At 51.2% G+C, this 68857-nt stretch overlaps 3 protein-coding genes across 11 annotated transcripts in view; 1 reads left to right on the top strand and 2 right to left on the bottom strand.

The window, feature by feature from the left end:
• Positions 1-2714: 2714 nt before the first annotated feature.
• Positions 2715-11031, bottom strand: C13H9orf78 (chromosome 13 C9orf78 homolog). The gene is made up of 9 exons (XM_003911198.3): positions 10841-11031; positions 10403-10462; positions 9055-9106; positions 8843-8913; positions 7323-7400; positions 6298-6495; positions 4837-4973; positions 4631-4729; positions 2715-3680 (listed from the first exon to the last, which is right to left on the bottom strand). Exons 1-9 carry the CDS (start codon positions 10921-10923, stop codon positions 3589-3591), a joined length of 870 nt encoding a protein of 289 aa, XP_003911247.1. The 5' UTR covers positions 10924-11031; the 3' UTR covers positions 2715-3588.
• A 48-nt stretch (positions 11032-11079) lies between these two features.
• USP20 (ubiquitin specific peptidase 20) lies at positions 11080-57544 on the top strand. Of its 4 annotated transcripts, none has more exons than XR_002517423.2 (26): positions 11080-11201; positions 25180-25291; positions 27921-28017; positions 32225-32278; positions 33983-34045; positions 34394-34525; positions 36822-36918; positions 37427-37496; positions 39079-39192; positions 41198-41276; positions 43907-44351; positions 44762-44902; positions 45213-45328; positions 45576-45748; positions 46346-46440; positions 49367-49400; positions 49576-49621; positions 50453-50633; positions 50703-50829; positions 51184-51353; positions 51435-51516; positions 52030-52086; positions 54052-54154; positions 55218-55289; positions 55824-56000; positions 56178-57544. XR_002517423.2 is itself a non-coding variant. In XM_003911196.4 (26 exons), exons 3-25 carry the CDS (start codon positions 27937-27939, stop codon positions 55982-55984), a joined length of 2745 nt encoding a protein of 914 aa, XP_003911245.2. In that variant the 5' UTR covers positions 11080-11201; positions 25180-25291; positions 27921-27936; the 3' UTR covers positions 55985-56000; positions 56178-57544. The 4 variants fall into 4 exon arrangements, 3 of the variants coding, with proteins under 3 accessions (XP_003911245.2, XP_009186295.2, XP_021782824.2); XM_003911196.4 differs by having other exon boundaries at positions 51978-52086; XM_009188031.4 differs by lacking the exon at positions 11080-11201 and adding an exon at positions 11208-11323 and having other exon boundaries at positions 51978-52086.
• A 5149-nt stretch (positions 57545-62693) lies between these two features.
• Positions 62694-68857, bottom strand: part of FNBP1 (formin binding protein 1) — a 161758-nt gene continuing 155594 nt past the window's right edge. For all 6 annotated transcript variants that reach the window (XM_003911191.5, XM_003911193.5, XM_003911192.5 and 3 more), the window contains one exon: positions 62694-65966. In XM_003911191.5, coding sequence (XP_003911240.1) covers positions 65959-65966 — 8 coding nt within the window. In that variant the 3' untranslated portion in view covers positions 62694-65958. The remainder of the gene's footprint in view (positions 65967-68857) is intronic.

Below are 68857 nucleotides of genomic sequence, written 5' to 3' on the forward strand. Positions count from 1 at the left end.
AGAGTACAGAGTTCCCATGTGCCACACCTCCCTGCAATTACCCCGTTACTAAATTCTTACATTATTAGTGTATTACATTTGTTAAAATTAATGAAGCACTGTTGTTATATTAACTAAAGTGTACAGTTTATTCGGATTTCCTTCCTTTTACTTATGCCTTTTTCTGCTCCAGGTTTCCATTCAGGATACATTAATTTGTTATGTCTTAGACTCCTGTTAGTGACAGTGTCTCAGCCTTTTATTTTTATTTTTATTTTAGCTGGAGTGCAGTGGTGTGATCTCAGCTCACTGCAACCTCCGCCTCCCAGGTTCAAGTGATTCTCCTGTCTCAGCCTCCCGAGCAGGTGGGATTACAGGTATACACCACCATACCTGGCTAATTTTTGTATTTTTGGTAAAGACGGGGTTTCACCATGTTGGCCAGGATGGTCTCGATCTCCTGACCTTGTGATTCACCCACCTCAGCCTCCCAAAGTGCTGGGATTACAGGTGTGGGCCACCATGCCTGGCCTCAGCCTTTTATTTTTGATGACCTTGATAGTTTTGAGGAGTACTGGCACAATCTTTGGTAGGCTGGCCCTCTATTCGAATTTGGTGTTTTTCTCAGGATTAGACTAGCGCTATGGGGTTTTGGAAGGAAGATCACAGAGGTAAAGTGCTATGCTTATCACATCCTACCAAGGAAGGGTTCTTACTGTCAACATTGCTTACCACTGTTGGTGCTGACTTGATCACTTGACTGAGGTAGTGTTTGTCAGGTCTCTGCACTGTACACTTATTCTTCTCCCTACCCCCTTTTCTCTACTGGACTCTTTGGAAGGAGGTCCCCATGCACAGCCCACACATTAAGGAGTTGGGGATTTTGCTCCACCTCCTTGGGGGCAGAGTATCTGCAGAGATTATCTGGAACTCTGCATGGGAGATTTGTTTTTTCTCCCCCATGTATTCAATCATTTGCATCAGTATGGACCATCGTTATTTTATCCTTTGTGTTATAATGCAGTACTAATTTTTTTTTTTCTCAAATTGTTCTCATTTTGGCCACGGGGAATTTAAGTGGTTCTTTGTGCTCCTTTGACCTACACCCAGTGTATACCAGTTTATTTGGGTTTGAGTGCTTCTTTCCTTTCTGCCACTACAGGATGCTCCAGGCTTATCTTGTATATTTCCTGCCCCAGTCCCAGAATCCTATTTCTACGAGGAACCCTGATTCCTTTCATTGTAGAATGGCATTACAAACTGGCTGGGCATGGTGGCTCGTGCCTGTAATCCAGCACTTTGGGAGGCTGAGGCAGGTGGATCACCTGGAGGCTGGGGAGTTTGGGACCACCATCTCAATATGGTAGGAACCCACTTACCGGGAAAATGCACACTGAAGGGCATGGCAGGGCATGTGCCTGTAGTCCCAGTTACACAGAGGCTGAAACAGGAAAATTGAACAGGAGGCGGAGGCTGGTGAGCCGACTGTTAATGTGCACCCAGCCTGGTGATGAGCCACAGACCAGACCAAAAAGAAACCAAGGTCTGGTGCTGAGCAACCCTCTCTGACTGGAACTGAATCCTGCTGCTGGCAAATAATGCAACTGAACGAAGAGCCTGGGTGACAGAGCGAGATTCCATCTCAAAAAAAAAAAAAAGAACCGAGGTCTGGGTGCTAGGTGTGCTTCTTGCTGAGATGTCATTTCTTTCAGGCAGTCTCAGCTGACAGAACAAAAAAAATGTGTGTATATACTATTAAACACACACATATCTATAAATATTTCTAGGTAAACATCTGTACTTATATTAAGCTAAACATGAGCTCATGCTGACATCTCCAACTCTAATCCATTACATGGATCACTGGAGCCTCCTCCCCTTGCTTATCTGTGAATTCCCACCCCAACAGTGAGAGACCTGGCTCCCTCCATCTGGCGGCCACTTTTAAGCTGGGTAAAAGATTACTCATTTTCCAGCAAAGGGAACTCTGGCAAGTGAGAACTGTTGATCATCCACTTATTTGCCTGTTCATCCCATAAACACGTGTTGCGTTGTTGTGTGCCAGATGTACTAGGCCTTTAGTATTCATCTTGGGTTACCCCTGTACATTGTTGGGACCTGTTAAATGCTAGTTGAAATATCCTGAAAATATTTTTTAAGGTTCAACTTTTTCATATTGGATTTCAAATAATACTTTTGTGCATTTGTTACAAGCCAGACACTATAGGGATCATTCACAGTTTTGAGGGCTGCCTATGTGTCAGATTGTGGGCTATGCCCTGGGGTTTCAAATTTAAAAATTAGGCATACATGGTTCCTGCCTTCACTGACCACATTCAAGTGGAGGAGGAAAAAAAAATCTCCACTTTACAGATGAGAAAACTGAGGCTAAGAGTGAAAAGGATCTGTCCAAGGACACAATTAGTAAGCTGTGAGCTGGGCTCAGATGTGACTCCTGGGCCAAACCACCATAACCACAATACCTGCTCTAACTCCGCCCATTAGTCAGCCAATCTGCTCTTTCCTCTTCCGGACCCATGTGGATGCCTCAGGAAAAATGAGGGCACAGGTAAGAAGGTACTTGACAGTTAGCAGGTTGCAGCATGTCTATGACATTTGAAATAAATGAGAAAATCCATCTCAGTAATTCAATTTTACATTTAAGCTACCCAAACCATGGGCTTTGAAAACATTACCTGATGTTGGTATAAGGAAACATAATACAAACAATATGGTTGGATTCATTTTGAAATTTAATAATTCAATTCTAATAGTAATAAGAAACATAGTTTATGCTTTTTTTTTTAATGAAAACAAACAAGTAATTTTGTAAAAGTCAGAAAACACCAGTATCCTTCTGATCTCATCCTAGATTTTTCTGTCAGTTGGACCCACTCTAATCAATGGAGGATGCATGTCTGACCCCATCCCAGATATGTGAAAGCAGAAGACAGGATGCATCTATAATGATGAAAGCACAATCTAAAGGGTATTATCACACCGTGAACAGTTTCTTCCTGACCCAGAGCAAATATTAAGAGAAAGACAATATATTTACAAACAAGATTTAATAATGCTCACAAGAATAGTTTGCCCCCAAATGGAAAATTACACATTGTTTTGTTTCAAAAAGTTATAAATTTAGTGCCTGAAAAATCCAGCAGGTAAGCAGAAGGACCAATAGGGTCTGTTTCTGGAACTGTTCGCTAGCAAATGAGCATGCTCTGTCCAGGAAGCCATTTTTCTTTTCTTTTTTTTGAGACAGTTTTGCTCTTGTTGCCCAGGCTAGAGTGCAATGGTGCAATCTCGGCTCACCGCAACCTCTGCGTCTCGGGTTCAATTGATTCTCCTGCCTCAGCTTCCCGAGTAGCTGGGATTACAGGCATGTGCCACCACGCCCGGCTAACTTTTTTGTGTTTTTAGTAGAGACAGGGTTTCTCCATGTTTGTCAGGCTGGTCTCAAACTCCTGACCTTGGGTGATCCACCCACCTCGGCCTCCCAAAGTGCTGGGATTACAGGCCTGAGCCACCATGCCCGGACAGGAAGCCATGTTTCATGGGAGGGATATAGGGAGAGGAAGGCGCTATTTACATCCCACTCTGCACAGCTCAGTACCGCCTATTCATTTTCTTGAACTTCTCATAATGATAGTCATCAGTTGCCTTCTCGTTAGCAGGACGCTTGCGGTTAGGAGGGGACCCTGAGAAGGAAAAGAACAGGAAAGGTGGTTTGCCATGCTGGAACCCACTGCTAGACTTTACTCCAGGTAGGCAAAGACAACCGCCTGTTTCCTTCCCCACAGGAGCCCCAGCGCCTAACCCAGTGAACACAGTAGGGCCTCCGTAGACACTTATTTGTCTTTTTTTTCTTATTTTGAGATGGAGTCTCACCCTGTTGCCCAGGCTAGAGTGTAATGGCATGATCTAAGCTCACTGCAACCTCCAACTCCCGGGTTCAAGCGATTCTCTTGCCTCAGCCTCCTGAGAAGCTGGGATTACAGGCACCTGCCACGATGCCTGGCTAATTTTTGTATTTTTAGTAGAGACGGGGTTTCACCATGTTGGCCAGGCTGGTCTTGAACTCCTGACCTTAGGTGATCTGCCTGCCTTAGCTCCCAAAGTGCTGGGATTATAGGCGTAGGCCACCGAGCCTGGCCAATACCTTTTTCTTTTCTTTAAAAAAAAAAGATGTGGTCTCACTCTGTCACACAGGCTAGAGTGTAGTCGTCCAATCATAGCTCACTGCAGCCTTGAACTCTCAGTCTCAAGCGATCCTCCTGCCCCAGCTTCCCCAGCAGCTGAGACTACAAGTGTGAGGCACTGCACTCAGCTAACCTTATGAGTAGCTTTTATTTGTCCTTACTGAAATTTTCTGACTTCTTGAGTCTCTACTGTGCTTGAGAATATGAGATAGTATGCTTGATACTGAATTCTCAGAGCAATCCTAACAGGTAGGTTCTATTAGGATTCCCATGAGGAAACTGAGGCTTAGAAAGGGGAAGGCACATAGTCATGGCCCAGAGCGTGGACTGGAACCCAGATGCCCCAGCTTCAGTGCCAACCTCCATACTGTCCCCCGCTGCACCCTGCCTCCATGGGCCCCCCCAGAGCTGAGCACTCCAGGCAGCCCCGAGGCCTTTGTTGCACTCACGCTCAGGCTCTGGCTTCTCCGTGTCGCCTACTCTCAAGGGCCGGGCCTTGGGCTCTTCTTTGTTTCTCCGGATGGGTGCATTGAGCTCTTCATGATAAACTGGACCCAAAGAGACCAGGGGACACGTTAGACGGAACATGAGGTTCCTAGGGACCTCAGCTCAAATAAGGGAAAGGGGGCAAGACCGCTGTCCCTGAGGGGCTTACATCTGTTGTGCTGCACGTAATTCACGGCCATGTTGGTAGGCACGAAGGAGGTCTCGCTGTCTTTCTTCTTGTTCTGCTGCTCTGCCAGCAGACGGGCCTTGGCATCCTCCGTGGAAATTATATTTTTAATTTTAGCACTATGGAGAGAAAGAAACCACACCACTTAGAAGATGATAGCACCTTACTACTCAGATGTGAGTGGTGAGGCTGGCAGCCCAGCAGGACATAAGAAAATCATGTGTCCTGGGACACAGCTCTCCAGTTTACCAAGCACACTTGTAATCACATTCTCACGGAACTCTCACGGCCATCAGAGAACCACAGTTACTCTGTTCTTCTGATCAAGAGCAAATTGAGCTTCAGAGAAGTAAAATGCTTAAGGCTCAAAGTTTGTAAGGCCGGAAAAGAGCCTAGAAGCTTCCCAACTTTCTACTGTACCAAAAGATTATTCTGACAATTGCACTTCTTCCATGACAATTCCCTTTTAAAGTGGATATTTTGTTTTAAGAAGGATCATAGGGAGAAGGGGTGGGTGAGCCTTTAACATGGCCCCTGCTAGAAGAAAACAGAAGAATAAAGGGCCTGATACAGCTGTCAACAGAGGCTAAAGAACCACTTTTGCTTTCAGCAGCCAGGGGCCCTTACTACTCTGGCCAAGCCTTCAGCAAAACTTCTAGCAACAACCTGCCAGAGACAATCTCGTTTGTATTTGTAGGATTCTAAGAACACAGATAAGAACATGGGGTCTCACTACACTGCCCAGGCTGGTCTCGAACTCCTGGGCTCAAGTGATCCTTCCACCTTTGCCTCCCAAAGAGCTAGGATAACAGGCACAAATCACCATGTCTAGCCTTTTTTTTAAAAAAAAAAAAAAAAAAAAAAAAAGGGTCTTACTCTGTCACCCAGGCTGGTGTGCAGTGGTGCAATCATGGCTCACTGTAGCCTCAACTCTGAGCTCAAGTGAGAGCCCAGCTAGTTTTTAAAATGTTTTGTAGAGACAGGAGTCTATGTTTCTCAGGCTGGTCTCCTGGCCTCACGTGATCCTCCTGCCTTGGCCTCCCAAGTACTGGGATTATAGGCGTAAGCCACCACACCTGTCTCTCATAAATTTTTTTTTCTTTTGAAATAGAGTGTCATTCTGTCACCAGACTGGAGTGCAGTGGCATGATCTTGGCTCACCGCAACCTCCACCTCCCGGGTTCAAGCCATTTCCTGCCTCAGCCTCCCAAGTAGCTGGGATTACAGGTGCCTGCCACCATGCCCGACTAATTTTTATATTTTTAGTAGAGACGGGGTTCCACCATCTTGGCCAGGCTGGTCTTGAACTCCTGACCTTGTGATCCACCCACCTCAGCCTCCCAAAGTGCTGGGATTACAGACATGAGCCACCGTGCCTGGCCTGTCCCCCATAACTTTTAACTGGAAAGCACTGTGTCTTCTGCCTATGGGTCTCAAACATACTCGATGCCCAGGTCCACCTCAGGAATGCCACTCAGCATCTGGTTGGAAAGCATTTCCTCGGTCTTCTTTGCTGAGGAAACACGGATGTTTTCGGGAAGTTCATAAAGACAATCCTCTGCATTCTTTGGCTTAACTTTCTGTTCCTCATGTTCCACGATCCCTTTCCTCTTCTTTAGCTCTGTCTCAATGTACTTCATCCTGAAGTGAGAAACACACAGGCCTCAGGGAGGGGCAGGAAACACACCAGCTATCCTCTAAATTAGCGGTCCCCAACGCCGGCCCACAGACCAGTGACGGTCCATGGAGAAACAAGAAAAATACAAAATAACTTGAGTTTTTTCATCAAGTTAGAAATTTCCCACTTAAAGCAGCACCAACCTATGAGGTTATGTCCCACTAATCTATTGGTGTTACGATGTACAGGTTCTTTGAAGACAGAAAGATGATAGTTTGCCAATAGCTTTGCTGGCTAAATAAAAAGTAGGCAAGTCCATGTTTTATCCCTGCAATGTTTTGGGGAAATATTACTAGTCATGAAACCACCTTTGAAAAGAAGTTTTATTTTTTGTTTTTGGAGACGGAGTTTCACTCTTGTTGCCCAGGCTGGAGTGCAATGGCAAGATCTCGGCTTACTACAACCTCCACCTCCCGGGTTCAAGCAATTCTCTTGCCTCAGCCTCCTGAGTAGCTGGGATTACAGGTGCCCACCACCAAACCCGGCTAATTTTGTATTTTCATTAGGGACAGGGTTTCTCCATGTTGGTCAGTCTGGTCTCGAACTCCCCACCTCAGGTGATCCGCCTGCCTCGGCCTCCCAAAGTGCTGGGATTATAGGCGAGAGCCACCGTGCCCAGCCTGAAAAGACCTTTTAAGAGGTTTTCAAAGTTCTTAAGCTGGGAGGTAGAAAGAGAGGGGCCAACTTTGACATCTAGAAAATTCTAGAAACGTCATCTATTGACTAAATATCTTGGACTCTGACTAGGGTCCAGCCCCAATTGCTCACAGCCAAATAGACTGACACTTACATGTCTGCATCCTCATCCCGTCTGTTGGTTTCTGCAGAAAACGATGTCCCCAGGTGCAGGTCCTCCTCTTCACTGATCCTGAAGGGAGAGAACAATGAGGCAGAGCTTTCAAGTCACAACTCAGTGAGGCTGAGTTTTATGTTCTAAGAAGAAAACAAAGACACAAGCATTTATAATATACTATTTACAGTTGGCAAAAAAAAAAAAAAATGCTATAGTATAATATGTAAATGAAAGAAACTCCAGAAATATATGCAAGCAAACTGTTGGCTGCTAGTGATACCTCCAAGGATTGAGTGGATACACTTATCCTTAGGTATCCATGGGCGATTGGTTCTAGTGCCCCTCAGGGATACCGAAATCTGCAGATAGTGAAGTCCCTTATATAAAATAGTGTAATATCTGCATCTAATCTACATACTACCAAGTCCCTTATATAAAATAGTGTAATATCTGCATCTAATCTAGGCACATACTACCATCTGCTTTAAATCATCTCTAGATTACTTTTAATACCTAATTCAATATAAATGCTATATAGTTGTTACAAAAGTACACAGTGTACTTTTATTTTTTAAACTTTTGAATTATTTGAATGTTTTATTTATTTATTGACACGGAGTCTCACTCTGTCGCCCAGGCTGGAGTACAGTGGCGTGATGTCAGCTCACTGCAACCTCTGCCTCCCGAGTTCAAGCAATTCTCCTGCCTCAGCCTCCTGAGTAGCTGGGATTACGGGCGCCCACCACAACGCCAGGCTAACTTTTGTATTTTTAAAAGAGATAGTGTTTCACCATATCGGTCAGGCTGGTCTCGAACTCCTGACCTCAGGTAATCTGCCTGCCTCAGCCTCCCGAAGTGCTGGCATTACAGGCATGAATCACCACAGCTGGCCGGAATGTATTATTTTTGTTAATTGTTTTTATATGAAACTTTCCCCATGGGTTCACTTATTTTATTTTTTTGAGACAGGGTCTTTCTCTGTCACCCAGGCTGGAGTGCAGTGGTGTGATCACAGCTCACTCTAGCCTCAACCTCCCTGACTCAAGCAATTCTCCCACTTTAATTTCCTGAGTAACTGGGACTACGGGCACATGCCACCACACCCAGGGATATATATATATACACACACACATATATACATGTACACATGTACATGTGTGTACATATATATGTACATGTATTTCTTTTTTTGTAGAGACAGGGGTCTCACTATGTTGCCCAGGCTGGTCTTAAACTCCTGGACTCAAGCTAGCCTCAGCCTCCCAAAGTGTTGGGATTATAGGCATCAGTCATCATGCCCACAACACACTTTTACAAAAGGAGTCTACCAGCTTGGCTCTAAGTTAACTTTTAAAGACTTTCTGCTTTGTTTTTACATAACATACCCTTTGCAAAGCACAAAACCTGCTTCAAGATGTCCCACTAATGCTGCTGCTACAGGCCTCAGCTCTCTGAGGGAACCTAGACCCAGGCAGCGGCTAAAGGTGAATTTGCATATAAGCCTGTCCTGCACTTACTTATCTTTGCCCCTTTCCTTCAGTTTCTTCATATCCACCATACCACCTGTCTTCATCTGAAAGGGATCATCCTGCGGAAAGCAAACACAGTTAAGAGGAAGCATCTAAATAAATGGTAGTGGAATTTGTTTTCTGTAAAGCACTCACTCACTCACGGAAGAGCACTGCAGGGAGGGTTGCCATTGCTACCCAGGGAAGACCCCATAACTTACCACTAGAGTTGTCTCCTCTTGTACCTTCTCTCCCACCAGCAGGGCCACAGCACTGAGCAAAACCAAAACCAGGAGAGGGAGAGAGAGAAATGGCATAATTCAGAGATGAGGAGGAACCCTCTCAGGTATGTGGATTGCAACATTAGTGCAAGGGTGGGATTTGAGGGGCGGGCAGGCAAGCCAGCTGGAAAAGCCTATAAACAGGGCTCAACAAGCACCGTACATGCTGGAAGAAGGGTGGGCTGGTGGTGAAGTGGTACGCTTTCCCACTCTCCTGTAAAGCCATTTGGCATTCTCTTGGCCCGGAAATCTCATTTCTAAGATACTCTCATCATGGAAAGTGCAGTTAAAGATAAATTTTTTTTTTTTTTTTTTTAAATTGAGACAGAGTATCGCTGTGTTGCCCAGGCTGGAGTGCAGTGGCGCGATCTCTGCTCACTTTGCAAGCTCCGCCGCCCGGGTTGACGCCATTCTCCTGCCTCAGCCTCCCGAGCAGCTGGGACTACAGGCGCCCGCCACCACGCCCGGCTAATTTTTTGTATTTTTAGTAGAGGCGGGGTTTCACCGTGTTAGCCAGGATGGTCTCAATCTCCTGACCTTGTGATCCGCCCGCCTCGGCCTCCCAAAGTGCTGGGATTACAGGCGTGAGCCACCGTGCCAAGATAAATTTAAAAGAATATCCACTGCAACCTTATTTGATAGGAAAAATTTACAAAATCACCTACATGTCCCAAAATAGGGGATTTGTTAACAAATTACGATACACACATCTGGTGGAATATTATGCAGCCATTAAGAAGGTTTTCTGAAAAATACTCCACAATATGGGTGAATGCCCACAATGTCATAATGAGTTGAAAAGAACAGGGAATAAAAGTATATTGAAAGTTGTTCACAATCTGAGAAAGAGAGAGACAGAAAAATAACAGATTAGAAAGAGTATTAAATATTAATACCAGGGCATTCTCGGGTGGCTTTGCAAGAAAAAAAAATGTTAACACTGGTCACTTCCGGAATGGAGAATTATGGGTGCTTTTTATTGTCTTGACTATACTTTTCGAAATTATACAAACTCTTAACGATCGATATGCATTTCACAATTAACTGGTTTTAAGAAAAAACGCGAGTTAGTGACCTGTTTCTGGATCTCTGGAGCACATCCCAAGACGGCACAGCTGAGGGCATGTCCTGGTTAAACATTTGCAAAGAACGCTGTTCTCCAATTTGGGCAGTGAAAAGTGTATAGTGTCTCAAGAGAAAAATCTACGTCTGAGGAGATATTTGCGACAGCGACCCGGACGCGGATGTGTCTGTCGTCCCCGCCTCCTCCTCCCGCCGTGGTACCCACCTCACCCCGTTGGGCCTCTTCCTCAAGTTCTGTACCTCTCTGGTCTCTTCCAGTTTTAATCTTTAAAAAAAAAGAAGAAGAAGAAGGAGCAATGCATAGGCTGAGTGACTCCCCGCGGAATCCAAAGCTAACAGAGCCAACAAGGCACCTTCGAGGGCATCCCAGCCCCGCTGCTGAGCCACCAGCACAGTGGTCCAGAGGACGACCTTGTGCCTAGACCCACCGGGAGTCAGAGCCACTGCGCATCCCGGAGGCATCTCTCCCAATTGTGCGGGCTTGGGACCGCGGCCTCACCACTTGAGCCTCAATTTCTGCGTCCGCAGAAGGAACCACCATCCGGGCTCAGTTAACAATGTCAGCGAAGCGCCCAGCCGGTGGTGAGTCCCCCAAGCAAGTCTATCTCCTACCAGGCCCATGGGAGCCCCGCCCCAAACGCACCGAACCTCCTCTGAGTCCTGCTCATCTTCCTCTGACTCCGAGTCGCCCCGGCGGCGGCGGAAAATCTTCCGGACGACCGGCATGTTGACAATCGCCCAACTGTCCAGCCGCCGCGCCTCTGCGCAGCGGCCCAGGCTGCTTCCGGCGCGCCGAAGAGCGGTCAGAGCGCCTGACCCGTCTGGCCCCGCCCCCGGCACGCACAGCCCGCGTGTCCACGGCCCCGCCCCTGGCGTCAGCCTCTTCCGATTGGACGGCGGAGGGAAGGAGGTGGGGCGTCGCCAGACCACCCCACAACCCTGCGCGGCGCAGCGGAGGGGGCGCGCTTGACTGACAGGCGGCGGTGGCGCGGTTGCGAGCGCAGGTGAGTTCCGGGCCGCCACCGGCCGCATCTGTGGGCCGGGCCTCTCAGAGCATTGGCGACCCCAGCCCGGCTCCGGGCTGACAGGGCCTGGCCTCGCCAGGTACGCCAGACGCTGCGGCCAGGTGAGCGGAGCCCGGGACCCCCGCCCGCCGCCGCCCCTCTCCCCTCCTCCGGTCGGCGCCCAGGGGGTCCTCTGGGCCCCAGCACCCCACTCGGAGCCCACTGGAGGCTCGTGGCTTTTCCAGAACCGGGGCCGCCCCCCTCTTATTTCTGCCGGGGCCTGACCTAGCGTTGAAAGCATCCGCGTGGCGTCTCGCGTCTCGGGCGCTGACTTTTCTTTCCTCGGGCTCTGAGCCCTGACGTGCGTTTTTTTCTTTAGGAACAAAAGATGACCACTTCCCTGCGGTGCTGAATTAGAGTCCCAGCGCCGACCGCCTCACGAATAATGGCCCCCAGCTTCTCCGCGAGGAGAGGCGCGTCTGATGTTTTGAAGCCACGCAGGAGGGTTTGAGCCAGGGGGCTCCTCCTCGGTGCTGGCTGGCCGTCCCCCTGGACTTTCACGGGCCTGGTTGTCCTCCTTTGGTCAGGAGGTCTGTCGCTCTACCCTCTGCCCCTTCCCCGCCGAAGATACTGTGAGGATAAAGTTTATTTGAAAAACGGGTATCAGCAAACGCTTAGGAAATACCTAAATGCATAAATAATGGCGTCTAGGGCTTTTAAGAACCCCGTAAGTAACAATAGTTTTCCTTTTCTCAGCGTCATCCCTTACTTTGAGAACTACCTCTTACTAAGCAGTTACCATGTGGCAGGCCCTGGGCAAAGCATAATCTTATTGAATTCTCCCAGCAATCCTTTGAGGTAGATTGGTTTTCGTTTTACAAATGAGAATGTGGAGTCTCCGAGGGGCAGTGCGCACCTCAAGTTACACAGCTAGGAGGTGGAACAGGAATTGGTTGCAGGTCAGTCTCTGCAGCACGGTTTGCACAGGGCCTGGCACAGTACGAGTGCAGTAGATGTTTGCTGCTGCAGCTGCTGTTACATCTCATTGGCTGGGGGGAAGGGCTGATGGGGACTGTTTGGGGTTCCCTCTTCGGGAAGACCATTCCAAAGCAGGGCAGCGTTTCTGGAACGCCTTACGTTTTCTCTGGAACAGTCTCCGCTGAGATTGTTCTTCTCTTCCTTGGGCTGGAAAAAAAATAGTAGACTCAGGACTTCTTGCACCAGCCTTTTATCTTTGGTCAAAATCCATATATTAAAGTCTCAAAGTCTTGCCCTCTGCAGACTGGTTCAGCCAAACCCAGATGCACCTGCACTCACGGGATGCGGAGTCCCTGTCAGATGATGGAGAGGCTCCTTGGGAATTGCTGCAGGAGTCCGGGGGTCAACGTCTGCAGCTCTCATGCTCCCAGAGGTGGCTCTGAATCTGCCCATCAAGCAGTCCATCCGCCAGGGGGGGGTGCTGGACACTACTAAGGAAAGGGCAAGAAGGCCAGGGGCATTTCTGGACCCTCCTCCTCAACTGAAGTCCCAGGGTACAGATGAGCTGCCCCCACCCTTGCTCCGTGAGGCCAGAGGACCCAGTGATACCCACCACCTGTGCTGTGGCAGATCTAATTGAGTGCTGTTTAGCAAAAGGAATGCTGAAAAAGTGGCAGCTATGAATCTGGCAGTAAGTGGCTTTGCAAAGAGACTGCAGCCCAAGTCTTGCTGGGCCCTTTTAAGGGTAGGATGAGACTGCCGCTCAAAAGGACCCTCCCGGAGATACAGATTCTATGCAGTTCAAAGATGAGTCCAAGGTCTTAGTCTTGCTTGGGAGTTCAGTTGTTTAAGAAAATGTACAGATTCATCCTAGGTTTAGGTTGGTTTCCTAGCTCCTTACTGGAGCCAGATGAAATGTTGGCTTGTTTCAGGGTTCAGGGAGCATTCATATCCAGGTGGATTTGGGATCCAGCAACGTGATCCAGTTCACAGCCCAGCTATAGTCAGTATCCAATAAATGTATTTATTGGAGCAATGTATTCAACAGATACTAAGCATTTACTATATGAAGCAGGCACTGTTCTAAGTGCTTGAAATAAGTCAGTGAGCAAAAGAGACAAAAGATCCCTGATTAGTTGAGTGTATGTTCTGATAGTAACGTATGTAAAGTGTGTTAGAAGATGGTAAGTGCTGTGGAAAAGAAAAAAATAGAGCAAGGTAAGGGAAATCACCTCCGGGAGGGTGGCAGGGTTGAGTTGCAAATTAAAATTAGCACATTCTGGTTTGAATTTGGTTGGGAACATGACAGATAAAGCAGTGGATTGAATGATAGGCCTTGGGTTCCAGTTGCTGCCCAGTGGTTTGAGGGTCTGTAAGCTTGATCTTTATTTTACAAAGGCTTTTATTTAGAGGGTACACCCTGAACTCAAGTCCTGATTGTGGGGTATTTAATAATGAAAGAGCCAGGCTTTTCTTAGCTTTTTACCTTAGCAAGACAAACAGATATCCAACTGGTTCTCATTAGCGTGAAGGAGGAAACTTGGAGAAACCATGTAAGTTGACAATAATTTTTTTTTTTTTTTTTTTAAGACGGAGTCTCGCTTGGTCGCCCAGGCTGGTGTGCAGTGGTGCAATCTTGGGTCACTCCAACCTCCGCCTCCCAGGATCAAGTGTTTCTCCTGCCTCAGCCTCCTGAGTAGCTGGGATTACAGGTCCCCACCACCACACCTGGCTAATTTTTGTATTTTCAGTAGAGACGGGGTTTCGCCATATTGGCCAGGCTGGTCTCGAATTCCTGACCTTGAGTGATCCGCCCACCTCTGCCTCCCAAAGTGCTGGAATTACAGGTATGAGCCACTGTGCCCGGCCACCAACAAATATTTAAAGACAGGAAAGTGGCAGTGCTCTTTGGCTTCAGTGAGCAGTCAGGGCTCAATAAATAGAAATTTCAGGAGAGCCAATTTCCATTGTTATAAAGACTTAGGTTTGAAGCAACTAGAGCTGCCCTGTGGCAAAAGGATGATTTTATCATCAATGACTGCTCAAACTGGGTTTGGAGAACAACCCAAGAGGGCTTTTACAGAGCAGAGTTCTGCCTTAAGGGGAAGATGCATGGTTTCTAAACCCCCCTAAACTCTGAGATTCCATGAGGGAAGCCAGCTGCCTGAAAAGAGAGGATCTGATTTCAGGCCCCAGAAGTCATGATTTTCCTAGTTCTTAGTTTCTGCATCTTTAATACGAGTTTTTTCTAAGGTTTCCAGTCTGAGCTTCAAGACTGAGTTTCAGCTCATGCTTACTCACCACCGAGTGTGAGGCTTTTAATGACCTGGGCCAGTGACTGGCTCCAGCCTAGGGTAGCCCCAAGCCTATGCCTTCTCCAATTAAGGGACTCTTCCGGACAGAGCTCAGAGCAAAGGGCGGTAGCAGGCTTTGGGCTGCAGGGAGATACTGTCATATCCTAGACTGAAGGAAGTTAAGCTGAGCAGAAAAATGCTCTGAAGAATGACTCAGAAGAGGCTCTTGTGAGGAAGCTTCCTTGGAGTGTGCGTGTTTGGATTTGGGGAGGTGAAGGTCGTCCCCATGCCAGGCTGGCCGGGGCTGTTTGTGACATCGTGGAGCTGAGCGTTCAGAGCACGGGCCTCAGGGCAGGTAGTCGTGGGTTTGAATTATGGCTCTGCAGCTCAGTAGCTGTGTGACCTCAGCCAGTTATTCCACCTCTCTGAGCCTCTGTGTCTCCATCGTTAGTGATGGAGATGGATTTAGTTTGGAACCTTGCCACCTCCCAGGGTGGTTGTGAGGGCCCAGTGAGGTCATATGTGAGAACACCATACTAAGATGTTAGTGTCAGTTCCAGTATTCAGGGCCGTGGGGCAGTGGGCAGGGCAATGAGGAAACACAGAGGTGTGTGGGCAGCAGAGATTGTGGAGGTGCGGAGGCATGAGGAGGCCTGAGGGCTCTGCTTCCAGAGTCAGGATGGTGGCCTCCGAGTGAGGACTGGGTTAAGGGAAGGGGTGGGTGTGTCTGGGACTTAGGGAGAATGCTGTTGTGTGGAGGTGGAGTGAAGACAGCAGGAAGGAGAGAAAGGCTGTGTGCTGTGAGGGCCAGAGGGGAATGTGGAGGGGGTGGGCACACACCCTGTGCAGGGCTGGGGGTGTGAGATGACTAATGTGGTTGGGGTCAACGTGGGCAGGACTGTGGGCATCGTTGTGTGGGTGGAAGGACCAGAAGTGTCACCCTCCCCATCCTGAGGGACTGGTTCCTTGCTGGGAGGAGGAGGATGTAGCCAGGACCTCTGGGAAACCATGAGTAACAGGCACCAGAGGCAGCCAGGTCCAGATGTGCTGCCTGCCTGGGCCCACAGGCTGTGCTGGCTGGTCCCTCCCCTGCCCCTCTTCAGGCCTTGCCCCTCCACTTTGCGCCTGTGGGTGGAGTGGCACTTTCCCCCTCCCTGGAGGCTCAGGGAAGGAAAGCTGCCTTTATGAGCCTGAAGCATCTTGTAGGTCTTCTGGGGCCAGCAATGGTGGGCTCTTTGCCAAAAGTCTCAGGCCTTCCTCCTCCCATCCTGTGCTCTCCTGCCTCAAGAGAGGAGGCTCTGGTGGGCCGAGAGGGCTGGGCACACCCTGTACCTTGCTGACTTGTCGCACAGTAGGTCCTACTCTGCGCGGCTGCACCTCAGAGCACGTTCTTTCAGCTGCACAGGTGTCTTTCCCTTTCAGCCTTTATGAAACGCCTGCTGTGCACACTCCATATATTTGCACAGAGGCACAGGTGGGACGGGAAGAGTGGGGAAAGCAGACACAACCTGCTGGCTTCCTGCTGTGTTGCTTCCTGTCTGGGACTTTCCATTCTTCCTCTGTGAGTTGAAAAACAGCCGCCCTTGCCCGAGAGGGTGGGTGAGCGAAGCCCTGGGTACTAGGTCTGGAGGCTCAGTGGGTGCTGGGTCCTGGATCCTGCGATGGGGCTGCCTGTTCCAGAAAGCCCCCTCCCTGCTCCCACCTCAGAGGCGAGAAAGGGAATCTATTTTTTTAAAAAGTCAAACTTTCAAAGTTACAAGAAGAATACAGTGAACTCCCCCTTACCCCTCACCTAGATTCACCAATTGTAACATTTGCCTTATTTACTCTAGCTCTAATCTCTATACTTATTATCATAATTATTGCTGATTCAGGTAGGAGTAAGCTGCAGCCATCACAGTCCTTTTCCCCTAAATATCCCGGCGGGAATTAACTAAGAATAAGAACATTATCATACGTAACCAGAGAGTGAGTTCCACCTTTAGAAACTTTCTTCTTTTTTTTTTTTTTTTTTTTTTTTTGAGACAGAGTCTTGCTCTTGTCACCCAGGCTGGAGTGCAGTGGCGTGATCTCGACTCACTGCAACCTCTGTCTCCCGGGTTCAAGTGATTCTTCTGCCTCAGCCTCCTGAGTAGCTGGGACTACAGGCGCCCACGACCATGCCCAGCCAGTTTTTGTATTTTTAGTAGAGACGGGGTTTCACCATGTTGGCCAGGTTTGTCTCGAACTGCTGATCTCAGGTGATCCGCCAGCCTCAGCCTCCCAAAGTGCTGGGATTACAGGCATGAGCCATCACTCCTGGCCTAGAAACTTTCACATTGATGGAATCATGTATTTGTTTCCCAGACTTGCTATAACAAAGTACCACAGACTGGGTAGCTTAAACAACAGAGATTTATTTTCTCACAGTTCTAGAGACTGGAAGTCTCAGATCAAGGTGACTAAAGGTTTGGTTCTTCTGAAGGCCCTTTCCTTGGCCTGCAGATGGCCATCTTCTCGCTGTGTCCTGGCTTGGTGTTTCCTCTGTGTGAGTCCAGATTTTCTCATCTCATAAAGATACCAGTAAGATTAGATTAGGGCCTGCACTAAAGATCTTATTTTAACTTAATTACCTCTTTAGAGACATTATCTTCAAATATGATTACATTCTGAGGTCCTGGTGGTTAGAACTTCAGCATATGAATGGGGGAGAGAGAACAATTCAGGCCATAACAAATACTATGATCTGATAGGCAGTCCACACTCAGGTATGCTGGTTGTCCTGGATATGTTCTTTGTGGCATCCTCTAACCTTGAACCACGATCCAGCTTTGTCATGTCTCCTCAGTGTCTTGCCTGGAACAGTTTCTCAGCCTTGGTGGAGCAAAGGAATCTTCAAGTTGCAGGGAAGCAAAGGTGCTCAGCAGGAATGAGGGTTCAGAAGCACAGGCTGCCCCAGGACAGGGAAGCTGTTGAAGGGTTTGCTCTAGTCCGTGAAGTTGCCTTTCCTGGCTTTTTCTTTGATGTTAAAAGCACCAGGAGGTGAACTTAGATCTCAAGAAGCGCACCAAGAATCCGTGCATGAGTCCCCTGCCGTGTGTCTGACTCCGTCACCGTGGTGCCTGTTTGTTGCTGGGCTGGTTGGGCTGCAGAGCCCTGAGTGGTCTCATGGAGGGTGCCCTTCTGAGTGACCTTGAGCGTGTGACTTCTATTCCTACCAATTTCAGTGTCCTAATTATAAAACAGCCAGTGACACAAATTATAGTAGTAAACATTTTTTGAGCATTCTTGTCATGCAAATCAGTAGAAAATCTGAGCCACCCAGAAAGTCCATGAGGCCCTGCCCTTGGTCATTCAACTTAGTGTTTACTGTGTATTGGCTCACTTCATCTTCTGAGTAACCCTAGGTGCTGCCATTGTCCCCATTTTATGAATGTGGAGACTGAGCGATTTATCTAAAGTCACAGACTTGCAAGGGGCGGAGTGAGGTATGAACCCAGGGCTACTTGTCCCTGTAATTTCCTTCCGTAGTGACTGTCACCTCCCGGGATAATGTATGTGCAGCAGCTGACCCTCGGTGAGTGTAGGAAAAGGAGGTGCTGGTGGTGATTATCACCCCCCTAGTGTCTGCTTGCAAGTACGCTGAGGTTGAAGTATGGGACTCTGTGCCCTACAAGAACAGGGCCTATGCCTGGCTGTTTCCCAGCACCCCAAGTCACTGTTCCTAAGGAGGTACATGGTCAGTATTGGTTGGGTACCAAAGAAAAGCAAAATGACAACTTTCAGACAGCTGAGATGTGTACCCTCTTGTCGACCCCCATGCTTCAGATAATTTAGGTCCTGTGTGTAGAATTTTTTTCTTTTTCTTTTTCTTTTTCTTTTTTGAGACGGAGTCTTGCTCTGTCACCCAGGCTGGAGTGCAATGGCGTGATCTCAGCTCACTGCAACCTCCACCTGCTGGGTTCAAGCGATTCTCCTGCCTCAGCCTCCTAAGTAGCTGGGATTACAGGCATGTGCCACCACGCCTCGCTAATTTTTTGTATTTTTAGTAGAGATGGGGTTTCCCCATGTTGGTCAGTCTGGTCTCGAACTCCTGACCTTGTGATCCACCCTCCTCGGCCTCCCAAAGTGCTGGGATTACAGGTGTAAGCCACCGCACCTGACCCTGTGTGTGGAATATTAAGCACCCAGTGTTTTCTGTACTACCGCCGTTTTTCCTTAATAGAAATAGTTTTTCACCATTAATTTATAAAACGTTAGTAAACCTTAAACTTTCTATGTTTCATATACTGCTGATAGGCAGATAAATGTATATACTTTTTCTAAAGGGAAGCTTATCAGTATCGATGTAGAGCCTTCAAAGCACAGATTTTGACCAATAGATTTTTTTTTTTTCCTGGTCAAAGATGTAGGCCGGGCATGGTGGTGTACACCTGTACTCCCAGCACTTTGGGAGGTCACGGTGGACTGATCACTTGAGGTCAGGAGTTTGAGACTACCCTGGCCAACGTGGTGAAACCTCATCTTTACTAAAAATACAAAAATTACCTGGGTATGATGGCGGGTGCTTGTAATCCCAGCTACTCAAGAGGCTGAGGCAAGAGAAACACTTGAACCCAGGAAGTGGAGGTTGCAGTGAGCGGAGATCACGCCACTGCACTCCAGCCTAGGCGGCAGACTAAGACTCCGTCTCAACAGCGATAACAACAAAAAAACAGGCTGGGCGCAGTGACTCATACCTGTAATCCCAGCACTTGAGAAGCTGAGGCAGGCGGATCACCTGAGGTCAGGAGTTTGAGACCAGCCTGGCCAACATGGTGAAACCTCATCTCTACTAAAAGTACAAAAAGATTAGCAGGTTGTGGTGGTGCATGCTCGTATTCTCAACTACTCAGGAGGCTGAGGCAGGAGAATTGCTTGAACCTGGGAGGTGGAGGTTGCAATAAGCCGAGATTGCACCACTGCACTCCAGCCTGGGCAACAAGAGTGAAAACTCCATCTCAAAAAAACAAAAAGATTTAGTCAAAGATTCACATTCCTGGTGGCTCACGCCTGTAATCCCAGTACTTTGAGAGGCCAAGGCAGTCAGATTGCTTGAACCCAGGAGTTCCAGACCAATCTGGGCATCATGGCGAAACCCTGTCTCTATAAAAGAAAAATTAAAAATGAGCCAGGCGTGGCAGTGCATGCCTGTAGTCCCAGCTACTCGGGAGGCTGAGATGAGAGGGTGGCTTGAATTTGGAGATTGAGCTCAGTCGAGATTGCACCTCTGCACTCCAGCCTGGGTGACAGAGCGAGCCTCTGTGTCAAAAAAAAAAAAAAAAATTATATGTTTGTACATGTAAGAAAGACTTACCGAAACCAAAAAGGTAACCATATTTTTTTCCTGTACAGCAGGATTACAGGTGATTTTTATTTCATTTTATGTCTGTGTCTGTTTCCAGTGTCTATAGAGGCATATATCAAATTTATTAAAGCCAGACAAAAATGCCTTTAAAATTTTCAGGACAAGTAGGAGAAGACGAAAAATTTGAATACAACATGGAGGTAAATGAGGCAAAAATGAATATTGAGAGGGCCAGTTGTGGTGGCTCATGTGTGTAATCCAGCACTTTGGGAGGCGGAGGTAGGCAGATCGCTTGAGCCCAGGAGTTCAAGACCAGCCTGGGCAACACGGCAAAACCCTGTCTCTACCAAAAATACAACAATTAGCCAGTCTCATAACCTGGTCTCTAAATAAATAGATAAAAATACAAAAAACACGTGTTGAGGGCACATCTTGGTCTGAGTGAGTCACCTGGAGAGGTGTGCTTGGGAGCCATCCAGGTAGCAGCTTTGGGGCCTTCTGGGATCACTCAGATGCTCCCACCCCTTCTCTGAAAACCATGGAGGCTCAGGGCAGTGCCTGGCACGGGGGCCTGGAGAGTTCCAGGGGACGGAGGCTCTGTCCCCTGTGGTGCCCTCAGGGGTTTGGGGAAGAGCAACATACCTAGGAAGCCAGATACTCTTCTTATATTCTTATTTTGGAAACTTGAAAATCCATTAAAAGTAACCAATTTAGGTATTCTTTTTTGTTTGTTTTTGTTCTTAGGATCAGAGGTTTAACAGGCAAAAGAAAGAGAAAGAAAGGAAAACAGCTCTCTCTAGTGAGAGAGAGGGGCCTTTTGAGAGGAAAAGCATTTTTTGTTGTTTTTTGATTTTGATTTTGTTTTAGAGACGGGGTCTTGCTCTGTTGCCCAGGCTGTAGTGAGTGGCACGATCCTAGTTCACTGCAGCCTTGAGCTTAAGGGATCCTCAGAAGCACTGGGATTACAGGTGTGAGCCACTGTGACTGACCCTATTAGATTATTAGATTAGAATGATTGTAACAGAGTCATTCAGGAAGCAAGTATAGGAAGGAAAAAAAAAAGGCAACACAAGTTCATTGTAGAAAATGCAGAAAAGCAAAAAGGAAATATAAATCACTTGACTTTATCCTCCAGAAATGATAGTAGCATCCTTTCTCTAGGCCCAAAACACATTGTTTCACCAAAATAAGAGTTTAATAATAGTTTTTTTTTTTTTTTTTTTTGAGATGGATCTGTCGCCCAGGCTGGAGGGCAGTGGCACGATCTCTGCTCACTGCAAGCTCTGCCTCCCGGGTTCACGCCATTCTCCTGCCTCAGCCTCCTGAGTAGCTGGGACTACAGGCACCTGCACCACGCCCAGTTAATTTTTTTGTATTTTTTTTTTTTTAGTAGAGACGGGGTTTCACTGTGTTAGCCAGGATGATCGTGATCTCCTGACCTCGTGATCCACCGGCCCTGGCTTCCCAAAGTGCTGGGATGACAGGCGTGAGCCACCGTGCCTGGCCAATTTTTTTTTTTTTTTTTTTTTCCTGAGACAGGGTCTTGTTCTGTTGTCCAGGCTAGAATGCAGTGGTGCCATCATAGCTCACTGCAGCCTCATACTTCTGGGCTCAAGCCATCCTCTCATCTCAGCTTCCTGAGTAGCTGGGACTACAGGTGCGCACCACCATGCCCAGTTAATTTTTAAATTTTTTGTAGAGATGGGGTTTCACCATGTTGCCCAGGCTGATCTCAAACTCCTGGGCTAAAGCAGTCCTCCTGCCTCGGCCTCCAGAAGTGCTGGAATTACAAGCATAAGCCACCTAACATGGTCTAACAGTGTTTTATAACTTTGTATTTTTGGGCCGTTCAGCAGATATTTTCAGAGAAGTTACTGCCTTTTTTGTTTTTTTTTTTTTTGAGATGGAGTTTTGCTCTTGTTGCCCAGGCTGAAGTGCAATGGCACGACCTTGGCTCACCACAACCTCTGCCTCCCGGGTTCAAGCGATTCTCCTGCCTCAGCCTCCCTACTAGCTGGGAATACAGGCTCCTGCCACCATGCCTGGCTAATTTTTGTATTTTTAGTGGAAACGAGGTTTCACCATGTTGGTCAGGCTGGTATCGAACTCCTGACCTCAAGTGATCCGCCTGTGTCAGCCTCCCAAAGTGTTGGGATTACAGGCGTGAGCCACCTCACCCAGCCTGACTTGTTTTACTGAGCAGATGTCTTTAAGGTTCATGTTGGAGCAAGTGTCAGAATTCCCTCTTTTAGGCTGAATTGTATTTCATTGTATGGATATATCATATTTTGTCTATTTATTGATGGGCACTTGGTTTGCATCGTCTTTTGGCTGTTGTACATAATGCAACTATGAACATGGGTGCACAAATATATATATATATATTTTTTCGAGATGGAGTCTCGCTCTGTCGCCCGGGGTTGGAGTGCAGTGGCCGGATCTGAGCTCACTGCAAGCTCCGCCTCCCAGGTTCGTGCCATTCTCCTGCCTCAGCCTCCCGAGTAGCTGGGACTACAGGCGCCCGCCACCTCGCCCGGCTAGTTTTTTGTATTTTTTAGTAGAGACGGGGTTTCACCGTGTTAGCCAGGATGGTCTTGATCTGCTGACCTCGTGATCCGCCCGTCTTGGCCTCCCAAAGTGCTGGGATTACAGGCTTGAGCCACTGCGCCCGGCCATCAAATATTTCTTTGAGTTGCCGCTTTTAGTGTGTTTGGGTGTATACCCAGATGTGGATCGCTCAATAGTGTGGTGCTATTTTAGAGTTCTTGAGGAACCGCCAAACTGCATTGTGCCTCTGCTGCACCATTTCACATTCCCACCAGCAGTGCACAGGACTCCAGTTTATCCACACCCTCGCCAACAGCCAACATCTTTTTTTTCTTTTTTTGTTTTTTGATGGAGTCTTGCTCTGTCGCCCAGGCTGGAGTGCAGTGGTATGATCTCAGCTCACTGCGGTCTCCACCTCCCAGGTTCAGGTGGCTCTCCCACCTCCGCCTCCTGAGTAGCTGCAATTACAGGCGCCTGCCACCACACCCAGCTAATTTTTGTATTTTTAGTAGAGATGGGGTTGCACCATGTTGGCCAGGCTGGTCTCGAACTCCTGATCTCGTGATCCACCCGCCTCAGCCTCCCAAAGTGCTGGGATTACGGGTGTGAGCCACCATGCCCAGCCTCATTCTGATTTAAAATCAACTTTATTGAGGTATAATTTTATTGAGGTATAATTTACATATAATAAAATGCACATACTTTAAAGATACAGTGCACACGATTTGACAGGTGTATACATCCGATTAAACCCCACCCCAGATAAGATCTAGAACATTCCAACACCACAGAAAGTTCCTTCTTGTCTGCAATATAGCTCTACCCTTTGCCCCAGGCAATCACTGATCCAGTTTCTATCATCATAGGTTAGTTTTGTCTGTTTTGAAATTTTATATAAATAGAATCATATGGTATATATGTTTTTGTATCTGATTTTTTTTTTTTTCCTTGCTCAGTTTAATGTTTGTCTAAATCCGACTCATGATTTAGAGCAAGGCTCTGCACCACACAGATCTGATCAGGGTCACACCTGTTACAAACTAGCCAGGTAAGCCGAGCATGGTGGCTCACGCCTATAATCCCCACACTTTGGGAGGCTGAGGCAGGTGGATCACCTGAGGTCAGGAGTTTGAGACCAGCCTGACCAACATGGAGAAACCCTGTCTCTAGTAAAAATATAAAATTAGCCGGGCGTGGTGGCATATGCCTGTAATCCCAGCTACTCAGGCGGCTGAGGCAAGAGAATTGCTTGAACCTGGGAGGCGGAGATTGCTGTGAGCTGAGATCACACCATTGCACTCCAGCCTGGGCAACAAGAGCAAAACTCCATCTCAAACAAAACGAAACAAAAACTAGCCAAATGATTGACCTCCCCCAAGTTCCTGAGTTACTTAAGTTCCAATTCTGTTTCTTCATCTGTAAAATGGGAGTAGTGAGAATATATTGAGGGCTGTTAGCCACAGGGCTGATTTTTCTCTCTGAAGTTGCAGGAATGTGAGTCCAATTGCACTTGCAAATCAAGAGTGGACCTGTTAAATCAGCTGGGCATGGTGGCACACGCCTGTAATCCCAGCTACTCGGGAGGCTAAGGCAGGAGAATCACATGAACCCTGGAGGCAGAGGTTGCAGTGAGCCAAGATCATGCCACTGCACTCCAGCCTGAGCAGCAGAGTGAGACTGTCTCAAAAAAAATAAATAAATAATGGGCCAAATTATAACCTGCCCCCTCTCTCCCAAGCCACCCAACTAGAGAGATTATCATATACCAAAGATGCTAGCGAAACCCACACCACTGCAGCTTAAAATAGTGTAGGACTAGTGCCAACTCAGGGCATATAGCCTCAGCAGAAACAATGAAGAAAACTTAAAAACCTGACTTCAAGTGAGGAGGTTTGGAATTTGGAATCTTGAAGCTGTCATTGTCATGTGACTATTTTAAATGGTAGCTTCTAATTGCCTCTCCCTCTTTGAGCTGTCCACATCTGGGAGACTGTGACCTGCCAGTGAAGTGTGGGTAGTGGCAATGTGTGGATGAGCTCGGTTGTGCCTGCAGCCTGGGCCTGCTGAACACTTAAGGGTCTGGGGTTCTCAGGGAATCCCTGAGAGCTCAAAGGATGACCTGAGGGGCCTGGTGGCATGTGTGGAAGGGGCCAGGCCTTCCTGTCCAGAGGGTTGATTGGCTGTGGCAGCCTGATGGGACAATAGGAGAGGCCCTGCAGATCCCTCCAGCAGACCTGTGCAGGATTCCTCCTGGGGAGCACTAAGTTAATGCCCCAGCAGTGACTAGTGAAGGCCAGCACTCCCTAGGAGGGGCTGCTCCTGTGTGCCAGCTCTGCCTGGGCCTTGGGCAGCGGGCCCAGGAGTGATGTGGTGGTACTGTTCTCTGGATGCACAGGGAGTAGTCTAGCCTGTGGACATCCCCAATATCCCGAAATTCGTTCCTCCCAGGAGGAATGCTGGGCCCTTTTTAGCTTCTAGTTGGTGCTAAGAATGATTTTAAAATAACAGAACTGTCTGGGCACAGTGGCTCAGGCCTGTAGTCTCAGCACTTTGGGAGACTGGAGGTGGGAGGATTACTTGAGCCCAGGAGTTCAAGACCAGCCTGGACAACAAATCAACACCCTGTCTCTATAAGAAATTTTAAAGAAATTAGCTGGGTGTGGTGGTGCACACCTGTAGTCCCAACTACTTGGGAAGTTGAGGTGGGAGGATTGCTTGAGCCTGGAAGATCAAGCTGTGATCATGCCACTGCACTCCAGCCTGGGCAAGCGAGTAAGACCCTGTCTCAAAAATAATAACAGAACTGTGTGAAATGCCCTGGTTCATCCCCCAGGCTCCTTGCCAGAGGCCTCCACTCACTCCAGACCACTGCAGTCCGTTGCTGTCGGCTGTCAACGAAGGATGCGAATGCTGGCCGCTTCCTGCAGACTTCGTGTCACCCAGAGGTAAGCCCATGGCCTCTTCTTAGGTGGCTGCCTTCAACACATACCGAGGAGGATACATGGATTTTCCTCTGTAGATGAAAGAATGGAATTGGGATTATGGGGGTTGTTTTTTTTTTTCAAGTCCTTATCTCTTAGAAAAATACAGATGGAATGTGATCGCCTGTGTGTCTGGGATTTGCTACAAAAGCAAGAGGAAGCAGGAGGTTGAGATGAAGCAAGATTGGCCTTGAGTTGTTGATTGATGAGTCTAGGTACATGGAAATATGGCAGTGTGTTATACAGTTCAGTCTACTTTGTTTTTTCCTTTTTTTTCTTTATGCTCATCTTCAATGTGACAGTAAGTTCTGCCTGCTTTTGCACATTTACATTTTATACAAGTTAGAAAGCAACTGAGCGGGCCTTTAGGATCTGACCAACTTGAGGTTCAGCTCTAGCACCAACATTCCTGTGAGACCTTAGACAAGAAGGAGCCTCTGTTCCTTAGTCTGTGAAATGGGGCTAATCACAGCTGCCTCAATGATTGCTGGGATAGTTTTTCATAAATGAATGCACGAAAAGCCCTTAGCTTAGTATCTGACACCTTATGAGTGCTAGTTACTCATGTTCTGAATGGGAATCTGGCCAGTTGACCCTGGCTGACCATTTGGGACAGGGAGGGGCACGTAAGGAGGAGTCTGGGGGTCCACCTCTCAGATCAGGGGGCACACATGCGGGTTCTGCTTTTGTTTTTTTTTGTTTTTTTGTTTTTTTTTGAGGTGGAGTTTTGCTCTTGTTGCCCAGGCTGCAGTTCAGTGGCACCATCTTGGCTCACGGCAACCTCCGCCTCCTGGGTTCAAGTGATTCTCCTGCCTCAGCCTCTTGAGTAGCTGGGATTATAGGCATGTGCACCACGCCTGGCTAATTTTGTATTTTTAGTAGAGACGGGGTTTATCCATGTTGGTCAGGCTGGTCTCGATCTCCTGACCTCAGGTGATCTGCCCGCCTCGGCCTTCCAAAGTGCTGGGATTACAGGCATGAGCCACCGCACCCGGTCTTTTGTTTTGTTTTTAAGACCCCTGCAGACACAGAGGCTTCTACCTTTGTTTAAAGCAATCTTGGCTCCAGTTACATCTTTGGTTGGTTTGGACCTTATTTGGCAACAGTTTGAAGCTATAATCAGCAGTCAGATGCCTGGATTTGCTTCTGCTAAAATACCGTATGTGAAGCATTTCTTTAGTTATTCATTTTTTAATGTTTTCTTTTGAAATAATTATAGATTCACAGGCAGTTGCAAAAAGTGTACCCTAAGGTACTTTGTACCTTCACCCAGTTTCTCTTAATGGTAAGAGTAACACATACTTTTTTTTTTTTTTTTTTTTTGAGACGAGGTCTTCTTGCTCTGTCACCCAGGCTGGAGCTCAGTGGCGTGGTCACAGCTCACTGCAGCCTTGAACTCCTGGGCTCACATGATCTCCTACCTGAGCCTCTTGGGTAGCTGGGACTACAGGCATGCACCAGCATCCCAGCTAAGAATACATCTTTGTATGTCTGTAGTACAATCAGTAAAGTGACATTGGCATAATCCATGGAGCTTATTCAGATTTCACTAGTTCTGTAGGCACTCGTGTGTGTTCAGTTCTCTGCACTTTTAACACACGTGTAGATCCATGTAAGCACCCCATAATCAAGATGCAGAGCTGTTCGTCATCACCCAGGTGCTTCCTTGAGGGCAGCATTTATTTTCTAGGACAGATATATTTTTATCCCCTGATTTAAAAGAGAAAGAAATGCAGAAGAATGTTGGGAAAGATGTTTGCTACTTGTTCTCAGTGATTTATTTTACTTTGTGCTTTCTTGTTTGAGTTTTGTTTTTATAATGAACATGTGTCAGTTAAACAAAAGCAACAGAGCTTTTTTTTTTTTTTTTTCATTGCTTGAAACCCATCACCCAGATGCACCACTATTGATGTTGTGGCAAACACAGTTCTCGACTGCTTTCTAGGTTGTTCTGCCTTTCTGACTTTCTCCCTACTCTCAGAAGACATTCCCTGGAGGCGGTGCTGCATGGCCTGCTCCCATGGTGGTCTGGTGTTCAAACCCCACTCCCTGGGGCACTCCCACAAGAAGTGGGATAAGTGGTCTGCCAGCACTTGGCCTCCCAGAGGCTCTTGAGAAGACCAATGTCAACATCTGCTGCTTGCCTTTTTGAAACCCAGCCTTTCTACACTGCCCCCTCCTCTGCCTGAATCCTTGGATGAACATGGATTTGGCCTCCTTCTAACAAAACATCTGTGGTTTTAGATTGTCTGGTGTGCAGTTCCCTGCATGCAGACAGGACTCCTGTGTCTTCCCTACCATTAATTCTGAGCACGATACCTGCCACCTGCTATGGGCTTTCTCTACATCAGGGATTACGCCAGGCATTTGACAGACGTTGTCTCCGTGACCTAGGAACGACCCATTGGGGTAACTGTTATCTTCTTAGACAAGGAAAGTAATGCTTGGAGAGGTTAAGCAACTTCCCCAGGTTACCAGCTGGTGTGTGGCAGACCAGGACTCAAGGCCAAAGTCATGTACTTAACCACCCACCTCCCTACCTCCTGCCAGCACTGGCTGCCATTAACCCAGGATTGCTTATGTCTTCTCATAGGTGAGCCCAGGCCAGGATGGGGGACGCTAGGGACCTTTGCCCTCACCTCGACTCCATAGGGGAGGTGACCAAAGAGGACTTGCTGCTCAAATCTAAGGTAAAGGGTCAGACCTTACGGGGCCAGGGCCCACATCCAGGGCTGCCTCTGTCCTGGGGTGTGGACATTTCTGAAGCAGTGGAAAAACTGGTTCCTTGACCATCTCTGCTCAGCCTTCTGTGTAAATGGAAATGCTGGCATCTGCTTGGGAGACCACCTTCCGGAGGCTGTGTCCTGATAGCCATTAATTATAGTTTAGACCAGGCCATTTGGGAACCACTAATGCTCTCTGTCCATTAGCTGTTGGGGCGGGTGCACAGAGCCTCTCCAAGGCAGGGAATGAATGCTGCTTTCCAAGTCCAGGAGCGTTACTACAAATGAGGCCCGAGGAGGGCTCAGGGAGGCCTGAGCAGGAAGCCAGCTGGGCCTCTTCTCAAAGTAGGAGGACGCAGTGCCATCCTTTTGGTGTTGTTAAATGAAAATTTTTGAAAAGGTAATACTTGACATGGTTACACATGAAACAGTATAAAACGATAAATGTCAAGAAGTCCTTCTCTCACCCCTGTGCCCCCCCTCCCCGGCCCACCCTCGGGTAAGCACTTACTCTCTTTTGTATCTTTTCAGTTTCTTTATGTGAATACAAGCAGATAAACTTATTTTAAGTTTTGCCCTTTCTTACATAAAAGATGGTATACAATCCTCTCTGTCTTGTAACTTGCTTTATTCACATGACAATGTATCTTGGAGCTCTTTGGACGTCAGTGCATAGAGACAGATTTCTCATTTGTTACCTTGAAGCTGCATCATGTTTCATCGTGTGGCCACAGTGACCGAAGCTCTGTGGGTAGACACCTGGACCCTTTGCAGCCTCTTGCCAGTAACAGACGATGCTGCGATGAACGGCCTTGTAGACAAGTCATTGCATCCACGGGTAGAGCTGCATGCAGGCATGTTCCCAGGAGTGGGATTCCTGAGCATATTGGCACCTAATGCTGGTCGCCTGGCCTCACCGCACCAGCAGGTCCTTGGTGGCCTTTGGCCTGAGCTTGTTTTGTCACGAGGCCTGGCATGGGAGTGGTTCTTCATAGTGTTTATAGCTGCTTTTGAAGTGACTTCGCCTCTTGCAGTGTGAAGTGGGGCAGAGTGAGGCCCGGATGTGTTTGCACTGTCTGATGCTGCGTTTCTCTCTGCTTCTTAGGGAATCTGAGAGCAGGGAGGGGATGAAGCAGGTGGGAGAAGAGAGGTGCAGTGCAGGAATGTTTGTGCTGGGACTGGCAGCTGTTGAGAAGCCTGTTAGTGCCTCTAGAGTAGAGACTGGGCGTGTCTGGGGTGCTCCGGGCCTGTGTGTCAGAGTTCATGACTTCAGGTCCTCTCTGGGTATCCAGAAAGTTACAAAATAAAACCAGCGCTGTTCTAAAATACTCAGAAAGAGCAAGGATATGAGCAGGTCCTTACCAGTAAAGGAGGTAGAAATGACAAGAAACTTTCGGAAAAGGATGGCTGACTTCACTCTAGTGCTTATGGATATTGCTAACGAAATAGGATGATACCATTTTGCAGATGGGCGGAAAGAGATTGATTCATTCGTAGCTGACAGTTACAGAGAAAATGGGCCATTCACATTGTGGTAGGGCTGGGAATTACTGTAACTTTTAGAGAAGCAATTCTGCTTCTGGGAATTTATCCCATAGAAATGTAATCACCAGTTATAAATATATGATACAGCAGTATTTATTGAGCATTATTTGTAAAAGGGAAAAACTGGTGGCACTTGAATAATCCTCAGAAAGGGAATGGGTGAATCAGTTATGGTGTGTCCAGAGTGTGCAGTTATCACAGAGGAGATGCAGTCTTCATGTACAGACTTGAGTGACCCTCAAAGGAGACACAGGCACATTATAGATAAATGTGTACTGTGTGATCTTATTTTTACTAAAAATCACCCCCTCAAGATCTAGGCATACATGTTTTGTGTAAGAAGAATGTACAGAGGGAAATATTTCGTATCATACACAACATATAGATGTCATCTGAATTGTTATAGCAAGCGTATGATACTTTTATAAATCAAATAACTGAAATGGAAAAAAAAACCTGGGAAGAGGAGGGTGAATTGTGAAGTCAAAAAATCACAAGAGAGATGACAAATTCAGGAAGGTTTGGGGCTGCGGCTTTGAGTCTGCTAAGCAGACTGATCTCCTGGCACCCACAGCATCCTCCATGAGAGACCCTAAACCACAGAATGCAGATCTCAGCTTCATGGTATGGGACGAGCTGCTTCACTTCAACCCCATGTTCAGGCTTTTTACAAACATGGCTGGAATCCGGGTGTAGTGTGAGAATGAGAAGGAGGCCATGGAGGCCTGGGAGCTGCCATGGCCACCCTGGGGGAAACCAGGCTTTCTTGGTGGGAGCTTTGTGGCCTTGCTGCACTGGGCTCCAGGCTCATTGGCTTTACCTGCTGTCCAGGCTCATTGGCTTCACCTGCTGACCTTGCTCTGTGGCAAGGTTGTGACTTCAGCAAAAGGGGGATGTTGCTGGGCCCTGCTACAGAGACTGGAAAGGATTCTGTAATTAGTGTGTAAAAAACTCAGCAGGCTGGGCATGGTGGCTCACACCTGTAATCCCAGCACTTTAGGAGGCCAAGGCAGGCAGATCACGAGGTCAGGAGATCGAGACCATCCTGGCTAACACGGTGAAACCCCGTTTCTACTAAAAATACAAAAAATTAGCCAGGTGAGGTGGCGGGGGCCTATAGTCCCAGCTACTCGGGAGGCTGAGGCAGGAGAATGGTGTGAACCCAGGAGGCGGAGCTTGCAGTGAGCCGAGATCGCGCCACTGCACTCCAGCCTGGGAAGTCAGCTGGAGGCCAGGTGCGGTGGCTCATGCCTATAATCCCAGCCCTTTGGGAGGCCAAGGTGGGTGGATTACCTAAGGTCAGGAGTTTGAGACCAGCCTGGCCAAAATGATGAAACCCTGTCTCTACTACAAATACAAAAATTAGCCAGGTGTGGTGACGGGCACCTGTAATCCCAGCTACTTGGGAGGCTGAGGCAGGAGAATCACTTGAACCTGGGAAGAAGAGGTTGTATCTCGCCACTGTGCTTCAGCTTGGGAGACAGAGCAAGACTCCATCTCAAAAAAAAAAAAAAAGAACTCAGCTGGAGACTTGGATTGTCCTTTCCAAAGGTCTGCTCCCACTGTGGTGGAGCCTGATACTATAGCTGCTGTTGAAGACCAACACTCAGAGTTCCTCTCACAACTGATGGAAGCACGACAGGTGTTGTAGGGCCTCGGCTGGGAATTGCTGTTCTAGAAATGCACAGATGCAGTTATTTGGGTCACAAATTAAGTTGCTGTAATAAAGAGTCCCTAAAATAGAGTGGCGTAAATGAGATAGAAGTTTCCTTTCTCTCACGGAGCAGACCACAGGTAGGGAGGACTGGTAGGTTGGCTCTGCCATTCTTAACATGTGGCTCTCTTCCTGAGTCCAAGGTGGTTGCTTCAGCTCCTGCCATTACATCCACATTCCAGCCAATGGTAAGAGGAGAAAGAGCAAGGGTAGCATACAGCGCAAAAATGGCACACATGGTTTTTGCTGTCTTCTCATTGACTAGAACTGAGCCCATGTGATCATGGTGGAAGTTGGGAAACATCGTCTGCAGCAGGCTAGTTGTGTGCTCAGCTAAAATCCATGCATCCCATTATTAAAGCAAGGAGGAGAGAAAGGATACCGATAGACACAGAGCAGCCTCTGACGCCCAGACCACCAGAAACCTGGGCATTTCCTGGGGTTTGCCAGGTCTAGTAAACTCTTCATTTATACCGGGCCTTGTGAACTCCCAGGGGTAGGCAAAACAGACCATCCCTCTTTCATGGAGCCCTTGTCTAATGGGTAGAAAGGCTGAAATAATTCAGTGCAAGAAAGGAAGAGTAGAAGGGTGGTAAGAGAGCATGTTAATGAGTCTCTTACATGATTTTATTTTCCAAGATTACGTTATAGACACTAAAATCATAAAATGTTGGTTTGAAAATGTTTTTACAGGCACAGGATAGAATTCAAACAGTAAAGTATAAAGTGCTCCCCTGGCAGCCTAATTTGGACAGGTTGTCTGGCAAAGGCCTTTCTGGGGCCAGGGGCTTGAAGCTGAAACCTTCTAAGTGCATGTCAGCCAGGTGGGGCCCTCCAGGCGGGACCAGCCCCAGCGCTCAGCCCCCCAACGGGCTCCTCACACCTACTCTTTCTCTCTCCTCTCAACCCACACAGGGAACCTGTCAGTCATGTGGAGTCACCGGACCAAACCTTTGGGCCTGTCTCCAGGTAAAAGACCCTTGTGGCCATCGGGGGCATGGAACTGCTTCCACCTGTTGTCAGCACTGCACAGGCTGGTGCAGTGGGCTAGACTCTGGGCTGGGAACTTCCATCCCTGGTGGGCACTGCCAGAAACCTTGGGCAGGGGCACAGGGGCGCAGGGCTCCAGAGTCAGCAAATCCTGGGCTGGCCATTCTGGCAGCAATTAAAAATGACAGGAGAAAAAAATAGGTTGGAGAAGGCTCTGGACTGAAGGCTCCCTTCTTCATAGGACAGAATTCTAGCTTGGCGTGCGTATGTGTGAGTCGACGTGGGTGTCTTGGCTTTGAGGCCTGGCACTGCTGCTCAGCAGCGTCTCTCCCTGGGCCAGTCTCATTTTTTCTCTGACCCCTCATTACCCGTCTATAAGAAAGAGGCTGCAACACTGACAACTGACAACTGTCCCCGCCTCATGGGGTTAGGGTAGAACTGGATGAGACGGATGCCTGTGACTAGCCAGGAGACGGTGTCCGGGAGAAGCTGGAAGGGTTTGGATGATTACTGGTTACTAAAAAGAGTAAAAGTAGAGGTATGAAAACATGACAGTTTTCCCCGAGTGGTAGAATTATGGATAATTTTCTTTTTTTTGTCTGTAGTGTTTAAAAAATGTTTCCAAGCATGTATTTTTATAGTCATACTAAAAATGACTGTTACTTAAAATTTCTTTAAAAAAAAAAAAACCCACAAGTAAAAACAACAAAGACAGCAGCAGCGAGTGAAGATAGCCAGTCAGTCTTTGCAGAAGCGCAGGGGCCCCCAGTGGAATTCTGGCCTCTTCTGCTCAGCCCTGTCACTCAGCACAAAGTAGACAGCAAGAACTGTGTATCCGGGGGAAGCAAGAAGGGCCAGATGTTATCTCCTGGGCTGTTACAAGTGCAGGACGTGGTACTACCTCATAGGAGTCACAGTCCCCTTAGACAGATGTGGGAGCCTGATGCAGAAAATGGCACGTGCTTTCTGAGTCAGCCACGTGATAAAAATCAAAATGATTCCATCATTTTCCTAGAAGGCCCTGCTGATCACAGGTGGCAGTGACAGCAGGCACTCCTGTAGGAGTGTGGCATTGGCCATTGGCTACTGGCTGGCACGGAGGCTCACAGTGGAGGCACTGAGTGGGCCTTGGTAGATTTGGGATAGGAGAGTGCGAGGGCCCTTTCAAGGCAGCAGCATCAGGGGCATGCGGGCCCTGCTATGGGGTACTGGGTCCATACTGGGCTCCCACTATCTGTGCCCCTTGTTTCAAGCACCTGGTCCCCATTCAGCATCCCCCATTAGAAAATGGCTGTGAGGTCTAGGATGCCCACCAAAAACATAGGTCCCAATAACTGACCCCACTTCACATGGGGTGTTCTTGGAGGTGGAGGGTCTGGGTCCTGAGCAGCCAGGCCCCAGCCGGGACCCCACCTGGGCTTCTTGCTGGAGAGCAGCAGCCCAGGGCATACTGCTTGTCTCACTCAGAGGGCAGGGACAGTGTTTACCGTCCATCACTGCCCAACAGAATTTCAGGTGTACGGACCTACAGACCTGTGTTCCTTTGAGATGGCGGAGCCTCGGTCCCTTGTAGTCCCTGTTCAGGAGAGGTGGGGCCACTGACTTTAGGATGGAACCAGAGACACTGTGTTGACACCATCCTTTTGGCAAGCTCCAGTCCACTCTCCTCCCCTCTGTTCCCAGGTCTCCTGCCCCTATGTTGGCTGTGGAGAATCCTTCGCTGACCACAGCACCATTCATGCACAGGTGAGTGTGGTGGCTGAGAGTATGGGCCCTACAGTTAGATGGCCGGGGGTTCAAACCCCAGCTCCACCTTCCTGCTCTGGGCCTAAATGGCTGGGGCAATAAATGGTGTCATCCTAGCATGGCTCCTGCAAAGAAGGGAGGATGCAGGTAAAAACATTTTGCACCTGCACCATTTGATAAGCAGCAGCCCTCAGGGTCCTGACCCGGGGGGTAAGCAAAATTTGAGCTTCCGGTCTCTGTCCTGACAGGACCTCTTACTGAGAGGCTGGGGAGCAGAGTAGCCATCACAGGTTGGGGCACTTGTTAGGCCAGAATACCTTGGACCTCGTTTTGGATATCACCCTCTAGGCAAAAAAGCACAACTTGACCGTGAACCTGACCACATTCCGGCTGTGGTGTTACGCCTGTGAGAAGGAGGTGTTCCTGGAGCAGCGGCTGGCAGCCCCTCTGCCAGGCTCCTCCTCCAAGTTCTCTGAACAGGTAACCTGTGTGGTGGGCTCTGTTTGGTTGTTGGCAACACTGTGTTGAGGATGAGGCAGTGTGACCTGAGCATCCGTGGAGCACGGGTCAGTAGGTCCCAGAGGTGTGTGTTCCTGGGTCAGTATGTTTTCAGGTGACTTTGAGGAGCTCACATCAGCACATGCTCACTGAGCCCAACTCTGTGCCGAGGCATGTGTGAGGCCATGAGGGTGCAGAAGTGACTGAGAGTAGGGCCTCCCTTGAGGAGCTCGGAGACCACGGGGTGGCTGTGCAGAGTGTAAGTGTTGGGGTGGGCTCAGGGCCATGAGGTGAGTGTAGACCCAGACCTTATGGAGAGGGTTGACGAGGTCACAGATGGCCTCTGGCCATCCCAGATCTGAAACCATTCCTAAGGGAATTCCAGGTAGTTGCTACAGCACACTTCTCCATGGGAAATGCCCAGAAACCACCTAGGTAATGTCAACCAGAGAATGGTCCTTTGATCAACAGTGTGTGCCGTGCAACCTTAGAGATGGCGGGTCAGCAAGCCCATGACCTGGAGGGCCCAGCCCCAGGCCTGTGCTCAGGGAATGGTCAGTAATCCTGGATGGCAGAGCTGCCTGCTAGAGGAGAAGCCAGGACGTGTGTGTGGCATTGCATGGCTGTCTCCTCCATTTATTTTATTTTATTTTAATTTAATTTTTTGAGACCGAGTCTTGCTCTGTTGCCCAGGCTGGAGTGCAGTGGTGCAATCTCAGCTCACTGCAACCTCTGCCTCCTGGGTTCAACTGATTTCCTGCCTCAACTTCCTGAGTAGCTAGGATTACAGGCGCCCGCCACCACGCCTGACTAATTTTCATATTTTTAGTAGAGTCAGGGTTTCGCCATGTTGACCAGGCTGGTCTTAAACTCCTGACCTCAAGTAATCCACCTGCCTTGGCCTCCCGAAGTGCTGTGATTACAGGCAGGAGCCACCGCACCGGGCCTCTTCTTCTGTTCAGACAGTCACATGATAGGGCTTGATAAGTGCTTATTGAATGCATTTGTGAACTTGATAGATGTTTATGAATTTTTATAGAAAAGGCTATAAAACAGTATATGCAATATCTTGTTTTTGTTGTGCATGTGTATTAACAGTTAAAAGTCTATATAATATAGGCTGGGCGCCGTGGCTCACGCCTGTGATCTCAGCCCTTTGCTGGGCCAAGGCAGGAGGATCGCTTGAACCCAGGAGTTTGAGACCAGCCTGGGCAGCAGAGTGAGACCCCGTCTCAACAAAAAATAAAATTAGTCAGGCATGGTAGCGCATGCCTGTAGTTCCAGCTACTTGGGAGGCTGAGGTGGGAGGATCACTTGAGCCCAGTTCAAGGTTGCAATGAGCTACTGCACTCCAGCCTGGGTGACAGAGCAAGACTATCTCTTAAAAATAAGTCTATATAATATACATACAGACTATTAACAGTAGTTCTCTCAGGAAAATGGGGTTGCATGTTTATTTATGTTTCTATTTTTCCCAAATTTATTATAAATAAAATATTTTTTATTATTGTCAATAAAAAAGTACAAGTCAACAGCTGGGCATGGTGGCTCATGTTATCCTAACACTTTGGGAGGATCGCTGGAGCCCAGGAATTTGAGACCAGCCTGGACTATATATAAAAAGGTTAGCAGGGGCCGGGTGCGGTGGCTCAAGCCTGTAATCCCAGCACTTTGGGAGGCCGAGGCGGGTGGATCACGAGGTCAGGAGATCGAGACCATCCTGGCTAACATGGTGAAACCCCGTCTCTACTAAAAAAATACAAAAAAAAAAAACTAGCAGGGCGAGGTGGCGGGCGCCTGTAGTCCCAGCTACTCGGGAGGCTGAGGCAGGAGAATGGCGTAAACCCGGGAGGCGGAGCTTGCACTCCAGCCCGGGTGACAGAGCAAGACTCCGTCTCAAAAAAAAAAAAAAAAAGGTTAGCTGGGTGCTGTGGCATGCACCTATAGTCTCAACTACTGAGAAGGGTGAGGTGGGAGGACCGCTCGAGCCCAGAAGTTGGAGTCAGCAGTGAGCTCTGATTGTGCCACTGCACTCCAGCCTGGGTGACAAAGCAAGACCCCATCTCTAAAAAACACAGGCACAAACAAATCAAGGAGTTCCCAGGGCAAGGCCACCAAATCTCTCTCTTTTTACAGTGCCTTCTGCTCAGATGGACTGGCTCAGCCCAGTGGGGGCTTCCAGGCAGTGGGGCTGGATTTCCAGCCCTTGGGAGACACCTGGGCCTCTGACTCCAGCCCCTCTGTTCCCTGTTTTCCTCACTTGGGGTCTTTAACACAGGACTCCCCGCCACCCTCCCACCCTCTGAAAGCTGTTCCTATTGCTGTGGCTGATGAAGGAGAGTCGGAGTCAGAGGACGATGACCTGAAACCTCGAGGTAATGGCCCCCACAGCAGGGGAAGCTGATGGACTGGGCTGGGGGCCTCACCTGGAGGCTAGAAACCGCCAGAGTTTTGGTCTTTATTTGCACCTGCTATATGGACAAGGAAGGATAGGGTGACGGATAAGCTGCATAGCATGGTGGCTTCCCTTCAGAAGCTGGCTGGCCTAGCTAAGGTTCTGGGGAGCCGGCTATCTTGTCGCCTCTCCCAGCTGGGTGACCCTGGGCAGGCCGGCCCCTCTGCTGTATGGTCTGGACAGTGGGCCTGGCTGGGCGGAGGGGCAAAGGAATTCGTCTGTTTAAAACACTCAGGTAACCACAGCTGTTGTGAGCAGGAACCTTGTTAATTTACTGGGAAGATCCCTGGGGTGGAACACTTCCACCATGTCCTCTTCTTGGGTCCTGGGCAGTTGAGAGCCACAGCTTTGTGCCAGATGTGACTTGCAAGGTCTCCTCAGCAGGGCAGGGCGCTCACCTGCTCCTCCCCCTTGTGTTTATTTCCCAGGCCTCACGGGCATGAAGAACCTCGGGAACTCCTGCTACATGAACGCTGCCCTGCAGGCCCTGTCCAATTGGTAGGTCGACACTTTGTCCAAGGGCCGAGAGCTGTCCCTGGCAAAGCCCCAGAAACAGCAGCAGTAGCAGCTCCCAGCCTGTTGCCCACAAACACATGTATAGGATGCACAGCAGCAAAATTCCTAAAAACATGCGTGCCCTTTGACCCAGCAATCTCCCCAGTCGAAATGTATCCTGAGGAGATAACCAGAGATGCTGGGGAAGTTGTACATGCAAGGAGGCTCACCGCTCTATTGTTTATTGGAAACGATTTAAAGGCCCATCTGCAAGGGAGTATAAATTCTGATAGCCCTTGCAGCAAGTGCAGGAAAAATGGCACAAGACAGCATGCATTGAAACAAAACAGGTTTCAGAATCTGGTGAGTGGGGGAAAAAGGAGGTTATAAAGCATTGTAAGGTAAAATCTCATTTTACGAGAGAAACGCGATTTTCCATTAAGGAAAGGCTATCAGCTCCATGAGGCCAAGGATGTCTCCTGTGTCTGACATGCTTCTCCTACCCAGTGGAGATTAGAGATGCAGGAAGGAGAGAGGGAATGGGTACAAATGTGTAGAAAAGTCTGGGAGACTATGTCCCAAAATGTTCCTAGTAACTATCCTCAGGTAGCAGGATGCAGGTCAATTATTGTTAATAATTGACCGCACCCAGGCCGGGCGCGGTGGCTCACGCCTGTAATCCCAGCACTTTGGTAGGCCGAGGCAGGTGGATCACGAGGTCAGGAGATCAAGACCATCCTGGCTAACACGGTGAAACCCTGTCTCTACTAAAAATACAAAAAATTAGCTGGACTTGGTGGCACGCACCTGTAATCCCAGGTACTGGGGAGGCTGAGGCAGAAGAATTGCTTGTACCCAGGAGGCGGAGGTTGCAGTGAGCTGAGATCGTGCCATTGCACTCCAGCCTGGGTGACAGAGCAAGCCTCCATCTCAAAAAAAAAAAAATTGACTGCACCTAGTCCGTTTTAACTTTAATAACCTCTATAAAGGCCCTGTCTTGGCTGGGCACGGTGGCTTACGCCTGTAATCCCAGCACTTTGGGAGGCCAAGGCAAGTGGATCACCTGAGGTCAGGATTTCAAGATCAGCCTGGCCAACATGGTGAAACCCCGTCTCTACTAAAAATACAAAAAAATTAGCCAGGTGTGGTGGCATGCGCCTGTAATCCCAGCTACTTGGGTGGCTAAGGCAGGAGAAGCACTTGAACCCAGGAGGCAGAGGCTGCGGTGAACCAAGACTGCACCACTGCACTCCAGCCTGGGCAACAGAGTGAGACTCTGTTTCAAAATAATAAAAATAATAATAAAATAAGATAAGATGAGATAAAATAAAATAAAAATACGCTGTCTCTAGATATGGTCACACTCTCAGGTACTGGGGATTAGGGCTTCACAGATGAATTTTGGGGGATACAATTTTCTCGTAACTGGTAGGAGCCTTCTAGTCACCTTTAGGCGTTTCTGGGTCCAGGGTCACTGTGCTCCCTGCGCGAGCACTCAGGGCTCCCCGCTACGCAGCCCTTTCTAAACCGTGCCACCTGCCTTGTTTGCTTTCCTGACCTGGCTCGCTCTCTCCCTTGCACCCAGCCCACCGCTGACTCAGTTCTTCCTGGAGTGTGGAGGCCTGGTGCGCACAGACAAAAAGCCAGCCCTGTGCAAGAGCTACCAGAAGCTGGTCTCTGAGGTCTGGCACAAGAAACGGTGAGCAGCTGCATCCCTAGCCTCGGGCGGTGTGTGGGGACTGGGGTTTCCTGTCAGCACCCATGATTGAGCTCTTCCTATGGATTCAGCCCCCAGCGAGGACTTGCCTCATTTTGTCCCAGGTAATGCTTGTAGCAAGCCTGCAGGGTGGAAATTGCATCCAATCCTGTTTTACAAATAGGGAAACTGAGATGCAGAGAACTTTAAGTATCTTACTCAAGGTCATAGAACCTGCAAAAGGTGAGCTAGAATTTGACCTGCTGTTGACCCTAGCCAGCAGCCACTGGGTAGATGTCTTTGCCAAGAGACATGGTGACCCGGCCTCAGCCACAGCTGCGTGTGGAGGAGGTGTGGGGCAGGGGGCCACAGACTGGATGGAGCTTCTGGCACAGTATGAAATGAATTTAAAGACCAGAGTCTGTGATTAGATCTATTTCTCCAGGAAAAGTCAAAGTTGGGAATAATTTAAAATGAGCACATAGAAATATGTATTATGTGTAGAAGCAGATGAAAAACCAGCGTAGGGCCAGGCGCAGTGGCTCACGCCTGTAATCCCAGCACTTTGAGAGGCTGAGGCAGGCGGATCACGAGGTCAAGAGATTGAGACCATCCTGGCCAACATGGTGAAACTCCGTGTCTAATAAAAATGCAAAAATTAGCTGGGCATGGTGGTACGCACCTGTAGTCCCAGCTACTCGGGAGGCTGAGGCAGCAGAATCACTTGAACCCAGGAGGCGGAGGTGGCAGTGAGCCAAGATTGCGCCACTGCAGTCCAACCTGGCAACAGAGCCAGACTCCGTCTCAAACAAAAACAAAAACAACAACAAAAAAACCCAGCATGGGAGAAATATGTATTACATGTAGAACCAGATTAAAAACCAGCGTGGGGCCAGACGCAGTCACTGACACCTGTAAATCCAACACTTTGAGAGGCCAAGGCAAGAGAATCATTTGAGCCTGGGAGTTTGAGACCAGCCTGGACAACACAGCAAGACCCCGTCTCTACAAAAACTACAAAATTAGCCAAGCGTGGTGTTTGCACTTGTGGTCCCAGCTACTCAGGAGGCTGAGGTGGGAGGATTGCTTGAGCCCAGGAGGTTGAGGCAGGCTGCAGTGAGCCTTGATCATGCCATTGCACTTCAGCCTGGGCGACAGAGTGAGACCGTGTCTCAAAAAAAAAAAAAAAAGTCCGGGTGCAGTGGCTCACTCCTGTAATCCCAGCACTTTGGGAGGCCGAGGCGGGTGGATCACAAGTTCAGGAGTTCGAGACCAGCCTGGCCAATATGGTGAAACCCCGTCTCTACTAAAAATACAAAAATTAGCTGGGCATGGTGGCGCACACCTGTAGTCCCCGCACTTTGGGAGGCTGAGACAGGAGAATCACTTGAACCCGGGAGGCGGAGGTTGCAGCGAACCAAGATCGCGCCGCTGCATTGCAGCCTGGGAAACAGAGCAAGACTGTCTCAAAACAAAACAAAAAACAAAAACACAAGAAAACCAGCGTGGTACAGTATAATTCCGCTGTGTAAGAAGCCAAGTTTAAGTGTATATCTGTATGTAGTTTTGTATATGCATCTGTAGTTTCACAGAAAAATCCAGAAATCTAATGGTAAGTATCTGGTGCCATTAGTGGTGGTGTTTTTCTCCTGTACTTTTCTGAAATTTTAGATTTGTCAATAATGAACATGTCTTTTGAAATGAGAAAACCACAGTAAGTGTTTCAGAACAAAAACAAATCATGTTTAGGTGAGTTTGTTGTGCGCCAGCAGGAAATGATGCCATTTTATTTGAGCTCTTTGCTTAATTGAGGCAGCTATGACTTGACATTTTCTTCTTGTCTGTAGAGATGTGTGAGCCTCTTGGGGCTCCTGGCTGAGTAGGCCCCTCCCCATATGTCAGGAAACGCCTCACTCTGATACAGCCTGACTGGCTGGCTGCCTGCTTCTCTCGGGAATGAGCAGCTCAAGGCAGACTACCTGGACTAATGGGTTTGGGCTTCCTACAGGCCAAGCTACGTGGTCCCCACCAGTCTGTCTCATGGGATCAAGTTGGTCAACCCAATGTTCCGAGGCTATGCCCAGCAGGTAAGCCATCTGAGCTGCCCAGGGGACACTCAAGGCCATGACCCACCAGGCCTGACTTTGACGCCAAAACCAGAGTGGAAAATCGCAATGGCAGCTGAGCACTGGTTGGCAGGTCTCAGGGACCAGGCTCTCATTCCTAAGCCCTTCACACATGTGAGGACAGTGGCGCCTCCCAGCAACCTGCTGACATTTAACCCCACTTCACAGATGGGCAGACTGAGGTTCAGGGGGCTGAGCCACTTGCACAGGCCACACAGCTAGTAAATGGTGGAGGGGAATTCTTTCTTTTAGCGAGGTGGGTACAGGGTCTCACTCTGTCATCCAGGCTAGAGTGCAGTGGGACAGTCATGGCTTACCGCAGCCGTGACCTCCCGGGCTCAAGCAGTCGTCCCACCTCAGGCTCCCAGAGTGCTGTGATGATAGGCATGAGCCACTGCACCCAGCAGAGGGGAGATTTGAACCTGGGCAACCTTGCTTCGGGGCCTGTGCTGTGCCCCTCTGCATTGCACTCAAAATGGCACAGGGTTTCACTTCCCCAAACCACAGGCGAAATTTCACTTTTACTAAAATAAAAATTTTGATTAAGAATTTTTATTTTTTAATCTAGAGAACCCCTTTGAAACCAACCACATTTTTCTATTTGATAAAATAATGAGACCAAGACAGAGTGCAGCCATGTGTACGCCTCAGCCCTGGGCTGATGGCTCCTGCCCTCCAGCCTCCTGCCCCAGATGGCCCCCGGCCTGGGCTTTCATGCCAGGCCTGCAGGCAGAGCTGGACCAGGCTGGGTCGCCTCTTGTGATGCCTGAATGAGCGCCATGGATGGAGTGGCAGTCATGTGAGGACACCGTCCACCCTCCTTTACCTGCTGCCTGCTGTCCTGTCCCAGGATGAGGGCTGCCGGGCCTGTGGCTCCTGCTTGAGCAGCTCAGCACTGCCTGGACACCTCTCTTTTGGGGAGTGATAACATCCACAATGACTAAAATTCACTGTGCACCATTTAAGTGGTCACAACTTAGTCCTCATAGAACTCTCACGAAGTGGGCACTGTTGTCACCCCCATGTTACAGGTAAAATGCTGAGGCTCAGAGAGGTTCTACCACTCACCCAGGTCACACAGCACATCCTGGCAGAGATGGCATTCAGGCCTACCTGAGCCCATCCCTCAGCACAGCGCTGCCCCGACTCTGTGCAAGGCGCCCTACGGGCTCTCAGCTCTGGGTCAGGATGCCGTTACGGAGGGCCATGCACTGCTGCAGGACTCCATCTGAACTCCAGCAGAAGCATTCCTTTCTCTGGTTCTAGGACATAATGCGGGGATGCTTCTGAGGCCGAACTGTAGACGCAGCTGCAGGTGCCTCTAAAGGGCCAAAAGACGCTTTCGTGCTTCTGCATGGATTGAGATTTTGGCAAGGAACACATAGTACTTTTGTTGAAAGGAAGAACCAGAAAGAGAACTAGATGGCAGATTGAAAGCCTCTTCTTGAAAGGGCCTTTGATTGTGCCTGCCACAGGACACGTGTCCCCTCCCTGATGCAACAGAACCCGGTGGTTCATTCATCTGATCTGAGTCTGACACTTGGGGAGTCACTCCCGATCCCTCCCTTCCCTGAGTGTGAGTGGAGAGAGCCGGGTTCCTCTTTCTAGATGTGTGACATGAGGGCTGGCTCTGACTGCTTCGTGACCCCTGCCTCCTGGGGATCAGAGCCTGGGCTGCGGGCTACTTCTAACATCCAGGCCAGGGACTGCTGGGGCTGATTTGGGCTTGGAACCCAAGTCCTCCAATGCCCAGCACCACCCGAGCACCCCCGCAGCTGCTGGAGTCTGCTTCTGCCACCATGTTCTGACCTCCCAGTGCACCTCCTGTATGAGCACGCAGATCTCAGTGGGGCTCACTGGGCGCCTCTGCCTAAGCCCCTGCTGCCTTGACTTCTTGCTGTGCTGGTGGCCCAGTCACAGAGTGGTCAGGACAAAGTGGTCATTGCTGGGATTTGAAACCCAGGCAGCCTGCAGGGGCAGCTTAGTCTGAGTCATGCCCAGGTCTGTGGGAAGGTGAGAGCAGGCAGTGAGGGACATGGGGGCTGGCATAGGGACTGAGGGAGCCAGGGGGAGCCAAAGGAAGGGTGGAGCACGCAGACGGCCTGGCCTGTGGGTGGCGTGGCTTGGGGCAGGACTCAGGTGAGCCCTCCCTTTTGGCATCACACTTCCTCATCCTTCCTCCACCTCCCTGCCCACCTCCACTGGCCTCTTCTGTAGAGAGAAAGGTGGCTGGGGCTCAATGTGGTCCTGCCTCCCTGTCCCTCCCGTACTGAGCTTGCAGCAGAGGCAGGCGATTCAGAGCCAGAGCCGGGGAGTTGCATGGACCCAGGTGCATACCTGGCTCTGCCACTTTATAGCTGTGTGTCCTGGTAGGAGTCCTTTAGCCTCTCCAGTCCTCACTGTCATCCTCAGAAGAATGGGGTTAGGACAGACTGCCCTGGGAGGCCGCTGTGGGGGTGAGCCACTCCTCTGCAGGGGTCGCCCATGAGGCCCTCCCAGATGGAGGCTGGTGCTCTCATCAGCCACAGGGCGCTGGAGGCTGGTTCCTCCTGCCTCCAGGAGAACCCTGTTGATGCAGCCCCTGGTTCTAGGACACCCAAGAGTTCCTTCGCTGCTTGATGGACCAGCTACACGAGGAGCTCAAGGAGCCAGTGGTGGCCACGGTGGCGCTGACAGAGGCTCGGGACTCAGACTCGAGTGACACAGATGAGAAACGGGAGGGTGACCGGAGCCCATCAGAAGATGAGTTCTTGTCCTGCGACTCGAGCAGTGACCGGGGTGAGGGTGACGGGCAGGGGCGTGGCGGGGGCAGCTCGCAGGCCGAGACGGAGCTGCTGATCCCAGATGAGGCAGGCAGAGCCATCTCTGAGAAGGAGCGGATGAAGGACCGCAAGTTCTCCTGGGGCCAGCAGCGCACAAACTCGGAGCAAGTGGACGAGGATGCTGATGTGGACACCACCATGGCTGCCCTTGACGACCAGCCTGTGGAGGCCCAGCCCCCATCACCACGGTCCGCCAGCCCCTGCCGGACACCAGGTATCAGCTGGCTGGGGGCTGCGGGAGGAACCTCAGCCTGTGGCCCAGTACCTACTGGGTGCTGAGCGCCAACCTGCAGTGGCCCCCAGGGGATGGGTTTTTCACTAGACCCGAATGACAGTGGGGAAGTCAGCCTCGGCGGGGGTCAGTGATGTGCCCAGGGTCCCCTAGCTCATAACGCTGGAGCCCAATTCAGAGCCCTCTCCCAGAGCCTTGAGCCTTCCGCCGGAAGTGAAATGGACAGCTCTGCTCCGGCCTGTGTGCTGGGGCCAGGAGTGGGCACGTGACAGATGAGACACATTGGGGTCAGGCCTTCGTCCCTTTAGGAGGGGCTGGCAGGTCATCTTCCTGCCCACTCACGGAGCCGGCCTGGCTGCCCTGGCCCAGCATGGTGCCCTCTCTGCCCCCAGAGCCGGACAACGATGCCCACCTACGCAGCTCCTCTCGCCCCTGCAGCCCTGTCCACCACCATGAGGGCCATGCGAAGCTGTCTAGCAGTCCCCCTCGTGCAAGCCCCGTGAGGATGGCACCGTCGTATGTGCTCAAGAAAGGTTCGGGGGGCACAGGGGAGGGCGGGTCAACTTGGGGCTGGGAGTGCAGACTTGCACCCGTGACTGCCTTTCTCATGGTCCCATGTGGCGGAGGGCTGGGCTGTGGGCTCCTCTCAGGTACACCCCTGAGACACCAGTGTGGGAGCCACGTTTTGCAGAGGATGACACAGAGGCGCGAGATGGTGAATTGCTTGCCCAGTCACATGACTCGCATATGTCACTCCACATCCTGTCAAAGGAAGCCCCAGGGCCCGCACCTCGCCCTGGCCAGGCAGGTGGAGGCTGGGCTAGTCCTGTGCTATGTCCCCAGCCCAGGTATTGAGTGCCGGCAGCCGGAGGCGGAAGGAGCAGCGCTACCGCAGCGTCATCTCAGACATCTTTGACGGCTCTATCCTCAGCCTCGTGCAGTGTCTCACCTGTGACCGGGTGGGTGCCCCCAGGGATGGGGGGAGCTGGGCCAGGCTGCCAGCGGCCTCAGCAGCTCTTGCCCTAACTGGGTGCAGGGTGGGCTCTCCATGGGTGCTCCCTGCTTTTCTCCAGGGGAGGGCCCTGCCTGTGTGGATCCCGTGTCTGTGGCCCGGGGAGCAGGCCCTCTGCCCCTCACCTGCTGGTTGGGATTTGGGGTGCAGATATTGCCAGAGGACGGGCAGCAGACTAACGTTTAACCCCACAGGTGTCCACCACAGTGGAGACGTTCCAGGACCTATCGCTGCCCATTCCTGGCAAGGAGGACCTGGCCAAGCTCCACTCAGCCATCTACCAGAATGTGCCAGCCAAGCCAGGCGCCTGTGGGGACAGCTATGCCGCCCAGGGCTGGCTGGCCTTCATTGTGGAGTACATCCGACGGTGCGCCCACCTTGCCACTACCGGACGACACGGGCTGGGCCTTGTCCTGGTTTTCCTGGGCGGGAGACACTACATAGTGAAGTCCACGCATTTGGGGAACCAGGGAGGTCCTGGGAGGATCTGGGGGCTGCGGAGGAGTTGGCTTAATAAGCAGGGGATTTCTTGGCTACTTTGGAGTGGACAGGATTGGATGGTCCCTTGGAGCTGGAGGGCAGTGACAGCAGGGAGGTGACCACGTGGCAGGTTGAAGGGAGGGCAGCAGCAGGACACAGGCCTTGTGGGCAGGGGGCAGCAGCTTTCCCAGGGCTGCCTCTCCCGCCTGAGGCCAGAGACCCGCACGGCCCCAGGGAGGGGGCAGCATGATCATGGCCGCAACACAGATGAAGGAGGCCAGGCCTGGGGAGAGTGATGCCACTTGACCCAGGACACGGAGGGGTCTGGCTCCAGGCCTCTGCCCCGACCCACTGTGCCTGGCTGCCACTCTGGGCCTTCGGGGTCCTTCTGTGGCTCAGGCCTGACAGACCTCAGCCAGAATCCCTTCAGCTCCTGTTCTTGCCCAGGCCCTGGCAGCACCCAGCACTCCTTTTCTGTCTGTAGGTTTGTGGTATCCTGTACCCCTAGCTGGTTTTGGGGGCCTGTCGTCACCCTGGAAGACTGCCTTGCTGCCTTCTTCGCCGCTGATGAGCTGAAGGGTGAGTGACCTGGCTGGCAAGGGTTGGGGAGGTGGAGGGTTGTCAGAACAGCGGTGTGCAGACCCCAGCAGGCCAGCATGCAGCCCAGGGCTTGTGGGATGCACGGCCAGGCTAGACTTGGCTTCCAAGGTTGAACCCCACTTCCAAGATTCCCACCCCCACTGCCAGCCAGGCTGGGCCGGGGCCACGTGATCTCCCAACCCTACCATCTTGCAGCTCTTGGGTGTTTACTTATTTTTATTTTTACCAATTTGGTGAGCAAAAATGATATTGTGTGTTAATTTTTCATTTCCTTGATTACTGATGAGTTTCTACATTTCTTGTTAAATATACTGGCTCTTTGTATTTATTTAAACGTTGCCCATTCCTGTCCTTGCCCTTTTTCTCTGTTGGCTATTTGGCATCTAAACCTTTGGGAAAACTCTCTCTCTGTCTCTTTTTTTTTTTCCTCCAATTTTCAATTGTGGTAAAATACACAAAATGTAAACTTTACCACCATAACCATCTCAAATGCTATTTTTAACAGAAAGTGCCCAGCTGAGTAGTATGAAATACATACACATGGTCGCACAGCCATCCTCCTCATTCACCTCCAGAACTTCTCCATCTTGCAAACCTGAAACTCAGTATCCGAGAAACAGCTCCCTACTCCCACCTCCCAGCCCCTGGCAACCTCCACATTCAAGTCTGTGAATTTGACTGCTCTAAAGGGCCTCATATAAGTGGAATTATACAGTATTTGCCATCTTGTGACTGATGGCTTTTACTGAGCATAACGTCCTTAGGGTTCATCCATGTTGCAGCGTGTGTCAGAATGCCCTGCCTTTTGTAGGCTGGTTATTTATTGTTCCATTGTGTGGATGGCTGGGGCCATTCTGCTTCTTCGTTCATCCATCAGTGGACACTCGGGCCACTTCCCTGTTAGCTATTGTGCGGAATGTTGCTCTGACCATGGGTGTGCACACCTCTCTTCTTTCATCCCTTTGGGTCTATGCCTATTTTTAATTTCTTGAGGAGCCACCGTACTAGGTTCCACAGTGGCCACCCCATTTCACGTTCCCACCAGTGACACACAAGAGTTCCAGTTTCTCCACATCCTCGCCCACACTCATTTTCTGTTTACTTTTTTGATGGGAGTCAACCTCGTGGGTATGAGGTGGTATCTCATTGTGGGTTTTTTTGTTTTGTTTTGTTTTGAGACGGAGTCTCGCTCTTCACGCCCAGGCTAGAGTGCAGTGGCATGATCTTGGCTCACTGCAACCTCCACCTCCTAGGTTTAAGCGATTCTTCTGCCTCAGCCTCCCGAGTAGCTGGGATTACAGGCACATGCCACCATGCCCAACTAATTTTTGTGTTTTTAGTAGAACGGGGTTTCACCATGTTGGCCAGGCTGATCTCCAACTCCTGACCTCAGGTGATCCGCCCGCCTTGGCCTCCCAAAGTGTTGGGATTACAGGTGTGAGCCACTGCACCTGGCCTCGTTGTGGTTTTGATTTGCATTTCCTAATGATAGTGATGTGAAGTGTCTTTTCATGTGCTTGTTGGCTATTTGTAAGTCTTTGGAAAAACATCTATGTGAGTCCTTTGCCTATTTTGATTTTTGTTGCTGGTTATGGGATTCTTTTTTTTCTTGCAACAGTCTCACTCTGTCACCCAGGCTGGAGTACCATGGCGTGATCTTGGCTCACTGCAGCCTCCGCCTCCTGGGTGCAAGCAATCCTCCCATCTCAGCCTCCCGAGTAGCTGGGATTACAGGCATATGCCACCACACCTGGCTAATTTTTGTATTTTTAGTAGAGATGGGGTTTCGTCGTGTTGGCCAGGCTGATCTTGAACTCCTGACCTCAAATGATTTGCTGCCTTGGCTTCCCAGAGTGCTGGGATTACAGGCGGTGAGCCACGGCGCCAGCCTTATTAATTATAGGAGTTCTTTGTTTGTCCAGATGTGTGACTTGTAACCCTGTCCTCCCATCCTGTATGGTGCGTTTCATTCTGTGGTTTGTGTCTTTTGCTTTGGTTGCCTGCACCTTTGGTGTTGTGTTTCAGAAATCATTGCCAGATCCAATGTCATAAAACTTTTTTCCTACTTTTCTCCTAAAAGTGTTATAGTTTTAGGTCTTATATTGAGGTCTTTGATCCCATTTTGACTTAATTTTCAGTGTGCATGGAGGGGGAAACTATACATTAAGATTTTAAGCCCGTCAGGGTGGCGTGTACCTGTGACCCCAGCTACTCCAGAGGCTGAGGGTCCCCTGAACCTAGGAGTTCAGGACCAGCCTGGGCAACATAGCAAGACCCTATCTCAAAAAAATTGTTTCAAATACATTTTCTGTAATTAATGTTACACTTCCCCCTCCACCTCCATTTTGCCTTTTGCCTTTTAATTTTGCTTTTGGTGGTGTCTTACAGATGTCGAAGTATTTCTGGGGTCAAATATATCCATTTCTCCCTTGTATGGATTCTGTCTGTGGGGCCCAGCCAGGGCCTTCCCTCCCTCCAGTACCTCTCAGGTTTTATTTCTTTTTCTTTTTTTTATTTTTTTTGAGATGGAATTTCACTCTGTCGCCTAGGCTGAAGTGCAGTGGCACAATCTTGGCTCACTGCAACCTCTACCCCCAGCCCCAGTTCGAGCGATTCTCCTGCCTCAGCCTCCTGAGTAGCTGGGATTACAGGCATGCACCACCACGTCCAGCTAATTTTTGTATTTTTAGTGGAGACGGGGTTTTGCCATGTTGGCCAGGCTGGCCTCGAACTCCTGACCTCAGGCGATCCGCCTGCCTCGGCTTCCCAAAGTGCTGGGATTACAGGCATGAGCCACTGTGCCCGGCCAGGTTTTATTTCTTAAGCAGAAATCATTATAGTCACTTTTTTTGCTCCCCCATTTCCCATGTTCGCTAACCTCTGACCCTTTGTTTTACTGCCCTAGGTGACAACATGTACAGCTGTGAGCGGTGTAAGAAGTAAGTGAGCCTTCCCTGGCCTTTTCCTTAACTGCCCGTTTCTGTGCCCTACATATTCCCCTTGGGTTTCCGCAGAGAGCCCCCCACAATCCTGCCTTCCCAGAAGAGAGCCGGGTGGAGGGCTGCTCCCCGGCCTGATGCCGGACACTGAAGCTGGCTTGTGCTTCCTCCCCAGGCTGCGGAATGGAGTGAAGTACTGCAGAGTCCTGCGGTTGCCCGAGGTGAGCCGGTGGCCTTGGCAGCCTCCTTCTCAGCTGTCCCCGGGTGCACACCAGCACACACCACGCGGGGGCTGACCCTGCTCCACTTCTCGGGCACTTCTGTGCTGCATGGGCCACGGAGACTCCATAGCTTTGGCTGAGAAACCTCTGGGAAGGGTTGGCAGGGGGCACATTTTTCCGACTGTGACTTGGTGCTCTCTCTCGGTGGCCTCAGCACATTTGTTGTCTAACGTGTTGTGTGAGGGCCCAGTGGGAGGCAGGTGTGTAGGATGCTGAGGCACCACCCCCACTGAGGCAGCTATGGCTCCTGCCGGCTACAGAGTTGTGGGAGGAGAGCTGGCCCAGCCGGGGCTGTTGCCAGGGGCCTTTCTGAGGAGTGATGTCTGAGTGAGGCCTGGAGGTTGTAGGCTGGTGTCAGCGTCGTGGATGGAAGGCACAGAAGGAACAGACAAAACCCCAGTGCAGGAGCAGGCTTGTCCGCACCAACGAAGGCACGTGTGGCTGTAGCAAAGAGGAGAGGGCCCCAGCAGAGGGGGCCCAGGATGGGGCTGTGTTGGTTTGGGGAGGCTTTGTGGCTTCTCAAAGGCAGTGCCGACAGAACTGGTAAACTTGATGGCTCAGTGCAGCTCTCGGGGTCCAGTTCTCAGCCGTGGAGCTGGGAATGATCTGTGTGACTTAGAGTGAGCCCAGTCTGGACCACGTGGAACTCTTGGATTTGTTCCAATGGAGTCAGCTTTCATGATCCCATCAGCTGTTCTGGGCCCGGGAGCAGGCCTGCGAGCATCCGCGTCATTTCTTCCTAGGTGACCGGCGCGCTCTCTGTCCCCACAGATCCTGTGCATTCACCTGAAGCGCTTTCGGCACGAGGTGATGTACTCATTCAAGATCAACAGCCACGTCTCCTTCCCCCTCGAGGGGCTCGACCTGCGCCCCTTTCTTGCCAAGGAGTGCACATCCCAGATCACCACCTACGACCTTCTCTCGGTCATCTGCCACCACGGCACGGCAGGCAGTGAGTCATGTCCCCTCCCCTGCTGCCCCCATCCGCTAGGATCCCTGTGACCCGTCTACTCTGCCGCAGGTGGGCACTACATCGCCTACTGCCAGAATGTGATCAATGGGCAGTGGTACGAATTCGACGACCAGTACGTCACAGAAGTCCATGAGACGGTGGTGCAGAACGCCGAGGGCTACGTCCTCTTCTACAGGTGGGTGCCGGGCCGGGCCTGGTGGAGGAACCTCACCACCCCCGTCCCCTGGGACCCATGGGCCTTCTGGGTGTATGTAAGAGACAGTGCCTGGAAGGGTTTTGAACCAGGGAAGTAAGGACTTGGATTAAGAAAGAGCTCTCTGGCTGCTGTGGGGAATGCAGGAAGGCAGCTTGGAGCCTTCTCCAGGGCCCTGGCTGGTGCACAGGGGCGCTGCTCACATGTCCAGGACCCCTGAGGAACCCAGGAGGTGGACAGGGCCGGTAGCCCCAGGTGCACTGGGATGAGGGCTCTGCATGTGTCTGGAGGTGGCAGCCGTCAGGCACAGCTTCTCGCCCCCTCCTCACCCCGCAGGAAGAGCAGCGAGGAGGCCGTGCGGGAGCGGCAGCAGGTGGTGTCCCTGGCCGCCATGCGGGAGCCCAGCCTGCTGCGGTTCTACGTGTCCCGCGAGTGGCTCAACAAGTTCAACACCTTCGCAGAGCCAGGACCCATCACCAACCAGACCTTCCTCTGCTCCCACGGAGGTGAGGCGCCCCCCTGTGGTGGGAGAGCAGGGTGGGCAGGTGTGCCGAGCCACAGCTTCACTCCCTGTACCTTCTTCCCAGGCATCCCGCCCCACAAATACCACTACATCGACGACCTGGTGGTTATCCTGCCCCAGAACGTCTGGGAGCACCTGTACAACAGGTAAGAGCCCGGGAGGCCAGCTAGTCTCTGTCCCGTCCAGGGCCCAGCTGGGCAGGAAAAGAAGGGAGGACAGGGAAGGAATGCCGCCAGGACCCCTCACCACACGCTGGCCTCCACTCGGCAGCACAGAGCCGCCTTCACTTGTCTCATGGAGAATGACACGTGTCGTTTGTGGGAATCCACTTGGATCCTTCCAGTCACAAGGGACAGGAAACTGGCTGAAGCACAACTGAGTGTGTTGGCTCATCTGGTCCTCAGCCTTGAAACAAGGCCTCTTGGGGACTGTGGGCGTGCTGCTCCCTTGCAGGCTCCATGGTGCTCACACAGAGGCGCGTGCAGGCCTGTGACAGCGCTGAGGGGGCACTGATGGCTTGAGGGGGAAGTGGAAGGCAGTGATCACTCTCCCCTCACTGGTGCCCCCCTCAGGCCATGTTTCTCTCTCCCTCCCACCCTGAGCACAGATTCGGGGGTGGCCCCGCCGTCAACCACCTGTACGTGTGCTCCATCTGCCAGGTGGAGATCGAGGCGTTGGCCAAGCGCAGGAGGATCGAGATCGACACCTTCATCAAGGTGCATGTGGCAAGGCAGCACGGGGGCGGCTGTGCCAGCCTCTGCCTGGGGCACTTGGGGACTTGGGGACAGAAGAGCCCTGTGTAGTCCCTGAGCAAGTTTGAAAGGAGTCTTTTGAGGCTGGGCACGGTGGTTCACACCTGTAATCCCAGCACTTTGGGAGGCTGAGGCGGACAGATCACTCGAGGTCAGGAGTTTGAGACCAGCCTGGCTAACATGGCGAAACCCCATCTCTACTAAAAATACAAAAATTAGCCGGGCATGGTGGCGGGTGCCTGTAATCCCAGCTACTCGGGAGGCTGAGGCAGGAGAATCGCTTGTACATGGGAGACGGAAGTTTCAGTGAGCTCAGATTGTGCCATTGCACTCCAGCCTGGGCAACAGAGTGAGACTCTGTCTCAAGAAAAAAAAAAAAAAAGAAAGGAAAGGAGTCTTCTGCGGGGGACTCGATGGCGAGGTGTCTAGGAGGACTTTTCCTGGTGAGAGGGTTGGCTTGAGTAAGTGAAGGCTCATCGCCCGGGTGCTGTTGAGCTTAAAGAACCAGTAGATAGATCCCGTTCTCAGCCTTGGCTGTGTTATTTTGGGCTGAATCATTCTTTACTGTGGGGCCATCCTATGCATTGTAGGATGTTTAGCAGCATCCTTGGCCTCTACTCACTAGTGCTAGTGACAACCAAAATGACCTCCAGTCATTCAGACTTCTGTGAAAGAGCTGAGTGCAGGTGAGGCTCCTGGCACACTCCCTCCCTGCCACACTACTTCTAACAGGGTTAGGACGCGCTCCACTCACAGGGAAGGCCCGGCGAGAGACACTGAGGGACGCCCGTGCTTTGTGGCCATTAGGAAGTGATTCTGCTGCCTGGGCACAGTGGCTTATGCCTGTGATCCCAGCACTTTGGGAGGCCGAGGCAGGTGGATCACTTGAGCCCGGGAGTTCAAGACCAACCTGGCCAACATGGCGAAACCCCATCTCTACCAAAAATACAAAAATTACCTGGGCACGGTGGTGTGTACCTGTAGTCCCCGCTACCTGGAGGGCTGAGTGAGGTGGGAGGATCACCTAAGCCTGGGAGGTTGAAGCTGCAGTGAGCTGTGATCGTGCCACTGCACCCCAGCCTGGGCAATAGAGACCCTGTCTCAAAACAAAAACAAAAAAGATACTGTCAGGGCTGGGCATAGTGGTGTGCACTTGTGGTCCAACCTACTCAGGAGGCTGAGGTGGGAGGATCACTTGAGCCCAGGAGGTCAAGGCTGCAGTGAACCATGATTGTGCCACTGCACTCCTGCCTGGGCACAGAGCCCCATCTCAAAAAAGAAAAGAAAAAAGAAAAAGAAAATGCTCCTGTCAGAAGGAGAGCTGCCTCTCTGAGCAGATAGGCACATTCTATTCAACCGGGGAAAATTAGCATCTGCCAGGCCAGGTGCAGTGGTTCACGCCTGTAATCCCAGCACTTTTGAGAGGCCGATGTGGGCAGATCACCTGAGGTCAGGAGTTCAAGACCAGCCTGGCCAACATAGTGAAACCCCATCTCTACTAAAAATACAAAAGTAGCCAGGTGGTGGCGCGCACCTGTAGTCCTAGCTACTCAAAAGAGGCTGAGGTGGGAGAATCGCTTGAACCTGGGAGGCAGAGGTTACAGTGAGCCGAGATCGTGCCATTGCACTCCAGCCTGGGTGACAGAGTGAGACTCCCTCTCAAAAAGTAGCATCTCCCTTGTGGTCTCAGTTGGGTCAAACAGTTATTGAAGAGACCCACAAAATGTTGCCACTGTCCTCTCTGAGCGATGGGTGTGTTCATTTTGTTTGAGCTTGTCTGGGGGTTCTGATTTTTCACCTTGAGCATCTGGTGTTTTTGTAAGACTCTTGGGTGAGGGCCTGGGGCGGGGGCATTTGGGAAATCCTTGCTGAAGGTAAATAGAGGCTGACCTGCCCTCTGTCCCCTCCCGTCCTTGCCCACCTGCCCAGCTGAACAAGGCCTTCCAGGCCGAGGAGTCGCCGGGCGTCATCTACTGCATCAGCATGCAGTGGTTCCGGGAGTGGGAGGCGTTCGTCAAGGGGAAGGACAACGGTGAGCTGAGGGGGGCCTGGCACTTACCTGCCCCGGGGGCCTCCTGGGAGATGGGATGCTGGCAGGGGAGGGCTGGCACACGGGGGCTCCTGCAGGCCCTGTACCTTCCCCCAGGTGCCACCCATCCAGGGTGGACAGAGAGCATGGGGCTCTGCCAGTCCCCAGTGGGGATCGCTGTCCCCACCCAGAGGCAGGAAGCTGCTCCTGCTCCGCGCTCCCTCCCCTTCTCCACTCCCTGCCGTGCCCAGCAAGCTGCTCTGCCCTCCTGCAAGGCCCTTTCCTCAGGGGAGTGTGTTGCCCGAAATGACAGATTTGTCATCCAACTCGTTGGATTTACAGAGATGGAGACAGGCCCCATCACAAGGAAGCTCCCAGGGCCCCCCAGACCCCCAGTGAGGAACAGCAGAGCCAGCCATGGGTTGCCTGTGGCTTTGGGGCCCGGCAGGGTGGGCAGAGCCCATGGTCCTGCTCACGGGACCCTTTGTGTGGAGCACAAGCACCCACCTGTGCTCGGGAAGGAAGGCCTCACTGCCATCCCGCTGCTCAGGGAAGGTGCCAGGGCCACCCTGAGGCGCCTCTGGTGGTGGCTGAGGCCTTCAGCGTGGCTGTGGTTGAGAACGTAGCTCCGGAACCCCCACCCTGGCCTGGACGGTGGCCTTGCCTTCTACCAGCTGTGACCTGAGTGGTTACTTCACCTGCCCAGGCCTCGGCTCTGTCTCTGTAAACCTCTGTCTTGTCCTGTGGCTGCTGAGGCTAAATGAGACAGCTGGGCAGAGGGGAAGGGGCGTGGTGAGTGGCAGCTGCCAGCAGAGATGAGGGCATGGGCCGCCCACCGCAGTTCCCGCGGCCAGCACAGAGTCTGAGACGATCTCGTGCATCCTGGAAATTCCCTCTGCTGGGTCCTCAGACTGCCGCAGAGGAGCATTGGGTGGCCCAGGCACCTCCTTTAGAGACTTCACGCTGACCCCCAGGCCTGGGGTGGCCTCACTTGGGATGGCTCTGCTGCTGCAGAGGGTGGAGGGCGTGGCAGGGGCTGAACCCGAGCCTGCTGTGTCTGTTCCAGAGCCCCCCGGGCCCATTGACAACAGCAGGATTGCACAGGTCAAAGGAAGCGGCAACGTCCAGCTGAAGCAGGGTGAGTTCCCCCGGCGTCAGCCAGGCTCCTCTCTGCGCTTCCTGGCTGCCAGGCTGCTGCCCAGCCCCGTCCTTCCAGGAGCCCCCTTCCCACCTGTCTTAGAGTCAGGCTGAGATGTCCACCCGAGTCCAGGCCCAGGCGGCTGAGAGATGGCCCAAGGGGCTTGGTCTCTGCTTGTGTCCTCCGGGTCCCACCCCTCCGCCTGCTGCTGGCCTGGCCTGGCCCACCCTGCTGTCTGCTTGTGTCCCCCGGGTCCCACCCCTCCGCCTGCTGCTGGCCTGGCCCACCCTGCTGTTTATGTCAGCGCCACTCCTAGGAACGAGGGGCACAGCCAGAAATAACACATCTCCGGGGCCCTTAGCAGGACGGACGTTCCTCTGGGAAATCCTGGTTTCCATCTGACGGCTTTGCATAGATGCCCTGGTTGCCGTCCTCCCCCTTTGGGGTCTGGCCCTGCGGAGCGCCCACTGCCCAGGCCAGTGGCTTCCTTGAGGCGGCAAAGGTGAGCCCAGGGATGCCTCTTGCGCCCTGCAGGAGCTGACTACGGGCAGATTTCAGAGGAGACCTGGAACTACCTGAACAGCCTGTACGGAGGCGGCCCCGAGATCGCCATCCGCCAGAGCGTGGTGCAGCCGCCGGGCCCGGAGAGCCTGCACGGGGAGCAGAAGATCGAAGCCGAGACCCGGGCAGTGTGATTTGCTGGGCTAGTCTGTAAGTGGCCCTGGCTGGTCCCTCCACGGCACTCTGGGTCCTCTCCTCCCTCTCCAGAGACCCTCCCGTGTCCCTTTGAGCATCCAAAGAGCAGGGCCCTGAAGGCACCTTCCTGGAGGCTGTAGGGAGGCCCTGGACGTGGCCCAGCCCCACTGCTGAGTGCCCGTGTCCCCACAGCCCTGTGTGCCCCACCCCGCGGAAGGCGTGTTTGTGCCCAGAAGAGAGGCCGGGCCACTGCAGAACCCCGCTGTGTAAAGAGGCAGAAAAGTTGGTTTGGTTCGCAGTGAGTAACGCTGCAACTAGAAAACGTGCACTTCAGGCTTGTTTAAACGACCAAGACTCTGTGACGTTAATTTGGGTTTTTGTCCTGGCAGTGCTCCTGCCAGTCACTGTCATCATTGTGTCCCCCACAACTGTCCTCTTACTAGCTCGGCCCAGCTTTGTTCCTGGAGCCCGATGCCGCCCCCCTCAGGCAGAGGATGCGTCTGGGGCCAGAGTCAGGGAGTAGCTGCTGCTTCACAGCGTTGCTGCCACCGTTTCTGCCGTGAGATTGGCCTGGATCCCCAAAGACTCGGAGGGAGCTGCTCCGGACTGGTGAGCGCAGCCAGAAGCCCTGGCCAGTGAGGAGCTCACAGGTCCTCCCTGATGGTCCCGCCGCACCCCTGCATCTCCTGGGCGTCACCAGGAAGGCTCTGAAGTCCCAGGCTGCTTTCAGGACTTTTCCTGCAGACTGGAGACTCTGGACTCATTGCTGATTGGAATGCCAGGAGGAGGGTGGATTTCTGCCAGTGGGGGACATTTCTGGAGGCAGCTGGTCCCCACACCGCATCCTGCTGAGCCTGCCCCTGGATTGGCTGTACTTTGCCTCGAAGTTCAGCAGTTCGTCTTCATGGGAAATTTGCTGAGCCCCCACCAGGGAACCGGATGATGAAACAGGGATACCTCACAGCGCTGCCATTTGCTGCAAAGGCAGCTTCCCGGGCGGACGCGAGAGAAGACAGACTTCCCCTTCCTCCCAGCGCCAGCAGTGCAGAGCCCACCTGGAGGCGTGTGGGGGGTGTGCAGGGGGCAGCGCTCAGGCGGATCCTGGGAAGCGGCCTCTGGATGCTGAGTGGAAGGACCCAGTGAGCACAGCAAGGCACCAAAGCCCCTGGAGAAACCGCCAGAGCGAGATGCGGCCGTCGTCAGGGTCACAGCAGATGGCGCGTGGGTGGGGAAGGGGCTCTGGGACCAGACCCCCACACCTCTGTGGTCATCAGTCTCTGTAGAAGCAGATGGTGGTGGAAATTCCAGCAGGTGGGTCCGGCAGAGGCCCCGAGGCCTCACTTTTCGGATCTTCTCTCCCAGATCCTGCTCCCTCCCGGCTGAGCCTGGGTTCCCTGGCATTGGCCCCAGCCTTCTGAAAGCTGCTGCTGCAGCCAGAGGCCGCACACTGCACTGTCACCATGCAGCTGTGCAGGCTGGGATCGGGCCCCACCTCTGTGCTGTCTAGTTTGTGTTCAGAATGTCAGAATAAACACAGAATAAACATTCCCACAGCCACACTGTCGTCTCTCCTTCACTGCAGTTAATTCTGTTACTGGAGGGCAGGTGAGGCTCTCCGCCATGGGGACAGCCCCCCAAGCCCTGGGGCTCACCTTGCAGATCACCAAGCCGGGAGGGAGCTTTCCATGTGGCTTTCTGAAACCAGAGACCACCTGGAGGCTGTGGACGTGAGTGGAAGAGGGGACCCATGGGGCCTCTTTAAAGGCCCGTCGGTGTCTCCTTTCCTGGAATCAACACCAGCCTCAGACAGGTAGGGCCAGATGTGGCCAGTGATTGAGGCCAGCACATCCCACGGCCGGTCCCCCTCCGGCCGCCCAGACAGGCGGTTACAGAGTGGCTGTGAGCAGGGGGTTGCCTCTCCTTTGCACACTGGCCCTGGGCATTCAGTGATGCTGGTGTTCAGTAGTCTGAGTTTTTTGTTGGGTCTCATTTTGGGGGAGAGAAGAACTTGAGATTTTTATATATAACTTATCAACATGTATTTGTGAAATCCCATTGTTGCAGGAAAAAGGGGTTCCGATCCAGACCCCAAGAGACGGTTCTTGGATCTCACGCAGGAAGAAACTGAAGGTGAGTTGCAGAGTTCACTGAGAAGAGTTTATTGAAAGCTGCTCAGGTACAGAGTAGAGCGTCCTTAGAAAGCAAGCAGAGGCCGGGCACGGTGGCCCAAGCCTGTAATCCCAGCACTTTGGGAGGCCGAGACGGGCGGATCACGAGGTCAGGAGATCAAGACCATCCGGGCTAACACGGTGAAACCCCGTCTCTACTAAAAATACAAAAAATTAGCCGGGCATGGTGGCGGGCGCCTGTAGTCCCAGCTACTCGGGAGGCTGAGGCAGGAGAATGGCGTAAATCCGGGCGGCGGAGCTTGCAGTGAGCTGAGATCCGGCCACTGTACTCCAGCCTGGGTGACAGAGCGAGACTCTGTCTCAAAAAAAAAAAAAAAAAAAAGCAAGCAAGCGGAGGGGTGCCCGTCGCTGTTTTCAACTCCTCTTATGTAGGGGTCTTAGCTATAGAAAAGCTATGCTGTCTGTCACATGGGCTGACAGCCTGACACAGTGGATTGCTCTGTTGATTTAAAGAAAGCTATCCTTGGCACATCGAAGCCTCACTGTGGTCATCTTCAAGCATACACTATTGTGTGGCATCTGAACCTTTTGCCGTCCTAGGAGTTTGTCCTCGTGGGCGTTAGGTAGCTGCTTCCTCAGACTAAACATCTTAGACCAAGGTTGTGACTGGCCTGGACTGTGCCTAATTTTCTGTTTTTTGAGATGGAGTCTCTCTCTGTCGTTCAGGCTGGAGTGCAGTGGCGTGGTCTTGGCTCACAGCAACCTCCACCTCCCAGGTCCAAGCGATTCTCCTGCCTCATCCTCCCGGGTAACTGGGATTACAAGGACGTGCCACCATGCCTGGCTAAGTTTTGTATTTTCAGGAGAGACAAGGTTTCACCATGTTAGCCAGGCTGGTCTCGAACTCCTGACCTCAGGTGATCTGCCCACCTCGGCCTCCCAAAGAGCTGGGATTACAGGTGTGAACCACCGTGCCCAGCCTCCCTGGCTAGTTTTCAGGTGGAGCTGAACCCAGAATGATGTCACCCTGGCTCCCCTAGGCTTCTGCTTCCCTACCCCTGTCAGATACGAGTGCACAGAAACATTTCAGCATATGCAAGGATAACACCATGACAAGGACCCACGAATGGCACAGTGCCAGTTCCATGGAAAGCCCCGGGGCCTCCGGCACCCCAGAGGTGGCTTCTTGCACGCAGTTCCCTCATCCCGCCTTTTTTTTTTTTTTTTGTATTTTTAGTAGAGACGGGGTTTCACTGTGTTAGCTGGGATGGCCTTCATCTCCTGACCTCGTGATCCGCCTGCCTCGGCCTCCCAAAGTGCTGGGATTACAGGTGTGAGCCACTGCGCCTGGCTGCTTGCTGACACGTTTTTGGTTTGGGGCGGTCTCATAGGAGCTTTAGGTCTCACAGCACAAACCCCTGGAAGTCAGCCCAGGCCTACGGCACGTGCAGACTTTGGCGCTTTCCCAATCTCGGTATAAAGGTAAAGGATTCTCTTCCCAGGGGTTCGGGCCGGCCTAGTGTTGTTAGAGGCTGTCTTCTAGGAAAGCCTGTGACGGACGGTTTGTGAAACTGGGCCATGCTGAGTGCCTGTAGACCGTGTTCCCGGAAGAGGAAAAAACAACCTTGGTCTTTATGTGGGAGACTCTAAGCACTATTTTTGGCTTTGTTTACATTTGAAGGTTAGATACGTGTCGATCCACGTGATTGACATTGAACATGGAAAATGAGAATGAAAGAGTTTTGTCTGGAAGATTTATTTAGGAGGTTTGGAGATCTTGCACTACAGAAAGGTGAGCTGGAAGTAGGTACCAATTTGCCTTAAAACATTTCCTTATATTTTCCTTTTAAATACCTGGCTTTTAAGGAATTCAAACTTAGATGTCAGGATCTGAACTCTGTGGTTGATTACTGAGCAGGGACAGGAAGGGCTCCGTGGCTGGGGAGGCCGGGCTCAGGCTCCTTCTCTGCGCTGAGCCAGGGCGTGGCTCTAGCCGCGCTTCCTCGAGGAGCCGGAAAGGCGCCTGCACAGTGAGGGAGGCCGAGGGCCACCTGCCACCTGCCTGTGGTTCTGTCAGCCGTGGCGCTACTCATAAACCTGCATCCGAATACATTTGCAAGGTGCAGCCACCCAAAAAGTGTATTTCCCACCTTTGTTCTGTTTTAAATTCAGTGCAAACATAAATTATCCTGAGGATCTTAATGCTACCTAATTTTGAGCCCCAGAGAGCCTTGAGGGAAGTGAGTGGGGGTGGGCGGGGGGTGTTCGGAATCACAGTCCCCTCTGGCTCTTCCCTTCTGCAACTTCACCTACACAGAGAGGCACCTGCTACCTGGACAGAGCAAGGGTGAGCTGGGCACAGAAGAAACACACGCCTTTGGGGAAAGCTAGGAGCAGTAGACAGCCTAGGCAACGTATGTTCTGGAAAGGTGTCCCGGGGTTTCTCAGGGTGCAGCCTCCATTCCTTCCTTCCATTTGACCCATGACCAGCCTAGATGAGGGGGCCTATGGAGAGCTGGACCTGGGAACAGGTTCTGAAGGGTAGGGCTCGGCGCAGCATGGCAGCCAGAGTCTGTGCAGACTGAAGGGATGCGGCCAGCCCTGGGCTGAGACATCCCTCCAGCAGGTGCCGCAGGGCAGAGGGGAGCCTTCTCCATCCCCCACGGGGAGAGTGGGTCTGCGTTTTCTCCCACAGCTTTCAGCCCCTTAGCTCTGCAGACAAAAGTAGGGTCCTTCCTCTGCTTCTTCTGTACCTTTTGTGGTCCAGAGATGTCCCCGGCTGATGTCACTATACCATCTGGAGGTCTAACGGCAGGCACGAGTGCTCAAGTCAAGGCCAAATGGGCACTCAGTGCGACCCTGGAGAAGCAGCTGACACACCAAGGGGCGGCCACGTGCCTGCTGGCAGCCTTCACACCCTCATCCCGGGTCTCAGAGGGCGCTGGCAACACAGATCCCTGCCTGCCCTCTCAGGAAAGGGTTGCAGGGCCAGGGGAAGGGCGGCCGCCTCGAGGCGGGTGCGCAGAGCCAGGGAACCCGTCTGGATGGTGGCTCTTTCCCACCATCCTTCTCTGGCAGCAGCAGTTCGAAGTGGGGCTTCCAGGCTGTCCCATACATTTCACGGTTTCTGAGTCTTTTGCTTCAATTAAAAAAAAAAAAAACTGGGGGCATGCCCGAGCCCCGCCTCTGCCCACCTCCTCCTGCCTCACTGCAGGGCTCCCTCCTTTCTCCCTCCACTGCTGCGCTCTGTTGTCTGCTCCCGCCAGGGGTCCCCACCGTCTCTGCGGACCGAGGAGCCGCCTCCCAGGCCCGGGCGTGCCCAGGGTGGGTGGAGGGCGTGGGGCGGGCCGGTATTTCCTGACCCGCTGGAGGAGCCGGCCCCACAGGCTTGTGGCCTCCCCGGAGCTGGTGAGTCAGGAACTTCCTACTTCAAGAGGCTTCCCCAGTGCAGCAGAAAACCAACTAGTAGTCCTCACTGCTCCCGACCTCTGTGATGTCCACACCCGTGGGAATGTGGGCCCCAAACCAGCAGGCTCTGCTGTAGGCGCCTCAGCGCTGGTGTGGCTCTTGGAGAAGGCTCTGGCGGGGCGGGTGGGGCGTGGGGGGGTTCACAGGTGGAGACAGCCCGTCTCCGCCCCGCAGACTGCTGGGCGCAGTCCTGAAATATTCTTCCCAAGTGGACTTTTTTGCTGACAACCTAGAGGAGAGGGTTCCGGGTAGGATAACGGTAGGTCCCCCTTGTTCCCTTGTGCCACGCTATGTCACACTGGGAACCAGGGATTCCCAGTGGCGCCTTGAAGCCAGCTGCACGCACTTGTGGGAGAGGTTCCCAGTGGCCCCTTATTGGTGCCCTCACCTCCTGCCCTCCGCAAGTGAGGACGCTTGGCATCAGCAGAGCTGCCAGGCCTGTACTTCGTATAGCTGCGAATACGTCATTTCCTGGACAACTGTTTTCCTAAAACAGTGCTTAAAAAAAAAAAAACCACCTCGGGACACAGAGAAGTGTGGGCACAAACCGATTGTATCCTTCCCCAAAAGGCCAGGGTGAAATTTTCAAAGCAGGCTGTGGAAACAGGGCCTCCCGCTGCACATGTCCAGCGGCTGCCGGGCACAAAGCGGCTGCCCTTTTGAGCTGTCCACATGAAACAGCTGCGCACTGCCTGCAGCCTCACAGAAACTACTGATTCCAGCCACGCCACCAGGAGTACCAGCTTGAGCACTGGTGACACGAGATCAATGAAACTCAGGCGCGCCCTCATTTCACCACCTCCTCCTGCCCCAGCCCCAAGCAATGGGGTCCCCAAAGAGCTAGAGTAGCAACCAGTTGAATGTGCATGCAAAAAATACTCCTAGCCATAAGGAGCCTCTCAGAATCCTTGCACTAAATCAGCCCGAATTTCATGTCACCACGGTCTAAGAGCCTCCCCATCCACTGTGGATGGGGGTGGAATTTAGAGCTGTCTAGGTCTCCAGCTCCTCTCAGGGGCCAGCTCCCCAGCCCAGGGGGTTTCCAATGACACCAGACTGCTTCCGCAACTAGGGTCATGTCTTCATGCAACACAATAGTCCCATGACACGGTGGCAGAAGTTATACTTTATTTTAACACGTAGAGGATTAACATATAGTTACAAGGTCAATATAAGCCTTCCAATGGAAGCTCTTTATTTGGTTTAATTCCATCTCCAGAGACAAACAGGCAACTCTAGGACCTTTACAGTGGCGACTGGCCTCACACAGCAAAATGCCTCCAAAGTTTAGAATTAGTGCAACACACACACGAACGTCTTAAAGGTGCTCAACATCAGGTTAAAATAGAATTCTGGACCTTTTAAAAAAGTTTTTGGATGATAATAAGCACAGGAGGCAGAGCCAATAAGAAACATGAAACCAGTATTTCTGGAAAAACACTTAGCATTAACGTCACTTTTTTGACGTCGTGTAAACCTTTCTTCTGTAATGACAGATGTTACCAAAAGCCATCGAGACCTTTGTGCTGTGCTGGTTAGACAGGCTGCAGGCTTATCTCCAAGGTGAGCGGGATAAAACCCCCCACGGAACAGCCCATGACAACCTTCCGTGCCTTTTTATACTTTCCCATCCTGCAAATGAAAAACTGGGTAAAGGACAAGTTCCTCTCTTTCATTTTGTTTCTAAGTACTTTTCAGGGCAGGCTCTTTTACAATTAGTCATCTTACAACACAACAGTATTCTAGCACGGCGGTGAAGTGACAGGCGGCAGATATGGGGCAGGAAGGAGACGCTCACGGGAAATTCCACGTTCTACTCTATGTGAACTGCTCCAGAAAAATACAGACGTGATTTCACAGTAGGATTCCCAGAGTCAATGATACATAGGACAACTGACCTCCTCTAAGAAGCCCAGCTGGGGCAGCAGTGAGCTTTCCATGGAGCCACACGGACGGGCCAGGAAGCAACACCCAGGTTCAGCATTTAAGAGCACTCGCTGTAACATTCTTTTCGGACACGGGTGGTGGAAAAATTTAAAAACGCGGAGGAGTGACGGGGATATAAGCGTATCCTATACTGGGGGTGACGGTCATTCAAAGAGCAAATTACTGCAGCTTATACCTTTTTCACTATGTTGCAAGAAATGAATCTATCCTGACCCATCATATGAAAGATGCGATGCACATGCAGATCCCATTTTAAAGAACCGTTTCACATCCTCGTGGAGAGTGGCCCACTTGAGTTGGTGAGGTCAGAAGTTCCTGGAGATCCCTGTCGGCCCTGTTGGCGGGGGAGCCCTTGCGGAGCTGTGCAGACTGCCGCACTCTCCATGCACCTGTTGGTTTGCAGGGACAGAGGCGCGGCCCTGACTCTTCTCACCCTGAGTCATCCCAGCTTGTCTTTTGTCTGTCAAGTTGGTCCTCCTGCGTGTAATGGGTGCACCACGCTTAGGTCACGGGTTGCAGGGACCGGAAGCCCATGGCTCTGCCGCAGCCCTGAGCCTTCAGTGGGCGGTTTGCAGTCCCCCAGGGAAGAAACAGTCAGAGAGGCTCATGCTCACCCGCTTTAAAAACCCGAAGCCACTTCCTCTTCACCTGCCTGGGCCTCCGTGCTTGTGGTTTCTCGTCCCGGAGGGCTGGCTGAGCTGCTCCGGAAGGGTGCTGTGTGGTCAACCCTGGTTGGCTGAGAGGAGCAATTTCCTGGTTTCCACGAGTAAAGACGGCCCCATCCCTTGGGACCTGTCCTTTCTGTCCCTGTCCCTTTGGCTTCTATAGGACTTCCTTGTCTTACATTCGTAAACAGCAAGAGAAACTGAGGATGCTTGAGGGGACCACCTAGTTACAAAGCCAAGCAAATAAAGCTGCCCGACGCCATCCCTAGGCTTCGGTGGCGCTCTCAGTCACAGGAGCTCTCAGCCAATGGTTCCTCTTGACCGTTTCTGCACCAAATGAGAGGAGGGGCTGCTCTGCTCTAAGGTGTAGGGGGCCACAGATTAGGGGATCTCAGGTTTTCCTCAAAGACCCACATGGGGAAAGAAACTTAGCTCTAAAAGCAAACTCAACTAATTCCACATGACCTGAAGAGCACGTGATAAATGGGGTGGTGGCGGCGGGATCCCTCAGCGGACCACGAGAGGCACGGGGTCTTTGGTGATTAAAGTGCTAACCTTGGTGGGGTGCAGTAGCTCACGCCTGTAATCTCAGCACTTTGAGACGGGCGGATCACCTGAGGTCAGGAGTTCAAGGCCAGCCTGACCAACACGGTGAAACCCCGTCTCTCCTAAAAATGCAAAAATTAGCCAGGCGTGGTGGTACACGCCTGTAATCACAGCTATCTGGGAGGCTGAGGCAGGAGAATTGCTGGAACCCAGGAGGCGGAGGTTGTAGTGAGCCAAGATCATGCCACTGCACAACAAAGCGAGACTCCGTCTCAAAAACAAAACAAAACAAAAAAACGAGAAGTGCTAACCTCTTCAGATGCTAATCCTGGGGCTCCTGGAAAGGAGAGGATGTTCGCTTTCCAATGAGCCGGTGCAGAGGGGAGGGCCTCGCTCACAAGCACATGGTCTATAGTTCTCAGGGACAGGGAAGTGATGCAGAGGACAGGCGTGGGCTCCTCACAGCCGGTGGACACAGGTGAGCCAACAAGGCGAGCTGGAATTCGACCTCCAGCGTGGACCTTCCCAGGCCACTGAAAACAGGGCGCCAAACCAAAATGTGTGCGCACGCGTGTGTACTGGTGGGTGTGCCTGTGGGTGTGTGTGCACCTGCCCCCCGCCCACCAGATGCTCTCAGTTCGAGGGGATAGTGAAAGGGTCAATGTTTAGTATGAGGTGCAAGCCTAGAATCCAAAAAGGACCACTGAGGACTTCACAGACTCGGGAGAAGAGGAAGTGTTTTCAACAGCAGACAGTCGGGGACACAGGGATGACATCGAGTGCTCAGTCCGCCTGGTGTGCGCCGGACCTGCCTTGTCTCCTCAGGGGACCCGTGATGACATTTTCACTAAAGGCACTGTGTGAAGCGCGGAAGGGCCGCCAGGACGGGCCCGGGTGGACTGAGGGCCCAGGAAGGAGCAGGCGGGGGTGTGTGTCCCACCGTCTCAGTGGCCTGCGCGGGGTGGGTTGGGGGAGCGATGAGGACTGACCCGAGCCGTGGGGGTGGGCGCTGGTGAGGCTTGTCCCCCACGAGGTGGCCCGGGCTGGGCGGGAGGGCAGGGCCGCAGGGAACATGCTGTAGAGAGAGAGAGACCGCCCCGCAGGGAGGGGGCTGCGGAGGGATGGGCCGTCCACAGGGCAGGGCACTGGAGGCCTGTGGGGACAAGCAGACGGAGGCTCCTCCAGGAAGGTTCACCTGAGGCTCGCAGGCACTCCCCTCTAGGAATCTACAACACAAAGAGAAACAGAAAGAGAAACTCGCTGTTAGAGAGGATGGCGCGGGTTCCAGGCGGGCATTTTGCTCTTGGCTACAAACTGCACCGCCCTGGGAGGGGAGGGTGGTGGGAGGGGAGGAAAGGGGTGGGAGGGGGCATCTCAGAGCAATTGGTTACCACAGGGCAGGTCTGAGATGAGGAACTTTCACGGTTTTCTCTCTAGCCTTTAGCTGGTCTTTCCTTCAGGGTTAAGAGAAGCCCAAACAGGAGACTGATGAGGCCATCCGCCCCAGCTCATCTTTCTCACAAGTTTAGAGAGAAAGTAAGAAACGGAGGCCAGGGCCGGGCGTGGTGGCTCACGCCTGTAATCCCAGCACTTCGGGAGGCTGAGGCAGGCAGATCACGAGGTCAGGAGTTCAAGGCCAGCCTGGCTAACATGGTGAAACCCTGTCTCTACTAAAAATACAAAAATTAGCCTGGTGTGGTGGCGGGCACCTGTAATCCCAGCTACTCGGGACGCTGAGGCAGGAGAATCGCTTGAATCCAGGAGGCGGAGCTTGCAGTGAGCCAAGATCAGGCCACTGTACTCCAGCCTGGACGACAGAGCAAGACTCCGTCTCAAAAAAAAAAAAAAAACCAACCAACCAAACAAAAAAAAATGGAGGCCGGTGCAGTGGCTCACACCTACAATCCCAGCACTTTGAGAGGCTGAAGAGGGAGGATCACATGAGCTCAGGAGTTCGAGACCAGCCTGGGCCACAACATAACCAGACCTCATCTCTACAAAAAAATTTTTTTTAATTAACCGGCACGTTTGCACGTGCCTGTAGTCCCGGCTATTCGGGAAGGTGAGTTGGGAGGATGGCTTGAGCCCAGGGAGGTTGGGGCTGCAGTGAGCCAGGATCGCGCTGCTGCACTTCAGCCTGGGCGACAGAGGGAGACCTCGACTCCAAAAAGAAGAGAAAAGAAATGCATCCATTTCCTAGAATGGTACAAGGAACATGAAGGCCCGATTCTCTCAGAAGGAAACTCGTGGCTCTTCGGCAGCACAATGTAAAATCTTTGGTGAAAAGGAAAACCTGTCATTCTGTATTCATTCAGCAATAAACCGTGAAAAGCTCGTCATCTCAAGGAGAGAGAAAAGAAACAAAAGAAAACAGACTTCTCAGGCCCTGAGTGCACGCAGGATCAGACACGGGAGGTGCCATCATTTAAAAAGGAGGAGGTGGGGGCGGGAGGCAGAATTTTTAAAAAAGCATTGGGCTAGAAAATTCCCTATTACTGGAGATGAAAGAGTTAAACATTCACATTACACAGAATAATTTTCTTGGAAACATGAAAAGTCACTTAAAATACACAATACTGAGAAAAAATATAACATTTATTAGAGAGGCGGATATGAGGGTACAACTAAAAGATGCCAGAGTCTTTTCTTTTAGAATGAGAATAGAAAGAGACAATCATGTTGCTGTATTCAAACAAAACTTACTCAGAACCCCAGAGTTTCTAATAAACTCCAGTGCGGAGCCGCAGCGGGGACCTAGCTCCCCGTGCGAGATGCTTCGCGGCTTTCCGGCAGTTATAAAAACAGAAAGGTCATTAGGCAGCAGGAGAACCCATAAAACAAACAGATAAAAGTACAACATTAAAACAACTCATTCAAGTACTGCTTTGAGTTTTTAAGTTGCAGTCTATACACATGTATTCTGTGGGGGGAGTTATGAAAATATTTAACAGAGAGCAATCGAAAAATCGAAAAACCATAAAAGAAAGTCAATCCAATGGACCCACCGGAAGTTACTCTAGTCTAAATAGTTTGGCAATTATTAAATAAGCACATCGTAGACACCACACACACACACACACACACACACAAAAGGTGCACCGGCATTATAACAATAAAACAGCTGCACTGAGTTATGGGCCTAAGAAAACAGTGGCTTTGCCCCATCAGATGGGTTTAAGGAGGGCAGTGTTTGTGGGCAAGTTGGACAGAGTTATAAACAGAGTAGGGCGGAAAGGCTTCTCTGTACGTATCCTTAATCTCTAAGTGTAACTTTCAAATAAAAGGAGAAAATTATATAAGTAGCTGAGATTTTGCTGTTTTTATTTTAACAGAGAACTGCTAGAAGATAATAAAGTATACTTTGGGTGGAAATGGAAATTCCGGGTTCTTTGGAATTTGGTTTTCTAATATTTCATGCATTGATGAGATGGACCTGAAATTTACAAAATGTCTTTAACTGTTTAGTCAATATTACAGAGATTCATCTGGTATAGTACTGAGACATACAACGTAATGATCACACATTTAAAATTACCATAAATGGATGTGCCCAGACCCCTCCCACCCCATTCCCCCTGAAACCAACTGAGCTGTTTTCTGAATTAAATTTGAATAACGAAGTAACTAAATTTGAATAATTAAATAAGAAAAAAAAACCCACATAGTTTGACCGAACGCCTTTTTGCAAAGCCGACTTTTACAAGGTTAATGCCGTCTCCCTATTTTCGAGTTTTTCAGTGGCTGCTTTGCTTTGTCCAGGAGTTCATAGACTCGAAATGAGTTTGTCATCGGATAGAAAGGTCATATTTTAACACCTTAGGTTTCCCATTCACTTGTTTACTGGGGTAAACAACTTCCTGCTGCTCATTTGAACAGATCCCTGTGGTTGAAGGGTCAGCTGATTTTCTCACTGCAGTGCTTACAAAGAGGCCTGGGGTCAGGATGGGTGGCTTGATTGATATTATGTCAGCAAAAGTATCCAGAAGTAATTTGGGCCTGGCACGGTGGCTCACCGTGTAATCCCAGCACTTTGGGAGGCTGAGGTGGGCGGATCACTTGAGCTCAAGAGTTTGAGACCAGCCTGGCCAACATGGTAAAAACCCATCTCTACTTAAAA

The sequence above is a fragment of the Papio anubis genome, chromosome 13, assembly GCF_008728515.1.
Source record: "Papio anubis isolate 15944 chromosome 13, Panubis1.0, whole genome shotgun sequence".
Classification (NCBI taxonomy): domain Eukaryota; kingdom Metazoa; phylum Chordata; class Mammalia; order Primates; family Cercopithecidae; genus Papio; species Papio anubis.

What these genes read in the sequence shown, in the direction of transcription:
- USP20 (XM_003911196.4), top strand. Translation starts at nt 27,937, where the DNA reads ATGGGGGACGCTAGGGACCTTTGCCCTCACCTCGACTCCATAGGGGAG. An exon ending in ACCTTTGGGCCTGTCTCCAG is followed by an intron (nt 32,279 to 33,982) that starts GTAAAAGACCCT and finishes CTCTGTTCCCAG; the next exon opens with GTCTCCTGCCCCTATGTTGG. An exon ending in GAGGTCTGGCACAAGAAACG is followed by an intron (nt 39,193 to 41,197) that starts GTGAGCAGCTGC and finishes GGCTTCCTACAG; the next exon opens with GCCAAGCTACGTGGTCCCCA.
- C13H9orf78 (XM_003911198.3), bottom strand. Translation starts at nt 10,923, where the DNA reads ATGCCGGTCGTCCGGAAGATTTTCCGCCGCCGCCGGGGCGACTCGGAG. An exon ending in AAGGAAAGGGGCAAAGATAA is followed by an intron (nt 7,401 to 8,842) that starts GTAAGTGCAGGA and finishes CTCTCCCTTCAG; the next exon opens with GATCAGTGAAGAGGAGGACC. An exon ending in GGAGAAGCCAGAGCCTGAGC is followed by an intron (nt 3,681 to 4,630) that starts GTGAGTGCAACA and finishes TTTCCTTCTCAG; the next exon opens with GGTCCCCTCCTAACCGCAAG.